At 38.2% G+C, this 72089-nt stretch overlaps 3 protein-coding genes across 3 annotated transcripts; all 3 read right to left on the minus strand.

Moving 5' to 3' along the window:
• Positions 1-33444: 33444 nt before the first annotated feature.
• On the minus strand, positions 33445-34179 carry LOC129242051 (uncharacterized). Its single transcript, XM_054878611.1, has one exon. The coding sequence runs from the start codon at positions 34177-34179 to the stop codon at positions 33445-33447; it is 735 nt and encodes a 244-aa protein (XP_054734586.1).
• Positions 34180-34992: 813 nt separating this feature from the next.
• On the minus strand, positions 34993-36136 carry LOC129242706 (uncharacterized). Its single transcript, XM_054879503.1, has 2 exons — positions 35184-36136; positions 34993-35021 (listed from the first exon to the last, which is right to left on the minus strand). Coding segments are annotated over exons 1-2 (855 nt in total). The 5' UTR covers positions 36037-36136; the 3' UTR covers positions 34993-35019.
• Positions 36137-36193: 57 nt separating this feature from the next.
• Positions 36194-38649, minus strand: LOC129242052 (uncharacterized). Its single transcript, XM_054878612.1, has 2 exons — positions 36403-38649; positions 36194-36292 (listed from the first exon to the last, which is right to left on the minus strand). Exons 1-2 carry the CDS (start codon positions 38647-38649, stop codon positions 36194-36196), a joined length of 2346 nt encoding a protein of 781 aa, XP_054734587.1.
• Between the last annotated feature and the right edge of the window lie 33440 nt (positions 38650-72089).

Consider the following 72089-nt stretch of genomic DNA (forward strand, 5'->3'; position numbering starts at 1 on the left):
TGTAGCTTCCAAAGCACTAACATTTTTATGAAGCCAGTCTTTTTATTTTGGGCTTCACCTTATATATACATACATGCGTACAAGAATATTTCTTGTAGTAGTGCGACTCTCTTGTGGTTCCTCTCAATAATTAGCGCTGATAAGTTGCAGCGCCTATATTTTGTATTAAAGAAAAAGGCGAATAACAAGATAAACTACATAAATTAATACAACTCAATTAGTTGGCATGTAAATGTTCTGCCGCCAATAGAATGAATGAATTGCAGGCGTAATTGCACTTGGCCACTTGTTTTTGCTGTACTCGATGCTATTTTTGCAATTTCCTTGCATGCACTGCTGCGCTCCATATATATATTTCTTCGTTACCTTTTCTTAGTTTGCTTTCGTTTTTGTTTTTGCTATGTTGTTTGCTCTTTCTACCTGTTTGTTGGTTGTCACTTGATTTTTGTTGTCGCGTAGCGTTCCGTCGCCTCGCCACGTGTCTTGATGTACATTTTAAATTGCAAATTACACGAAAGTGCCAACCGGCAACTTGTCACATGACAAGTGCCACACTTACAAACACACTTACCAATGCACATGTAATTTGCACTTAACACAGCGCCAGTCAAGCAATTTAGCGCTTTGAAAGGTGCATAAAAATGTGTTAAAAATAAACAACAACAACAAATTGTATACAACCAAAATGCAAATGCAAATAAAAAAACAGTATTTATTCGCTATGCAATGTTATTTTTGCATTTGTTGTGGATAAATTTGTGTTAAACTCATTTAAAATGCAAATTACTTGCTGGAAAAATAACAAAAAATAAATAAAACCAGAGAACAAAATTTGGAACGGCGATGTTTTTCCAATTAATTTAGGTGCGTGGATTCCCATTTTGTTTAATTTACTCACTTTGCTTTATTCATTTTAGTTGGTAACTGAAAGTTGAATTATAATATTATGTGGTTTATCATGAAAATGAATAACTTTCTCACTAATGGCATAACTACAAACACATTTTAAATAATACAAAAATATCTCGAAATAATCGAGAAAAACGAAACTAAGCTTAGAATGGTGATTGTTGTGGTGGTGGTGGCTGCCACTAATCAACTTCTACGTAAAACAGGAATGTGGCTTGGGACGTTATGTTGAATTTTAAATCGCGGTCCCATAAAGAAATCACTCACGCTGATAAAAGGAAAAAGCCGTAAAGATTAACAGATTTATTAAGAGGTTAGCAGTAGTCAGAATTTTCATAAAATTGAATTTTGTTTTTAGCATTTTCTTAAACTATATCTTAAAAATGTTGTGTGAAAATTTACATTGAATCCCACAAATACTTTTCGAGTTATTCAACAATTAACAAAGGGCGCTCCTCGGGCGATAGCAAAACTTAAAATGCGTTTTTTCTAAAAAACAATGTTTTTTGAACTAGCGATCACTGTTAAAAACCGCTTGGTAGATTTCAATAAAATTTATATTGCTTTTGAAAAACATAAAAAACCCGTGCCTGATCGAAGAATTTTTTTTTTCAAAAATTCCGATTAAAATAAACAATTAATTGTCGGTTTTTTCTTGAAAATCTGAAAAATATTTCCTGCCGCCAAATTGTTAATTCTGAAAAAAAAAAAACAAAAAGCTTCGATCAGGTACAAAATTATCTACTAATGAAACTAATTTCTATTGTTCGATTGATTTTAAATGAATCTCCAAGGACTTGTGATGATCACCGCCAAGGACTTCTGTCCACACAAACAGCGATAACTTTTACAATTATTATTTTTTCTTTTTGAAATTTTGCTAAATTCAATTCGACACATAATGTTTAATGTCATGTTTTTATTTTTGTAAAATAAAGCAAATGACTAGCAAAAAAAATTATTGAAAATCATAATTTTTTCGTGGCTCTGACTACCCCTAACCCCTTAAGAAGCAATTAATTGTGAGAAAACTCAATGGTTGTTGTTGTTGTTGTTTTAGCAGCATAAAGATTCCCCAAATTTACATACGGGGAATGCTGCTGGAGTAACAGTGCCTGGCCGGATATAAATCCGGATCGTTTCGGTTACGTAGAACCGACTGTCGTGGAAACGGTCGTCTGGCTTGCATTTCTGAAAATAGACCTGAAAGAAACGATGTTATGATGACCCTGTCAGAGGTCTCTCCGCTCAGCTTCTATAATACTCGTATTTTTCGATTGTACGTACATTGACTCGCCATCTCTCTACAGGAAGGCTCTAGAAACTATCTCCATGAAGAGGAGTTTGATATCTTCTGCACATATGTATGTAAATGTCCTCGAATCTTATATTTGGATACATTACTACCATTTTTCACAAAAACATCAATCATCTTTTGATCTTGTTTTGGAGAGGTTTTTTTCTTGGCCTTATTCGGGCCGTAGCCGGGCGGCCGCCGTAGCCGAATGGGTTGGTGCGTGATTACCATTCGGAATTCACAGAGAGGTCGTTAGTTCGAATCTCGGTGAAAGCAAAAATTAATAAAAAATTTTTCTAAAGCGGTCGCCCCTCGGCGGGCAATGGCAAACCTCCGAGTGTATTTCTGCCATGAAAAAGCTCCTCATAAAAATATCTGCCGTTCGGAGTCGGCTTGAAACTGTAGGTCCCTCCATTTGTGAAACAACATCAACACGCACACCACAAATAGGAGGAAGAGCTCGGCCAAACACCTAACAGAAGTGTACGCGCCAATTATTTATTTTTTTTATTCGGGGAAGTCATTAACTTTTTAACTTCTGTATAACATTACCCATATAAACTGGAATCCCCAAATCGGTTTCCTTCGGAACCATTTAATCTAAGGTAGTGAAATTTACTACATTTGATGATGAATAGTGGTAGGCATTAGAAAAGGGGCGTACAAACCTTCATATAACTTTTCTCTGAAACCGCTTATGCTACTAAGTATTGGAACTGTACTTAGTTTTGCCATAAATTCTGTGACAAATTTTACATTGCATAGGGCGAGAATAAGTTGGCAGAAAAAAGTTACGTTACTTTTTCTTTTGTTCGTATAAATTGTCTACTCATAAATTATACTAAGTTTTGCGGCAAATTTCGCTTGTTAATAATGGAGTAGGAGCCTAAGAAAAATCGCACTGCAGTGATTGCATTACGTAAATGTGGTAAAAGTGCAAGTGAGATTTACGAATTTCTAAAAAAACTTACTATTTCGAGAATGTTTGTTTACCGCAATCGTTTTCCCAAATGTCTGAAGTGGCAGACAGAAAAAGAAGTGGACAACCTCGCGTGGTTCAAACCACTGCCGCCATACAAAAACAAGAATTCGCAGAAACCCCCTTTAGCAGAAATACCTACATCTCCAGGGAAATGATTGTACCGACCAGATCCATGTCAAGACTATTTAGAGATGATCTCTACATGAAAGCCTTCCGTCGCTCAACTGGTCATCTTTTCACAACGCGCTTGAAAAAAATTAGACTCGACAGAAGCAAGTAGCTTCTTCGATGGCACGCGGTGTTGTGAAGCAGTTGAGCAGTCCTCTCTTCACTGGAGAGCGTTGGATGTGGGAGTAGCGATTTTTGTATGGATCTGTATTGTGTTCTAACCTTTTTACATAAATTTAATCTGTAAGAAACGATGATTTGAAATATGATAAATTTAAAGCGCATTTTATTTCGGCAAATTGACTGTATTGAAATTTCTTGAAAAAAAAACTATATTTTATTGACACATTTGATCCCAAATATTAGTTTATTGTGGGCCCGGCAGTAGTCGAAATGTGATAATGATCAATGAGGATATACAAAATGTGTGCAAATGTGATTTCAATATTATAAGGATTAATTAAATTCAAATTCATATTTGTTTGTGTAAACCAGAGCACTAATCTTCGCTGCGGGCCAACACACATACAAATCAAATCAAAGTGGGGCTAGGCTTAATACTTCAGCCCACAAGGATGAGGTAGCAGGCCAGTCTTGACAATATTTCAAATCTCTTCTTTTCTAAGTAAAGCTAGATATAAATAATATTCATAGTGGATTTCCCATTTCTTAGTAAAAATCAAAAGAAATTCATATCAGATCACGTCATCGCTTTTATCGGGTGTTTTTTTAGCTCTAAGAGAACTATCGATCTCGATAACTATGGTTTGACATTTGAGAATGGCGAACTGTGTTGATATTTCTGTTCAGTTAGGTCTATCAAGTCATCATGAATCGTTTAACGTCAGAACAACAAGTTCAAATTGTGCAAATTTACGATGAAAAAAAAAATCTGTTCTGAAGAAGACGCCAAAATGTCGATTTATCGTCATTCTCAACTTGTTGCCCTCTGTCCTTGAACTACGAGGAATATTTTAGATAAGGATCTTGGCTTATATATATAATTGGCGCGTACACCCTTTTTAGGTGTTTGGCCGAGCTCCTCCTCCTATTTGTGGTGTGCGTCTTGATGTTGTTCCACAAATGGAGGGACCTACAGTTTCAAGCCGATTCTGAACGGCAGATATTTTTATGAGGAGCTTTTTCATGGCAGAAATACACTCGGAGGTTTGCTATTGCCTGCCGAGGGGCGAACGCTATTAGAAAAATGTTTTTCTTAATTTTGGTGTTTCACCGAGATTCGAACCAACGTTCTCTCTGTGAATTCCGAATGGTAATCACACACCAACCCATTCGGCTACGGCGGCCGCTTTGGCTTAGCGCCTATAAAATACAGCTCCTGCAAGAATTCAAGCCAAATCACCATCGTTTTCGTCGAATGTTTACTGATTGGGTTCATTTAGATTTATTATTCAGATTTATTGGACAAAGTAGTCGAAAATTGGGATCGTAAATGAAATGAAATTAACTACCAAATTGTAATATAAAAAATGCATGCCAGCAACATCTCTGTTTTATATTATCATTTTAAATGCTCAAGCTCTAAAAAAGCCGCCCTTTATAACTGAAAAATTAATGCCAAACGGATGGTGAAAATATGAAAAAGCTTGAAAATATACGGCGCGTCATATAGTATATGTATATGCAATCTTTTAACTACTATTTGGAGCATAGGGCGTCGATCACACCTCTTCGCCTACGGACACGGTTTTGTGCTAGGGATCTTAATATAGTTCGCAGGATGACGATCCAGAATTCAAAGGAAAAGGATAATAAACACGAAGATTTCATTGATACATTTGTGGCGACAAGTTTAACAACTTCCCTGCCCTATGCGACTCTCGAGAGTATTTTGAAATATGTTCAATAACTAAGTGACACATTTCTCTATACAATTTCGGACAGATATTTTGGTTATTATATTTGGTTACTCAAACACTACTCACCATTAAACACCATTCATACATTCTGTCAAAAAAGTATCGAGAATAGTTCAATAAAACGCAAAATAATTGTTTAAGCATCAAAATTAATTTTGTGGCCTTCAAAGTAGGTTCCATTCGAAGTAATACACATATGCCAACGATTAGCCCAATCATCAAAGAATCTTTTAAACGCGTTTGAAAAGATCTTCTTCAGCTTCTTCAGCGAATTCTCCTTAATGGCCGCTATCACAATATGAGACGGGGCGCTATCATGGTGCAAGATTCAAGATGTTTTCTTTCCCGAATTGGGCCTTTTCCTACGCACATTCTCTCTCAAACGTCGCATAACTTCCAAATAATATTCTTAATTTACTGTTTACCGTAGAACCAATTGGAACGAATTCCGAGTGCACAACGCCATGATAATCAAAGAAAACGAGTCGCATGACTTTCACTTTTGACCGACTTTGACGTGAGTTTCGACACGTTCGGCTTCGGCTCATGTGGATAACCCCATTCAGCCGCCTGTTGACTGGTTTGCATGTCATACCCAAGCCTTATCATCTGTTATGATGCGCTGGATAAGCGTCGAGTGCGAATTCACTTGCTTAAGCATGTCTTCAGCCACCTTCTTCCGATGAATTTTTTTAAAGAAATTCAACTCTCTTGGAACGAGTCGAGCAACCATGCGTCTCATGCCCAATTGATGGTGTAAAATATTTCGAATTGATTCGTGATACACGCTAAGGTCACGAGCAACCTCCCTCAAACCTAAATAATGGTTTTTTAGAACTATTTGCTTGACTTCGACGACGTTTTCATCCGTTGAAGACGTTGATGGGCGACCAGATCGGGCAAAATCTTCAAGGACTTCTCGCTGCTCTGCAAAAGCCTTATACCACTCGTAGACCTGTGTACCATGTTTTTGATAAAGCACACTCCCCATAGGCTCTCTGCAACATTTTCAACGATTCGGCACACGAAATCCCGTTCAAAACGCAAAAATTCTTTATTCGATATTTTTATCATAGTGAAAATGGTAGAGCACACCTGCGGTCGACTGGTAAAATTAAATGCCGAAAACAAGCTAATTGACAGATCACGCTCAAACTCTGCGACACTATAGAGGGTAGTTGTACTAAGATTCTAGCAAAAAAGTTTAGACATGTGTGTAACGCGCGCTTTTTAAATGAAGAATTCCCTATATTTTTTGACATAATGTATAAGTAACAAAAAAAAAATAGTCAAAATAATATGAATCTATATAAAATAATTTATAAAATTATATTATGGCATAAATAACTTTTCAGAAGAAAACAATAGTGGGGGTGGAGCATTCACAAAATGCTTTGTGTGTTGAGAGGGAAGTTGTTAAAATAGCAACAATTAATAGATTTGTTTGTGTTTAAAACTTGGACGAGTTCAGTTTAAACGACAAACAAGATACATTTTCTTAAAACTATTTGCTAAATGAAGTACGTGCTTTTTAAGAAAATTTCATGTACCCGCATTTGTGAACTTTATCTCATTACTTAACGCAAAGAGTATTTCCTTTGAAAATGCTAAATAATATACTTACACACTTCAAAAGAAAAGCTTTTCAAAGTCTAATGCTCGTCGCACTAGGAACCGCATGCTTGCGTTTATACCATATACAACTACCAACACATCAACCATTATCTTGAGAAAGTACCTGTTGCTTAGCCCATTCATTTTGTTTATCGCAATTTGTGGTAAGTTGCAACTCAATAGCGGTCAATAGAAAAATGCTACCTGACCAAGTACTTCACTGTTGCTGTAACCATTCGCTGCAGGTATTGTCGACTCAACATTTGTATGCCTTCTTTCTATGTACGTACATAATACTTAACATTGTGTGGCTTTGTGCATATTCCTTATTTCTTATTTCCCATTTGTTCTTGTTTTTGTTTTCGTTTTAGAGTGCGGCCGCTCCATGTTGCACAGCGTGCTACCGATTCGCATTGACAAATCTTGCTCATGAACTTGTTATACTCAATTGTCATGGTGATTTGTTCCTTGGGATCCATGAACAATCAAACAAACTGTAGGAGAACATAAGCAAAGGTGCGGCTAACCGCAAGCAGTGAAGAAAAAAAAATTAAAAAAAAGAAAGATGTTTTGATTGTTGAGGGAAATTCGAATACACAATTCACCTGGTGAATTGCAAGCAAACACAAAACAGAAGAAATGAAAAAATTGGCATCCTCAATGGCCGGCTATGTGTGCTTGTTAGTTATTCTGTGGTTAAATTTTATTTTCTATTTGTTGCCACTACTTGTTGGCTTTTGTAGTGTTTGCATTGTTGCGCGTGGTAGTAGGTTGGCGTAAGATTTCAATCGCTCTCAAATTTCTAACTTGATCCCAAAAAATTGTTCAACACACTGGGCGCTATGAGTACTTGCATCAAACAACGGAATACCCGCAGTTTTATTAACGGTTTGTCGTTTAAATTTTTATGGTTGACATTTAATTTTCGCTCATTTGCTGTTGCTGTTGCTATTGCGGTTGCGACAAGAGTTGCATTGTGTTGCAATAAAGTTGTGTGTGGGTTTTATCGCCGCCATTGATCGTGTTCTAATATAAAAATTACATTTTACAGCTGCACAACAGTTGCCTAAACGATTGGTTGGTCGCTCAGTCGCGACTAGTCGGTCGCTCAGTTGGTCGGTCGGTCCTTCAACAGACATACTGATACATTTGTACATACATATGTACACATGCACGCCAATAGTCCGCCGCAGACCGTGGTGTTAGTACATACATAGTTCAGTTTTATTTGCTTGCCAATTGGGTCTTCGATGATTCAAGGCGAATAAAAGCAATGGAATGTTTAAAAAAATAAATAATTGTTGGCACAAAATGCGAGCAACTAACAATGTGACTCGATAATTCCGACGCTGCTGGAATGCCAGTCAGCTTGTGTTTGTCTTCCATAGCGGCGTCAGGCTTTCACCCATTTATTGGAGTATCTACGCATTTCCTCGCTCATTGCTGCAGTGCTACGCTTAATGGTTAAATGTCTGCCAACAGGCGAATGATTGAGGAGGCGATGGTAAGTGATGATAATTGAATGGGATTTGTTGAAAATGTGAGGCAGCAATTCAGAACGTGTGCACTTTACATTAGTGTGGCTGGCTCGCTTCACCGAAGGCACTGTCATACGAGTATTTTTAAAAGCATTGAAGAGTTCTGTAATTTTGCTCTTAAGGGGCAACAAGACCGAATGATGCCACACTATTCAGTCCAGTGCAAAACTAAAAAAAAAAACAAAAATAGATACCGACAACTTTTCTGAAGAGGAACTGAAGGTGTTAAAGAAAAGGATACTGATTTTAAGTTAATTAATCTAAAGATGAAAACATTGGTAGGAGCTGACATACAACTCTCATGAGATTGGCACACTTTTGCGATTTAAAGCAGTAAAAGAGAAAGATCAGTCGAAATTGATGCCATTGCCCGGCGGCTCTTCAGCGTATTTTTTGATTTGACATAAAGCACACAGCGATTTTGCATAAGGTATACATATGAGTACAAACTCGGCGAATGTTAGCGACAAGAATGGAATGCCTCTTTCCTAGAAATTCTGAAAAAGGAACTTTATTAACTCTCAAAAGAGCAGAGGACACTCGGCCTTCTAGTTTAGTGAGTTTGAGCGTGAATATCATTCGGTACATCCTGGTATCAACAATCACTGTGTATATACCCTATGATAAGAAAGTACCGGGAATGTTTAAATAAAACAAAACAGAGTTAAATTTAACGCAAATTTATTTTATCTCCTTCAAAATATAACCTGTCTGAAGCAACACACGTGTGCCAACGTTTAACCCAGTCCTCCATACACCCCTGGTAGGCCGACGAAGGGAGGGCCTTTAGCTCCTTCGTTGCTTTCTCTTTGATCTCCTCTATCGACTGAAATCTTCTTCCACGAAGTGTTAACTTCAACTTGGGAAACAAAAATAAATCGCGCGGGGCCATATCAGGTGAATACGGTATTTACTTGGTGTTAGGTCAAATAATCCAGCACAATTTGGGATCGGAAGGTACTCATGGCGCACTACGCCTGGCAATCGAAGAATCGTTTAAATTAAACATTCCCGGTACTTTCTGATCATAGGGTACAACATCAAATTACTAAAATAGTCTGATCCAGGAATTTGCCTCAACTCAGCGACCACTGGGAAAGTACACAAACTTGTAAGATCGTGAAAACTTTCTGGTCACGTGTGTCGGAGGCGCTGGAGTGGTCTTCTGGGATTGACAAAATGTCAGCTCTTGAATTGGATATTCTCACGGTACACCATCTGCGAGCGGCTGTATGGAGGATGAGGTGGAATCGTCACAGCTAGTGGGGCTTAGATTTAGGCATCTTGGCTCTCATTCCGTTGCTATGGTTGATGATATAGCAGCCTAGATATTAAAAGGCAGATGAACTTCATCAGCGGATGAACCAGAGATTTGTCGGAAATCTCGAAAAAAAGACTTATGAAAAAATGGATAAGGTATAAAAAATTGTCTGTCGAATAGACAGATGCACAATAATGTACAATAAGCTTGAACGTCTGCGAACCTAACCACAAGATAAGGCCAATAAATTTGTACTTCTGCATACATTTATTAATGGTCAAAAATGTCGGTTTTTGGGCCGAAATCTCGTGACATGTTGAATGCTATTTAATTCTTACGCTGAGACTGCAATTAGTGAAAGAGCCTGCCGTGAGTGGTATGAGTGATTCAAGAGCGGTGATTTGGATATTGAAGACCGGTATGGGTTATGATTTGTATTTGGTAGTAGTAGGTCTTAACTCACCTGCTGTGCTCTTCAGGTGTCCAAGCAGCAATAGTATCGATAGATGGTACATGTTTTGGCACCTTCTATAAAAAGGTCAGCAGAAGTGCTTCTCGTGGGTTGCCTCAATATACAAAGTGTTCTTCCCTTGCGGAATTCTTGCGCATTCGAAATATGGGAATAGATAGTTGTTTTACATATTGAGAAAAAACGGCGAAAGCAAAGTTTATTTTATTTTACTATATTTTATTTTTTTACTATATTTTTTGAATTTAATTTAATTTTTTATACCACTCGGGCAGTTGTGACCCATATGACTCTTACGCAACAGCAATATAGAATCGAGAGAAAGTAGACATATACATATACACATATACACATTGCAATCTCTTTAATCAAAGTTTTTAGAATAATTTTTGGTTGCAGTTTTACAGCTCTTTAAGTTTTAAGATATTAAACAGGATGCGGCTACGAAATACTGTTGATTTTTGGAAATATTGTTTTCATGACAGTGCTAGCCATGTTCTTCCATATAAATAACTGTCAAACGTATTGGGCGGCCGAAAGAAATGTTGTTTCTGAGTTATAGGAAAAATGCCATTTCCAAATATTGATACTGAAATTTCAATTTCTTTTTCTTTACCTTGCATTGAAAATTTGTACACTAGATGGCAAAAGGTTTTTGCAAACAAGGATGATCACATCATTAACTAAAACGAAAAACTTGTAAGAAATTTATTTATACGAATTTACCGGTCCCCTAATATAATGTCTTTGTTATAAATAGAAAGAAATTACACACAATGATTATAAGAACGAAAGCAAATACAATTTTGAAAAATGAACGGTGTCTCATCTAATGCAGGTATCTCGACAACAACTTTTTTTCCTTGTTAACTCTCGGAAGAATAGGGCCTCGACAACACTCTTCAATCGTATAGGGTTATGTGCTGTTGTTTTGCTCCGTCCCATGAGATGTCGGCATCTGCTAATTCGCGCATGATCGACTTTCTCCAAGTGTTTTTTGGTCGACCGCGACCTCGGCTCCTTTGCGGGTTCCAGTCCAGTGCCATTGTTGTGATGCTAGCTGGTGGTTTTCTCAATGTGTTACCTATCCATCGCCACTTTCTGCGTTTGATTTGCCTAAGGATGGGTTCCTCTTTCGTTAATTTCCCCAGTGCGTCGTTACTGATGGTGTTTTGCCATAATATTCTGCAACGATGCGGAGGCATTTGTTGATGAACGATTGTAGCTTCTGTGTGATGGTTTTAGAGACCAGCCACGTTTCGCTTCCGTACAACAATACTGCCTTTACGCATGAGCCGAATATTCGTAGTTTAGTGCACATGGAGATTTGTGAATAGGAGATACTGTATGCGTTCGCCCTAATGCCACCCTTGCTTTGTTTAGCCTGCAGTTGACTTCTGCAGCCGAGGTAACAGAAACTTTCAGCGAATTCCACCCAGCATCCGTCAACCAATATCTGCCTTCCGTTATTGTGGTTAACTCTCCTGGCCTTGGTCTTGGCGATGTTGACCTCCAGTCTGACCTTGCGTGTTAGTACGACTAGTTTGTCCAACTTAGTCCTCGGTATTGCTCCCCACCTCACTTAGATCCGATATAAATATTACGTCCGCGGGCATAAAAGTTAGTGCTGGACTGAACTTAGGGTTTCATCCTTTATTTGTTTTATTTTATAATTTTTTATTAAATCCCTTAATTAAGAGTTTTCACCCTTTGCTATCAGACACGTTGGTAACGATTAGAGAGATGAAATTATATATTCTATTCTTGTGTAGCTATTAGCTAACTTGTGAAAATACTGAACTTTTGTTCAAGGCAATTTGTGTTGGAAAGCAATTTTTTTTTACACTTTTACTTTTTTTTCTAGATCTCGTGAAGCCACTATTATTTCATTTTTCCTGTGCATATATTTTTTGAAGTTCATTTGTTTTTTTAACTTTAATTTTTTTTTTTTAATTTACATCGTTCTTTTTTGTTTTGCTTTTAATTTTTTAAATTTTATTTTATTATATTTGTTTTATTACCTTACACGCACCTGACTCTACTAAGCTCCATTTTAGCAGTCCATAAATATGTTTTCGAAAAAGAAGTTAGCTATAAATTTTATTATAGTACCAATTTCTTGCATTTTTAAGTAGGCAAAAGTTTAGAAACATTTTCCCGCCATAAATAGTCCCAACCAACAACCTCATAATAATTCATGCAACTGCAACAATAATGGCGATGACAAAGGCTAAAGTGGCAATAAAACACATCAATAGGTTCAGTTCCCAATAAAGTGCAAATGGCCTGACATTATAGCATTTGGAAACTATTATAGCAAATACATACATTTTGTTGTTGTGTTTCGAGGCATTTGCAAATGCCATGACGCCATGTTATTTTCACTTTATTGTGAATTGCCCTAATGTGTACTTATTAACAGCAACACCTGCTCTCTACACTTGCATACGCGACCTTATTATCATGTTGCGGCAAAGGTATGTACCCTGCAGGAAAAAGCCAAACTTGAATACCAACACTCAAGTGCAGATACCAGTATTTCAGAGAAGAAATCATACTAAAGGGTTTTCCAATAATAGGTGTTATATATCGCTATCGAGATTATTAACGATTTTTTATGGCCGGAATTCGATGGTATTGATCTGGACAACGTTAGGTTAGGTTAGGTTAGGTTAGCCTGGTTGACAATAAGCCACGCAAAGACCTTTTGGTCCCTACCGATACCAGATGGAGACCGACCCCTATGAATACCGAAAGTAGACACACCGAATCTAAGCAGAGCTGGGAGATCCGCTTTTGAGACGCGTTTTTAATAACGTCGGACAAACGCACAGAAGGTGTTCTAAAGTTTCCTCAGCATACTCTCTGCATTTCCTGCATTTGTCCGAGTTAACGATCCCTATCTTGTACGCATGTGCAGCCAATAGATTATGACCTGTTAGCATACCTATGATAGCTCTGCCGCCCTTCCGCGAGAGCGTAAGAATGAATTGAGTCAGTTTTTCGTCAATAGTTCTTGACATAACTTTTGCTGTTTTGCATGTGGTCAGATTAGTCCACCTAGCTTCCACTTGTTTTTTCACGTAGTCGTCCATTTCATTGTATATTGTATTTAGCGGTTTTGGTATGTCGTTCTCTTGTTCAAATGGTGGTCCAATAGCAATTTTTGCTATCTCGTTTTCTATTTCTTTCTCGATAATGCCTTTGAGACCAAGTACCCAATAGATATGCTGCCTACTGTTTGCGACTAGCCTTTCTATGGCTTCCCTCCTCCGTTTTACATTTTTGGACTTAATACAATATGAGCTTATTGCTTTTATTGCTGCTTGACAGTCCACGTACATATTAATTATTGAGTTATTTTCTTTATCTCTCCTAAAACCAGTGCGTACTTTTCAAAAATTTCCCTGATTTTTGCAGAACTGAGATCTTTCAATTCATTAAAAAAAAGTCTATCTAAAATAGTAAACCTACGTCTGGATAGAGCAGGACAATGGCAAAGAAGGTGCGTGATCACCTCTTCTTCAGCTATTCATCTTTTTCAGAAGTTATGTGTTTCAGCGATATCAGCCCAAATGTCGGTGGGAGATAAGGCTGCTGCCACCGGCGGGCACAGTGAAAGTATAAGCCGTGTCGCCTGCGGACAAACTTCCATTGTAACGGGAGCAGGATACAGTGGTCGCAGTGCAACTCTCAAACACACAAAATCACTCGAACCACGAAAGCGTTGGGAGCGTTAATACTGCTGAAGTAGAGGATCTGCTACGTTCACCGGCAGGGTCTAAAGATGCTATCTCGGATAGCAAGAGCAGGCCAAGGATGAAGACAGATAAGGAGAAACTGAAGGCCAAGGCAAGATACAAGGCTGTGGTTAAAGTTTGTGACCGATTTGGTAGCAAGTCCAACCTGCCGAAGAACTGCTGTCTTGAGCTGGAGAGGAAATCAAAGAATCTAGGAATAGTGCAGCGAATAAAGACCCGCTGGCTCATATCGTCCGAATGGATGCATACGCTCTGGCTCTGAAAGAATTCGATGTGGTGCCAGCTAGTGGAAGCAGAGGAAGTGGGAGGCCTTCTCTACGTTGGAAAGATCAGGTGAGGAAGAACTTGACTTCATTTGGTGACTCCAACTGGCGCCGGTTAGCAATGGCGATTCTGCAAATATTTTCATTACACTATATTTCATTTGATACTCAAGGATAAGTAGTTTACAAGTTTGTAAAGGTATGCCTATGCCATTGTCATCCGCCAATTTGGGGCCGATTCTCGCTAGTTCGTGGGCTCTGCAGTTACCCCCAATGTCTCAATAGCCACGAGCCCATGTTACATTTAGATGAAATGACTCATCCATCTCTTGGAGATTGTCGACTTCTTTGTTGGGGAATTTTTTCGCCTTCTGGCTATCACTGAAAATGTAGATATTCCCTCCAGCATCAAACGGCATCAATAGCACGGTTTTCATTATTACAATAAGTTCAACCCAGAAAGACACTACAATAGTCAGGGAGCCGAGATTAAGCTACCATTAATTTAATTTACGCTCGTAAGTTGGAACCCTTACATTTTATTTTATTATTGCGGCGGCCGACATTGTCGAATGCGTTGGTGCGTGAATACCATTTGGGAGTGCGTAGGTTCGAATCTCCGTGAAACACCAAAATGAAAGAAAACGCTTTTTCTAATATCGGTTGCCCCACAACAGCAATTGCAAACCTCCGAAGGCGTGTAAGCGCCAATTATCTATATTATTATTGTACCTGAAAAAATTAAGAAATATACAATAAAATTTTAAAACGTTCGAAGAGAATGGAATTGATGTTTCCGTTATATTTTAACTGTCCTCAAACTGGTAATTTTAGAAACGATGGACGATAATTTTTCTTGGCCGGGTCTGTAGAAGATGTGAAAACACCAGTGCATGCTTGTACAGCTCGTACTGCAGAAAATATTGCTGCTGTTCGCAATAGTGTGGTTGAAGAGCCGAACATTATGCACAAAGACTTGCATTTACACGCTTACAAGGTGCAATGAACTCAAGAACTAAAGCCTCTCGACCATTTCAAGCGTCGTCAGTGGTCAGAATGGTGGCAGGAAATGGCAACAGTGAATGACCAATTTTCGAAGAAAAAATCCCAAAAGTGTTTGCCGAAAAACCAATGCACCCACAAAGAGTGACTGTGTGGTGCGGTTTATGGGCCGGCGGCATCATTGGGCTGTATTTTTTCCAATTGAGGCCAATCAGGCAGTTACTGTGAATAGTGTTCGCTATCGTGAGATGATAACGAACTTTTTATGGCCCGAATTGAAAGATATGGATGTGGACTATATGTGGTTTAAACAGGATGGTGCCACTTGTCACAGAACTAACGAAACAATGGCCCTTTTTGCGCGAAAAAATTTGATGGCCGAATAATCTCACGTCGCGGCGATGTCAATTGGCCGCCGAGATCATGTGATTCGACACCGTTGGACTTCTTTGTTTGGGGTAATTTGAAAGAAAAGGTGTACGTCGATAAGCCAGCAACAGTCCAAGAGCTAAATGATGAGCTAATTCGGCACATTAACGGCATAGAACCTGAATTATGCCTCAGCGTCATCGAAAATTTGGACCATCGGATGGAGGTGTGCCGCCGCTGCCTCGGCCGATATTTTGTTCCATACATAATTAAGCCATACCAATATTATCATAATAAAGAGAAATGACAATAATTTCCTAAAAAAAGTGTATTTTATTCAAAATCAACACCGGCCCTTGAAACTTAATCACCCTTTAGTTCGCAACTCATATTTGTTCCTGCCCGGTATGTACACCCATGTTATTACACGTGCTTGCATATTCATACAAGTATATATCGATTATTTTATGCAGTTGCCTTTGGCATTTTTCAAACAATTCCCGACGATTAGACTACATGAAATTGACAGGCGCTGTCAAAAGTTCCATCAGCGCGGTCTAAACAGTGGCGGGTGCAATGACATTATTGCAAAGGCGCGATAGCAAAATGGCAACAATTGCGGTACGATTGATTGTTGATTTCATAAAATTTAATGTGCAAGCGAGTATGTGATTCCCAGTGCAAGTATTTGTGTGCGACATGTTGCACCGCTGCTTTGCCAAGCCAAGAAAATAAACGTGACAGAAGATGTGATTGGCATCGGTAATTCGATAAACGCCAATAAAATGGTGCGTCTATGAGGCAGCTTTCTTACATAAATATTTACATATTTACTCATGCTTGCTCACATACATTTGTATGTACGTATATGAGAATATATTATTGTGATTTTTACGCTCACATTTAACTACTTCATATTCATGACTCGAGTAATAAATGATTGGAAACAAACAAATCACAATCATAATTGCAATGCATGAATTTATTATTAATCGGTAATTTATGTAAATTTCGTAGGTGTCAAACAACAAATCAGATAATTTCTTGATTACTGAGCTGATATTATCTAAGTGTTGGCATAAAACGTGCGGAAGTATTTGCAAGGCGAGGTGAGGGGTGTGCTATGGAATACCTGAAGTCTGTAATATGAGTTTGTGTATTGTGCAATGGACCCAACAGTACTGATTTAGTGAAGAAATTATCACTGCAAAAGCGCTATTTTGAAATCCTTGTAAAATGGACTAACATACTTAAGGGACACTGTCTCACACCATCTCACGTGTCCACAATAGGCCTGATGCAAAGTATAGCACACCTAGTTTGAAGCACCCTCAGCTAACTGTTGATCGGTTTTGGCGGAATCCCTGTTGTTCGTCATTAAACCCTGTCTTATTTGTCTCATTAGCGATAATTTTCGTAAGGATCTTAAGTGTCGGACTTAAAAGTGTTATTCCTCTGCAGGGTTCTGTGTATCCCCTTATTTATAGATAGGAATTGTCGTGCTTTCACGCCATTCGTCAGGTATCGTTTTAGTTTCCCATATTTTGCTGAAAATAAGAGTAATTTCAACTGTCAAGCTAACTCCACCGTACTTTATCATCTCATTACGTATGTTAAGGGGTTAGAGGTAGTCAGAATTTTCAATAAATTTGAATTTTTTTTTACATTTTCTTAAAGTATAGTATCTTAAAAACATTGTGTGTAAATTTGAAGTGAATCCGACAAGTACTTTTCGAGTTATTCAACAATTAACAAAGGGCGCTCGGGCGCTTAAAACTTTTAAATGCATTTTTCTCAAAACTATGTTTTTTGCACTGGGGATCAATGTAAATTAAAAACCGCTTCATAGATTTCAATAAAATGTATACTGCTTTTGTGGAACATAAACAACTCGTGTCTGATCGAAGGATTTTTTTTTCCAAAAATTTCGATCTTTTTTAAACAATTAATTATCGGTTTTTTTTCTCGAAAATCTGAAAAATATTTCCTTAGGCCGCCATATTGTTAATTAAAAAAAAAACTTCGATCATGCAGAATATTATCTATTAAGAAAACTAATTTCTCTTGCCCGATGAATATACAAGGACTTGTGATGATCGCCGCAAGAGACTTCTGGAGAAACGGGTTCCACACAAACAGCGTTAACTTTTACAATTATTAATTTATTTTTTTGAAATTTAGCCAAAGTCAAATCAAAACGTGATGTATTAATGCTATGTTTTTATTTTTGTAAAATAAAGCAATTGACTAGCATAAAAACATTATTGAAAATCATCATTTTTTCGGGCCTCTGACTGCCATTAACCCCTTAACTGGTCCGGAAGATTTTCTGTTCATAATTTTTGTGATTGCCATTTCCACATTATATAGTGCTATACTATACTCTTCGATACCATCGCTGCTAATTTCTGGTTCTGTACTTCAATGTTGTTGCTGTATAGATGTGAAACTGAGAGGTCTACTCAGATATAGGAATATTTGAGAACGATAAATACTCATTTATTGGTTTATTCCTGTTTCGTACAGAGTTTTTTCTGCACTCCGTAGAGGTCGTACTCCACTTCAGCTGAGAACTGCTCCCCATGGGCTGCTTTATTGCGCTTATTTCTTTGTTTGCTGTACTACGAACGTTTTTGTGTTCATCATAAAGATTTTTGTCGAAACCGTCAGCTTGTCTTTCCTTTGCGGCAAGAGTTGTAACTTCTGGGGTAAACCAAGGCTTTGTATTTTTGCATTAGTTCTTTTAACTCTTCATTTACTTTGGCTTCATTTTCAGCATTGATAATATTCTCTTTTAATATGAGCCATGCTTTGTTTATGGACTTCGTTCTGCCTATCGGATTATTTTTAACTTTTCCTTCTAACTATTGCATTCCTAAGTTTTCTACGTTAAATTTTTCAGCCTCGTCGAAACCAGTTCTTTTGTGTTTTTGGACAGCGATCCATAATTTTATTAAGGCAAGATGGTGGTCTGTCCCTACATTTGCTAATTTTAGCAATCTTACATCTAAAATCGTGGAGGGATGCACTTTGGAATTTGATAGAATAACATCTATTGTGGAGTTCATGCCTCTAGAATTTGAAAATGTTATTTCATTTTGTTGCTTAAGATCGTAAAAGGTATTGTTTATACGGAGCTGATTTTGTAAACATAAAAGAATCAGTTGGTCGCCACTTTCGTTTTTAAAATCTTCATTAAACCGGTTTTTTACTCCTGGCATAATTTCTGATCCTATGCGAGCATTAAAATGACCCATTATAAATATTTCCTCTTGCTGGAAAGCCATTGATGACTGCTTGAAGTTTCAAATAAAAATCATTATTTTGTTCTTGATTTTTTGTAATGCCTGAGGCATAAGCACTTGTGTCATTTGATGTTTTTTTTAATTTTGATAGAAACCTTTAATACTCTATCAGATATATATTCTAATTTTTCAATAAAGTATTCATTTAGTTATTAGTTTTTATGTATTAATAAGGCTACGCCAGAGGAAGCACGCTCATGTTTTTCTGTTCCACTGTAGATTAAAATGTAATTGAGTATGAGCTGTTTCCTTTACCTTTCTTTTTTGTTTCAGGCAGTTCACAGATATCAATATAATGTTTGTCAAGCTCTAGGCATACTTCGTGATCTTTGTTTCTGAAAGACGTTACATTCCAACACGCTATTCTTACAGCATTATTTTTCCAAAATCCTTTCTTCCTGTTTCGTGTCGAGTCGTCATCATAATTGTTAGTCTTATCCGACGTTTTTTTCCGTTGTTCTGTGAGCAGGTTTATACTTCTTGGCAGGTTGCTAGTCTAGCTAAGAAGGATTTTTACACCTTGTCTGGTGTTTGCCTGTTGGTCTACGAGAGGAATTTCATTTCCCTTCTACCACCCTTATTTGGGATGCATTCCCAAATATCCGGGACCTGAGAACGCGTCCCTTAGTGGTTACAGGCTCCACCGCGAAGGTCTTTTTGATGATTAAAAATTGGAGAGGCTTATGAAAATAAGTAGTTGAGGTTGTTCACGAATTGGAACGAGGACTTCTTCAATCCTGAATTTGTCTCAATGCCTTCAATAAATAGGCAGATTTCATCGTACAAAAGGGCTTAATTATGTTAATCTCACATCGAAGTAAAGTGCTGAGAATTTTTTAATGGTCCTAAGAAACACGAAGAGTTTTTTATAATAGCGGCAAACCTTCGAGAGCCATGAAAAAGATTTTTGTAAAAGTCATCTGCCGTTCGGAGGAAATTCTAACAAAACGCGCACCACAAATAGGATGAAATGCTTGGCCAAACAGCCAGCAAAGGGTGCAAGCATCAATTATATACACCTATAAGATTTAGTTACTCCATTTATGGTGAAATTTTCCATTAAACTTACATCCTACTCCACAGACTTATTTTCAAATTAATTTCTGTAAATTAATAAATTTTTTATGCTTAGATTATACAATGATCCCATATTCATTTAAAAAAATGTTTACAGAAAACATTTAATAGAAAAACTTTTACTAACTTTTTTAAAGTGAGCACTAGTGCGCTTTACTGACAGTCTAATATTGACCTCGCATTTTTTTCGCTGCCACTAAATTTACATTTTGACATTTACGCTTCGCCAAAGCAAAGTACGAGTAATAAAAAGTGCGAAGTGAGAAAAAAAATTTTTTAAATTATTTGCTAATTTTTTTTTCATATAACGCAACATCTCTATTTGCGATGATCTCTCGCACGCGAGCTGCCAGTTTTATGACACACGGAAGAATTGTCGTAGGTGTATTTTTTATGTGGCATTTCATCGCTTAACATTTCATTCAAAAAAACAGTTCCGTACAAAGCACAAAACATTTTCGAACGAAAGATAAAAGCTTAGTAACGAAAATCTGAAAAATGTCGATAAGTCAATCTATTGGCTGCCTAATGAAAATATTGCAGTGAAAACACCAAAGTAAAGGGTTTTCCAATAACAGGTGTTATTTTGAATATCCCGCTATTTCGGTAGATGTCTCTTTTGAAGCTGTCATTTTTTGATATTTCACAAGTAGAAACTACGCCATTAATAAAAATTGGACGATACACGCTTAAGCAACTCATTGAAATTATTAAAATTCACTATAAAAATGGTGAAAATTTGGCAGAGACGGTTCGTAAAACTCGAACATTTTTGGGTCATCGTGAAGCACCTTGTCGGACCGCAAAACAGAAATTGGTGAAAAAATTCGAGCTGTTGAGACAAGTTAGTGGTGTGAAGAATAAAACCCGTGCACGTCGCTCAAGAACAGCTGAAAATATTGCTGTTGTAGCCGAAAGTGTTGAAGAAAACCCAGGTGTGTCCATTCCTCGACGTTCTTTAGAATTAGGCATTCCTCAAACGTCATTACACCGTATTTAGCATAAAGATTTGGGTCTTAAGGCTTATAAAGTCCAGTTAACACAAGAATTCAAGCCGATCGATCATCAACAACGTCGGGTCTTTGCTGATTGGGTGGTTGAAATGCACGAAAATGATCCGGAATTCCATCGAAAAATCATTTTCAGTGGCCCCTATTATGAGCAACATTCGATCTTCGACTGTAGTCGAAAGTGCTGATCGATCAAATTTTCATTTGGTATTATGGTGCTCATTCGTTGAAGAATAGGACTATTGTGAATTTCGATCGCTCGACGCATTTACAATAGATAATTTTTTCCCAGCTGATACAGCAAATCAAAATAAAAGAAATACCGATTGTGTTGAAATTCTTTGCTAACATTATTTTTAAAAGTTAAAAAAAGTATTTTTTGTGAAAATGAGTACAACGGAGTTGTGGTCCGACGATTCATCGGACGATGAAAGATTAGTGGAACTAGCTAGAAGTAGAAAACAGTTGAGGGACGCATCCAACCCCCTAGAAATGGCTTTCACTGAGTAAATTTGGAATTTTCAAAATGTGTTGACGTACTTAATATTACATAAATTTCCTTACAGATTTTTAAAGAACTTTAGATTATCTAAAGAGGCGTTTGTGAACCTACTGTCCAGTACAGAAAACCAGTTGCAGCAGTGCACCCGAGCCAAATCCATTCCAAATATTTTAAAGCTAGACACAGTTCTGCGATTTTGTGCTCAGGGATCGTACCAATTGAGTATTGGTAATGAAGGTATGCTAGGACTTGCTCAACCCACTGTGTACGATGATGCTGAAGATATTGAAGTGGAGTCAAATAACGGAGAAGTAGAAAACATAAGAAATGAAATTTTGAGAATATTATAGAAAAATCTAAAAAGTACTAAATAGAAACCTTTACGCCACAGTTTCTGTTTTATTTTTGTTATAAATTTTCTTTATTCAATTATTCGTCATTCGGAAAAAATATGTATTTCAGTTCCTCTACGTATTTCAGCCCATACCTGCCAAGGGAAAATAAAAATGTATTTCTATAAACATCACAAAAAAAAAAAACATTATTAACCTTAATCGATTTTGCTGCCGTTCTCACTGGTGGTCCCAAGCAATTCAGCTCCGTCGTAAATTCCTCCCATTTTTTTGCTGCTTGAACTTTGGTGGGATTTGCGAATTGTGGATTCGCCTTTCTAATTGTTGTTTGGTACTCACGACTTTCGACCTGCATAAAATTAACAAAATTAGTATATATTTATTATTTGATTACTGTAAAACCATAAATAATCGCAAACAACTTACACTTTAACAAGTTTTCCCTCAATACGCTACACAATCGAAAGAAAAATTGCATTCGACTCTAAATTCGGTAAACAACGAAAATTTCGATAGGGTTGCACCGCTCATAATATCAAATTGACATTCGATTTTCGATCTTCGACAACCAGTGAATATCGAAGATCGAATGTAACTCATAATAGGGGCCAGTGATTTCAGAAGATCCAAGAGTTATTGTTGAAAAGCCTGTCTATCCTCAACGTGTGACTGTTTGATGCGGCGTGGTTTATGGTCCGGCAGAGTCATTTGACCTTACTTTTTCGAAAATAAAGCTGGAGCAACAGTTACGGTGAATGGATTGCGCTATCGGGAAATGATTAACGATTTTTTATGGCCGGAATTGGATGGTATTGATCTGGACAACGTTTATTTTCAACAAGATGGCGCTACGTGCCACACAACCAACGAAACCATTGATATTTTATCAAACATCGCCTACCCGGCGTTAACGGTTACATATATATATATATATATATCTGTATATATAATTGGCGCGTACATCCTTTTTGGGTGTTTGGCCGAGCTCCTCCTCCTATTTGCGGTGTGCGTCTTGATGTTGTTCCACAAATGGAGGGATGCCGCTATTTTTTTGTTTCCGTTATCAGTTTAAAAACTTTTTAATTCAAATAAAATAAATTAAATACAGATTTTTAATTCAGCTACTGTTTACGCTGTTTTCCACTTTTTTTTTAATCTAATAGGCACAAGCTACGTAATCAAAATAAACTCTGCGAGTTAGTGTATGTCTGGGCTGAAAAACACAAAAATTGAAACAAAAACGGAAACATAAACGCAAAAAACAACCCACATTAAAAAATAACAAAGTGCGAAAACTCGTAAATTTTCAATTAATTTTGATGAATCGTTGCTGATATGAATTCTACAAGCACAAAAAAAAAAACGCGAAGTGAAATATTCAACACTTGCGAAGCGCAGAATTTTTCCCACTCAGTACTTGGTCACAATGGGTTCCCTACTTAGTTTGTCCGAAAATGGATGCAGGCGGTTGCATGTACTGAGTGACCAGCAAAAAAAAAAAAAAAACAACAACAACAAATCACCACTCTGCACACTTTAGCTGCTGGTTCAAAAGGTAAGAATGGGCGGAAAGTGAGTGCATGCGCTCATTATTTTTGTTGTCTTTGCCGCCGCTTTTGCTGCTGATCAGTGCGTTTGATTAATGCAAACGCAGCGCCTGCAACTCAAACTGCACAGCGCTCTTAATTCAATTCAATATATATATATATATTTTTTTTTTGTGGTTTTTTTGCTTGAGAATGATTCTGACGAACGGCAGCCGGCAAAAATATGTAAAATTTTAATTGAACAATGCCAAAGTGAAATACGAATGCGCGAATTCAGTTTTGCACTTTGTATCTCAATATCAATGCATTCACACACACATACACACATAAAGGCATATGTACACGCATGCATACCTGCATTTGTATGACTGCAGAGACAACATCGGTGTTCATCCTGTAGTTGCAACCATGCAGAGGCCAGCCGGCCGGACAACAGGTCTACCAGCCTGCTGCTGCTGCTAATAAATAAGATTCAAGCCAAGATTGTGGGCCGTATTTGTTTTTTCTTAGCACCACACAACTAACCGATTTCGCTTGAATCGAATTCAATTGAATTGAATTGTGCATTGTGTGCATTGCTCATGTGCATAGGTTCGAGAGGCACCCAGGGCATTTATGCTGCACAGAAAAAAAACAACAGTGATGTTGCTCAGAGAGAGAACAACAAAAGCACTAAAATACAAATACTCATAATAATAATTTCTGCGTTTGCTGTCCAACGCACAAGGGAAACAAGCTCGAGTGAATGCATGCACACATCCACATGCATATATAATATATGTATGTCTACTTTAGGGTGCTCAAAAGTGGTGACATGATTTTGAGAAATATTGTTTTACGTCTCCAACATTCCACGGCATTACCACCTTTAGTTCAATATTTACGCTTATGCAGCGAAAAAGTATAATAAATCTGGGGACTTTTACAAAACCTGGATCTTTTGAGAAAAATATTTTGATTTTGCAAGAAAATTTCTGCCGTAGTTATAATGGCAATGTTGCACAAAATCTTTTGTGTCTACCCTTTAAAAAAATGTTCATAAAGTGTATGAACAATTCCCAGACGACAGACAAAGCGATGGAAAAAAATTTCAGCTGATAAATTAAGCATCAAGTAAATTAAAAATTAGTTGATCAGCCTTGATGAATTGCCAACGACCTTCGGGTTTCAGACGCATCTTTCCTATTTCATTTTATTTGAATTAAATTGCGCCAAATTCGCCATGTCTAAATCATGTCTAAAGTTTAGTCGATTCTTATGGTATGGTGGATTTTGAATTCCTTAGACGCACACTTTCAACAATATAAAATAGTTCCACAACCTTTTATACGCCTTATTTTTTTAATTTATTTATCAGGTCAGTCCATAAGTTCGTGCGTATTTTACCCATAATTTCACTTTTGAACGATTTTTGCATACAAAAAACTATTCGCGGAATATAACGGAACTATTTATATTTTCTCTCATATATTTTGCATTCAACAAGGGATTTTAATCGCGGATAGAAGCACGTGTTGTTAAAAAATAAAATGGAATCTTCGAACGCGTATAAGAGGCACATTTTCGATTCCTTTTATAAAAGTAGTAAAAATGCTACAACTGCCGCTGCAGAAATAAACACTGTTCATGGAGAGGATACCGTGAGTGTAAGGACTGCGCAAAGGTGGTTTTCAAAATTCCGAAGTGGTAACTGCGACGTGGAGGATGCACCGCGCGCTACTCGTCCTGAAGTCTTAAACTCCGACGCCTTGCTTGAACTCGTGGAAGCTGAGCCTATTTGACAGTCGATATGACAGCTCAGAGGTTAAATTCATCGCATGGAACAGTTCACAGGCACCTGGTTCAGTTGGGAAAGGTTTGAAGGCTGGGAAAATGGGTTCCGCATGGACTTTCCGTTGCCAACCTTCAGCAGAGAGAGAATATGTGTTCTCAGCTGCTGCAACGGCTTGAAAATGAAAGTTTTTTGAACCGTATCGTTACTGGTGATGAAAAATGGGTCCTTTATAATAATCCTGTTTGCAAACGCCAATGGTTAGATTAAGATGAAACACCAGAACCGACCCCTAGAGATGGCCTTCACCCCAAGAAGATTCTCCTGTCTATTTGGTGAGATATGGCCGATATTGTTTATTATGAACTTCTGGAACCAAACCAGACGATAACTGCTGATTATTATTCCCATCAGCTATCAAACCTGAATGAGGCACTTAACAAAAATCGACCGTCTTTAGTGAATATACGTAAGGTTTTGTTTCGCCACGACAACGCAAGACCTCATACCGCAAGGCAAACATTAGGCAAGCTGAACGAGCTCGGATGGGAGCTAATGCCGCATCCACCATATTTTCCGGATATTGCTCCTTGTAATTATCACCTTTTCCGTGGACTTCAATCCCTTATGAGTAACAAGAACTACTCCTCAAAAGAAGCTATAAAAAGGGATATCGAAACGTATTTTGGCTCCAAGGACAAAAAAATGTTTGAGCAAGGAATTAAAAATTTGCCTAAACCTTGGGAAGACATTGTAAATCATGAAGGAAAATATATTATTGATTAATAAATACTTTAAACATCTCTTTTATTAATTTTTAAACCACCTTTAAAAAACGCACGAACTTATGGGCTGACCTGATATTAAGTCAATGAATATAATAAATTATTATGGGCTAAGTAGACACATTTTAAGGTTAACAGGCTTCAAAAAAGAAACCAAATTAAGGATGCTTAATCAAGCTTGGAGCATGGAAACGCCGTGTACATAGCTTCAGAGTATAAGGATCTCGGAGAAATAGGAGCTTTGACGGTTAACAAAATCAAACATAGCGCAAGATTGTGCAATCGTATAATTTTATATAATATGACTGGCAAAAGTAAGCTTCGGATCAAAGTCTTCGGAAGTCTTTGGTTCCACTTACCCGTGACGTACGTGACGTGAGGGGCGTGTTAGATACGTGATAAGAGGTGTCAATGACATCTCACGCTTAGAAAAGGTAATATGTAAATTCTTATTTATGTTCAGGGATAGACGATTATTTGCAACCCTGTGACCAGCGTGTTTTGTTAAGCTTCTCCTCAATAGCATAAACGGTTCGCTATATCAGAAGCTAAAAATGCAGGGGAACTACAAATGTATATCAAGTTCGGACATGATATTCAATATGAAGGCGGATACTGTAATAAATGGACGGCGGATTCCGTTGAAGGGCATCAAAAAGGCTTTGAAGAATAAAGATTGTAAAATAGTTACAAATTTTGTAAATAAAGTAATTTTTTTCTAAATATTTGATCACAATGGCTTTGGTAGGTAGGTAGGTAGGTGAACTGGTTGAAGCACTAATCTGGCATTCTTCGAAAGTGCAGATATCTACAGCCAACCAGAGTCGTTGATGCAATGGAGAAGCTTGATGGAAATTAGTTTAGGGATCTGCCCCTGACTGTTGAAGAAAGGAGCATTCAGTGAGCTTAATCGTCCGAATGCGGATATTTACAGAGAAAGTGCTCAAGGATGGCGGACTTTTTCTGAATGGGCCCACAGCGTGTGTACCGATCGTCCAAATTGATCGTCATGGGGTCCCCAGAGCTTTCTGCTTCATACGTTTATTGTACTGGGGCTAAAGGGTTTTCGAAATAGCACACAAAGAAATGGAGCTCCATCTATTCTGCACTTTTCTGAGAAATAAGCACAGCTGCAATTACCTTTTAACAACAGTCAAGAAGTCTTTGTCTCGGTAGGAGACCTGTGTAACGAATCCAGTCGACCTATGTCTAGGTTCCCAGGTCAGAGAAATGTTACCTGCTCACCCAAGGGATTTGATCCGCTACGTTGTACATCCAAGCAAGGAATTGTGGCTTAAGTATCCATCTTTTGCCGAATATAGGTTTGCAATAGTAACGCTATACTGGCCTTCTTTACTCGATTTTGAATGTGTAGCTTCCAGACGAATTGGAAGTCGGTAACTTTAGTGAAGTTGGATATATAGGAATCTATCTTTTTCGCTCACTGAATATTAGAATCAATTTCAACAATATTATTCTACAGGCCCAAGTAGTTATGGCTGTACGATTTTCTGGGTTTTTCAGTGTTTTTGCTTTAGTAAGAAGTTTTTTACTGTTTAGTATACCTGTAATAGCTAAAGTTTCCATAAGTGTTGCAAAATGTGACTCTAAAACTTATTATGGGCACAATGCCAGCACATGTTTGGTGGCTTCATTTTCCTCTTTCCAGAAACTTCAAGTTTGATTGGAGTATGTACCCAGGTTAGTTAGATGATAATTCAATATAGAATGCTCTGTTAGAACTCGTGGGATGATTCTGAAATTATTCTAATTTAATTCCACACAATCTTTATATCGGTTTAATTAAAGCTACCTATCATTAATTTTGATTGCGATACTTCCAAGCTGAGCGAAGTATAGGGCTCTCCAATAAGAGGTGTTATTTTGGTGAAAGATCGATGATTTCGTTGCTTGTGTGCCACGTAGCGCCGTCTTGTGGAAAGTAAACGTTGTCCGGATCAATACCATCCAATTCCGGCCATAAAAAATCGTTAGTGATCTTTCGATAGCGCAATCCATTCACCGATTGTTGCTCCAGCTTCATTTTCGAAGAAGTAAGGTCCAATGACTCCGCACCAAACAGTCACACGTTGAGGATAGGGAGACTTTTTATCAATAACTCTTGGATTTTCTGAACCCCAGATCCGACAATTTTGCTTGTTGATGAAGCCACCGAGATGGAAATGGGCCTCATCACTCAAGATGATTTTTCGATGGAATTCCAGATCAATCAGCAAATACGTTGTTGGTCGGCCTGAGTTCTTGTGTTAACTGGACTTTATAAGCCTTAAGACCCAAATCTTTATGCAAAATACGGTGTAATGACATTTGTGGGATGCCTAATTTCAAAGAACGGTGAGGAATGGACAACCCTGGGTTTTCTTCAACACTTTCGGCAACAATATCAATATTTTCGGCTGTTTTTGAGCGATGAGCACGGGTTTTATTCTTCACACCACTAACTTGTCTCAACAGATCGAATTTTTTCACCAATTTTTGTATTGCGAACCGACAAGGTGCTTCACGATGACCCAAAAATGTTCGAGTTTTACGAACCGTCTCTGCCAAATTTTCACCATTTTTTTGAATTTTAATAATTTCAATGCGTTGTTTAAGCGTGTATCGTTCTAGTTTTATTAATGGCTAGCTTCTACTTGTCAAATATCAAAAAATGACAGCTTCAAAAGTGACATCTACCGAAATAGCGGACTGTTCAAAATAACACCTGTTATTGGAAAACCCTTTACATGGAATCACATATACAATAAATTTGCAAAAGAAGGTGGCTTGGCTTGGAAGAGCCTTGGAGAGAACTAGAGCTTCAACTACTCAGAAAAGCGCCGTGAATTGATTACATTGCGATTTAGTGCATCTATCGACACAGATTTTGAGTCTTTGTATCGAGAGTTACATGCGATTGGAAGACTCAGCGGGGGGTTTCGTTTGGAAATATTTTTCAGCTGAGTTGATTGGGGTTGGTGTTTATGTGTTTTCGGACAGTCAAAGACAGTCAATATCAGCCCTTGAATCTATAAAAGTGGCAGTTGGTCGAGTAGAATAAAGCAGAGAGTAGGTCACGCAAAGTGAAAGTGTTACTACTTTTTTTGAACCTGGAAACTGTTTCGTTCATGGTAACGAAATGGTAAGTTAGATGGGCCGACAGTTATTGTTTCTCTGTCGGAAGTTTATTTGAACATTGGCTAAGATTGCCAATTGCAGATTGAAGGATTTGCAATGCAATAGGACCTTCAGGGGTTTGTAACATTCTGACTGCGTGAGACGTTCATTAGAATGCGCAGGAAGTTATTTTGGAAACCTTCAGATCTTACGTGGTGTCTTACTGAAGTCTGCCTAGTATTGCAAATCTGAGCGTCACTCCCTGTAAGCTCAAACCACAGCAGATATCGAACCTGCTTCATTTTGGTATATTCCAAAATTCTATTTTTTTGGTTTGGGTGCAAATAATCTGACTTTATAGTTTTCAGATTTTGCATTAGATCTTTTGAATTTCTCAAACAATTTTTGGATGACCCTATACACAAGTACATACATATATACACACTTGCTTCCGATTACATGCCGATTCCTGAAAGTGTGCAGTCTCGTACATTCGTCGATAACTGCGCAACATGCCGCCAGTGACCACAAACCACTAGCCACAGCATATGCATACTCGTATATACATACCTATCTATGTATATACAGCTGTATTTCTCCCAAAGGTGAAATTAATAATTTTTATTGCGTGAAATGCCAGCGATTTCGATTGAATTTTCATAGATAAGCGAAAATGTCGAAGCCCTTTGGTTGGCAGCAAACTTACTTACTCCGGTGCATACATGACATGACACACATATTTACATACTTGTGCAGATGCACTAAGACCGAATATACACATTTACATATTGAAATTAATGCATAGTACAGCACATGTATTCACAAAAATAAGAACAGCAATTTGGAATTTAAATTATATACGCGCCTATTTGTTTAAAAAGCTAATGGAAAGAGTGCCACCCATTTTTTTACTAGCATTGCCACACGCGAATATATGTAAAAACGAAGCGAAAGTTCGCTGTGGAAAGCTGACATAAAATATTGATTTTGCCACTATCAGGCGCGACTTGAATGATCTATTGTGTCCCGTTCATGGACTCAGACTACTTATTTCTCTGAGCTCAACTAGCGCAATAAATTTTAGTATACGTCCTATTTTATTGAGTTTTGTTTCCTCCTCGGTTCAAATATGTTTACCCAGGCGCGATCCCAGCACTTGTTCGGTGGTTTCACCTTCTGCGATGCTTCAATGCCTCGAGCTGTCTGTCAACGGCATCGATTTCCTCACTTTTGTCAGGGAGACGTCTACAGTGACCTCGCTTTCGGCCACTTTTCAGCTATCTTTGTTGCTGCGTCATCTGGTATTTTGATCCCAATGTTGATGGCAGGCTGATTGTTGCTGGCTTTTTTAGCTGAGCCTTCCGCAACTTCTACGAGTGTTTTTAAACTCGATGTCGCATCTGCCACAGCTTCTCTATTGCCGAGTTGTTTGTGTAAGTGAACGAAAATCGTGCCGATTCTACAGTAACTCTCCTTCATTGATTTTATTGACTGGTCGCTGATGCCTATTGCCAATAACTTCCAGTTTTTAGCTCCTTGCAGCTGAATCTTTTCCCACGTGCGTACACTGAAGCCTTTTCTGGGTATTGACGAGGTTTAGAAGCTGCTTTGTTTCAATTACTGCTATTTATAACACCGCGTTACACACATTCTGTCCTATGAACCAAATATACTTTTTCGGAAAGGGGATAAAAAATAAAAATACACGTGTATAGGCGATTTTCAAGTACACGTCAGAATGTTTTTTATGTATAAAATATAGAGCTCGTAGCCCGTCTGTGTGAAAAACTTTGGATCAAAAACTTTGCGTTCGTTTTTGTAACGCAGTGTAATAGGTCATTAGGTCGACCAATCGACCAGTATTAAGCCTGGCCGAAATTGTACACCTTCGAATTTAATCTTGAATTTGCATCTCTTATACATCTCCTCACTGCTCGAACCGTGAAAATATAATGTGTATAAAGGTTAGAGAAGAACAGCCAGTTAGCGTAGAACAACCCTTAACGAGACAGGCTAACACCAGGCTTCTTTGAGTTGAAACTGGTTTTCTGGGAAGCTTTAGGTGCAGAATTTATTGCTCTCCAAACTTGTTTTCTGATTTTTTGGCACAATCGCCTTCAACTGAGTTGATTGAGATATGCTGGTTAGCTAAAAATTATATTACTCTGGAAAGCAAATAAATAAAACACTTGCACTTTGATAAATCGCACCGTAAGACGATTTTCCGAAAATTTTTTTCTTCTTGTCTAGATGATTTTGAATAATATTTTCATCCCATCGCCCCCCAGCGGACCTATTTTGTAGCAAAAAAACTCCTATGTGACCTATTACATGGTGTTTTTTTGGAACTTGAGAATATAAAATGATAACACAAAACAGAAATATTATTGGAATGAATTTTTCTTATTATAATCTTGTAAATAACTTCGTGACATTTATGTTAATGTAAATGTAATATGCACGATATGCTCGAACCAAGTTTAGTTGCAACATTTTCTATCTTATTCTTTTTTTGGGTGTAATTCTGTCGAATTTTTAAACATCTTGTGCTAAGTTTGAGACGTGCATTAATATGGTTTTTGTTATACAACAAACCATTTTTTGTACAAATTATATTTAAAAATCAAGTTAAGGGCCGGTGTTGGTTTTAAATAAAATACAATTTTTTTTTAATTATTGTAATTTCTCCTTATTATGATAATATTGGAGTAGCTCAATTACGAATAGAAGAAAGCATTGGCCAAATGGCCGGCACGGTCTGGGCGGCACACCTCCATCCCATCGTCCATATTTCCGATGACACTGAGGCATAATTCAAGTTCTATGCCGTAAATGGGTCGAATTATCTCATCCTTTAACGCTTGAATTGTTGCTGGCTTATCGATGTACACCTTTTATTTCAACTAACCCCAAAGAAAGAAATCCAACGGTGTGAAATCGCATGATCTTGGCGGCCAATTGACATCGCCGCATCGTGAGATTATTCGACCATCATATTTTTTCGCGCAAAAGAGCCATTGTTTCGTTAGCTGAGTGACAAGTGGCACCATTCTGTTGAAACCATAAAAAGTTCGTTATCATCTCACGATAGCGAACAATATTTACAGTAACTGCCTGACCGGCCTCATTTTGGAAAAAAATACTATCCAATGATGCCGCCGGCCCATAAACCATGCATCGGTTTTTCGGCAATCACTCTTGGATTATCATTCGCCCGAATGCGGCAATTCTACTTATTGACGAATTCACTGAGGTGAAAATGTGCCTCATCACTGAAGATGAGTTTCTTCGAAAGTTGGTTATTCACTGTTGCCATTTCCTGCCACCATTCTGACCATTGACGACGCTTGAAATGGTCAAGAGGCTTTAGTTCTTGAGTCAATTGCACCTTGTAAGCGTCTAAATGCAAGTATTTATGCTTAATGTTCATCAACGACGGAGCGGTGCAATTGTTGGGCACGACGACGAGTTGAGGTGGACAGCTCTTGTGTATTTTACATGGTTCAAATTGAGTTAATCCTAAATTGGAAAATGTTAAATAAAATGCAGAAAAAGACTTGACGTTTAGGTGTGGTTCACATTCAACATCGGTCCTTGAAATTTAACCACCCGTCATCATCAATTTCTAGAGTTCCAAGTTGAACATAGAGCCACATATTAAATATGTATGGCGCTTCTGTAATTTTGATTTTTTCTTTTTATTTAAGTGCAAGAAGACGATTGTCAAAAATTAAATACCAATACTGTTTGAGCTCAGGACGAAAACAGCGTATTTTGTGTAATATTTTTCAAAACTATAGTCAAGTGTGAAACTAATTCCATTTTGTTAATATAAACAGAGTGAAATTTAATTTTTTACGTAGAAAATTCTTAAATATATGCGAAATTATAGGTGTTGCGGGGAGAATCCTGTTCAAAAATGTTGCGGGGAGAATCCTGTGTGCGGCTACAAATCTGTTGCGGGAAGAACCAATAATGTTGCAGGAAGAAATTGATGCGGGAAGGACCAGTAACGTTGCAGGAAGAAATCGATGCGGGAAGGACCAATAACGTTGCAGGAAGAAACCGATGCGGGAAGGATCAATAACGTTGCAGGAAGAAACCGATGCGGGAAGGATCAATAACGGCTATAAATCCATTGCGGGGAGAGTCCTCTATCCTTAATGCTGCGGGGAGAGTCCTGTATCCAACAATTGCCCAAAATAATGAAAACTTGCTGCTTTAATTGACAAAGTTACAATTTTTTCTCACAATATTTTACAAAAATGTTCCGTATTTATACACATTTCTTTACAAACAAAACCTACTTAACTCACAGAAAATTATAACAATTTAACAAAAGTTGAAAAACAATAAAGTATTTTATCTAATATTAAATTGAACTCAACATACCGCCGCCCTTGAACTATCTGAATAAGTTCAAAACAAAATATTAAAAAGAAAATGAAAAGCCTTGAAAAACATTTACGATAAGTTATTAGTTTCTTCATGAAATAAATCTCCTCTCGTTGGCAAAAGGCAAAGTTTGACTATAGGGCGAACCAATTCGCCATGCGGTGTTTTCAACGTAACTACTCTTACGCGTCCATCGGTGCCATGATGGCATTTGATCACTCGTGCAATCGTCCACTTCGTCGGAGGATTAGGCTCGTTGAATACAGCAACCACATCCCCTTCTTCAATGTTGCGTGAAGAACGAAACCATTTAGTGCGACGTTGTAAGCTCACGAGGTACTCGTCTCTCCAACGACGCCAGAAATGTTGTCTCATGGCAGAAATTGCTTGCCATCGCTGTCGAAGATTTCCACGAAACCCTTGACCCTCAGGTTCCGGTATTGACTTCAGCGGTTCACCGACTATGAAATGTCCGGGAGTTAAAACTTCTAAGTCACCAGCAGCTTCAGAGTTGTCACAGAGTGGACGAGAGTTTACGCAAGCTTCTATTTCAGTCAAAAGTGTGTTGAACTCTTCGTATGATAGTGGAACTTCTCCTAACACGCGTTTTAAATGATACTTAACACGTTTGACTCCGGTCTCCCAGTAACCTCCCATATGGGGTGCAGCCGGTGGATTAAATCGCCATTCGATATTCGAGTCCGCAAAGAAAGAGCGAAGTTTAATATCAGCCATGCACTGTTGAAATGCAATGCGCAACTCCTTCTCGGCTCCAACGAAATTTGTACCGTTATCTGATGCCATGACCTTACAAAATCCTCGACGATTGGTGAACCTTTTAAACGCATTTAGGAAAGCTGGTGTTGACAGGTCACCAACAAATTCGAGATGCATCGCACCAGTGCACATACAAATAAACGAACAAATGTAGCCTTTGGTAGCCTTAGCTCCTCTTCCTTGGGTGAATTTGTAGAGGTAAGGTCCAGCGAAGTCAACAGCAGTGTGAGTAAAACAACGGGCGTAGGTTGTACGAATGACAGGTAGATCACCCATGACTTGTGTGGTAAGATTGCGGTTCAAATAAGTGCATTTCACGCACTTATGGTATATATTACGGATCAAGCTACGAGCGCCGATAACCCAATAACGACGTTGTAAGACAGTTTGCATAATGCGGGGCCCAGCGTGCAAAGTGACCTTGTGTATTTCGCAGATTATTAACTTAGCAAGCGGACAATTCTTAGGCAAGATAATGGGATGCCTAACATCTGGAGCGATTTCATCGTTTTTTATTCTTCCTCCAACACGTAGAACACAAGTCCCATCCAGAAAGGGCTGCAGACGCAAAAGACTACTGCGAAGTGGGATTGGTCTTTTAGCGCTGCAAAGAGAAATTTCATTAGAAAAATAAAACTGTTGCGTATACCTTATTAGGCGAAGTTCAGCTTCAAATAACTCTTGGCAACTCGGTGTACCAAAACGCTTTATAACATTAAGCCGTCTGTTAGCCCGAATGTTAGTCAAAAAACGTAAAACATAGGAAATAACTCGACGCAGCTTAGAATACGATGAGTATTTTGTCATCACGGACCAATGATCTGTAGAATTAATCACATGGGCACGAATACTCTTTCGTATGCCCAGCTCTGTAGTGTGCTCTTTAGATTTTTTCTGCTTCCACAATTGTTCAGTGCTTTTCAGGGAAATAGGTCCAGCCCACCACAATTGATGACGTAATAATTCGGAGGGAGTTATACCTCTTGAAGCACAATCTGCAGGATTCTGTTCAGAACGAACGTGGTTCCAACATTCGGGAGGCAAAACTTCTTGAATATCAGCGACGCGGTTGGCTATAAATGTCACCCATCTGCTGGGGTGAGCTTGTAACCATGCCAATGTTATAGTAGAGTCAGTCCAAGCGAAAAGCGGATAACGGAGATCAGACCAGCAGTGCAGCACGCTTCGCACTAGTTTAGCAGCAAGATGAGCGGCGCATAATTCAAGACGTGGCAACGTTGTCGGCTTAAGCGGAGCTACCTTGGTTTTCGACGAAATTAATGACACAATAATGCTACCGTCGCTTTGTGTTGTTCGTGCATACAAAACGGCGGCGTAAGCCCGCTCGGACGCGTCTGCGAATACGTGCAATTGCGTAAATGACCCAGCTACTTCAGTACCAAACCAACGTTTCACCTTCAAATGTGCCAGTTTCTTGAGTTCTATGCGATGCTCCAACCACTTCGTTGCGATAGACTCAGGAATGATATCATCCCAACCTACCTTAGTGCGCCATATGTCTTGAAACCAAATTTTTGAATTTATAGTAGCGGGAGCAAGCAGGCCCAGAGGATCGAAGAGCGTACTTGCATCTGATAGAAACATGCGCTTGGTCAACTTAACTGGCGGTTCCCTCAAGTTAATAGCAAACGTGAGATAGTCTCCTTCTGTGTTCCAGATAAGACCTAAAGCGTGAACATCCTTATCGTCGACAATATAATGTGATATGTTCGTAGATGCATTAGAAATGCTTGCGATTAGCTCAGCGCAGTTCGATGCCCACTTACGAAGTTCAAACCCCCCTTCCCTCAATATTTCGGAAATATTTTGCTGCAACAATCGAAGTTCTTCTTTACTAGATGCACCAGTAAGTAGATCATCCATGTAAAAATCCTTGAGAATAACACTAACAGCCCTAGCACAATCATTCGACGAATCTCTTGCCGTCTGTTGAAGTGATCGGACAGCTAGATGAGATGCAGCTGCCACTCCGTACGTTACGCGAACCATGCGAAAATTTTGGATAGGCAGGGATGGGTGGCTACGCCATACGATGCGTTGCAAATCGGCGTGTTTTAAGGATACGCAGATTTGACGATACATTTTGGCGACATCTGCTGTTACAGCATAGCGGTGTGTTCTAAAGCGAAGTAAGATGGAGTATAAATCTTCCTGCAATTGGGGTCCTATAAATAATGCGTCATTCAGCGAATTTCCGGAAGTTGATTTTGCGGACGCGTTAAATACAACCCTCAATTTGGTCGTGGTACTACTTTCCTTTAAAACAGGATGATGAGGCATATAATACGTTGGATTCATAGTCTCTGACGCGACCTGCATATGTTTCATGTCAATGAGTTCATTCATGAACTCATTGTAGCGTAAACGAAGATCGGAGTCACAAGCGAGTCTTCTTTCAAGTCGTAACAAATTCCGGATAGCAAAGTTTCGCGACTCTCCCAGAGCTACATCGGGCTTCAGCGGTAATTCGACGACAAACCGTCCGTTAGGTTCCCTTCGATGCGTTGTTTCAAAATGGTCTTCACAGTAACGCTCCTCATGCGTAAGAAACGTTTTTTGCGGACCTTCCTCTAACTCCCATAACTTGTTCAATGCTCGATCCAAATGAACATCGCAATGTAACGACTGTAAGCGTGGCATATCAGGCTCAGATCCATTCACGCTTCCAAACAGAGTCCACCCAAAGACCGTCAGTTGAGCCATAGGAGCTCCAGATGGACCCTTACGAAGTTCTGTACAGATCAGTTGATCCATAACGTCCATTCCAATCAATATATCGACCCGTCCAGGCTTCATAAAATGGGGATCGGCTAAAAATAAACCTCGGATATGTGGCCACGATGAAGTAGCTATAGTCTGTGTTGGCAAGTCGCTTGTAATTTTAGACAGAATTAACGTTTTGACAGTAAAGCATTGATTTGTAGAGAAAGAAGAAAGAGAAAGTGATACTTCACCTCTAGCTCGTCCTCCTTGCGCTGACCCAATTCCAGTAATGTTTACTTCAGATGTTGATCGCGGCAGGCCTAAGCGTTGCACACACGCTTCGGTTACAAAGGAAGCATGTGATCCAGAATCGAAAAGTGCACGTGCGGGCTGCCAATTACCAGAACAGTCGCGTACCTTCACTAATGCGGTGGATAACAGCACAACTCTTTCTACAGCTATGGGTGGATTGGAGCTCGAGTTCAAGCATGAAGAAACGCGTGGAACGTCGACGCTTGCTGGAAATTCACAAGTTTTTGCGCTTACCTTTGATGTGGCGTCAGCAGCACATAACGAATGCGTCGCGTAATTGTTCACTGCGGTAACGGTCGTTGACTGCAAAGCACCGTGCAACAGAGTGTGATGACGTTGTTTACACATGCGGCAAGTGGAAGCACTGTTACAACGGTCTTTATAGTGACCTGAACTTAAGCAGTTGAAGCATATGTGTCCTTGCTTCACGAACTGTGATTTTGTAGACAAGTCCAATTCACGAAATTTTTCACAACTGTAAATTTTATGAGGTCCACTACAATATGCACACACATTACTTTGTTTTGATATCGTGTGGAACACATTTGTCGACTTGCTTGATGATGCAGTTTTAATCTTAATTGGTACTGATGTTGTTGACGACGAAAACATCGATAACGATCGGCATCTTATCTCTAAAAATGTTATTAGTTGCTCAAAAGATGGAGGATCATCACTAACGAGCGATAACTCCCACTGCTTACGCGTTTCGAATGCCAACTTACTGACGACCTCATGTACCAACCAATCATCCCAAAACTCAATCGGACGACCCAACGCTTTAAGCTCGCGAATATGCTGTTGGAACGCATCAATTACACCTTTGATTGCGTCAGCATTGTCATGCGTAGCTCTTTTAATTTCAGCCAACGCGCGAAGATGAGATTCCACAATTACACGAATAACCTTATACCGCGATGTTAATAGACCCCAAGCTTCAACGTAATTTGCGTCACATATTTTAAAACCACTGATAATTTTCAACGCGTCACCTTTCAAGCAGCTTCGGAGATAGTGCAACTTTTGTCCATCTGTTAAAGCAGAGTTATTATCAACTAACGAAGAAAACGCGTCGAAAAAACCAATCCATTCTGTAGAGTCACCGGAGAATGTGGGCAACTCCATTTTCGGTAAACGTATAACCGTGGACACAGATGCCTTTGTGGAGCTATCTTGCGAATTAGTACGACAATTTTTCACGCGGCTAAAGTTAGCTGAAGCTGTAGAGTACCAAGTTTCGGCTTGGATACGCACATTTTCTTCAATTTCAATAACATCGGCACCACACGTAATTTCTACAGCGTCTTGAGCAACGTTAAAACGAACCCACTGTTCACTCAATAACTGAAGATAGCTTGCAATATTTTCTGCATCCATAGTGAATGCCTCATCAATACTTTTTGCCATATACCGTTTAATGGCATTGAGAGCGGAATCGCGCGTTTTAGTGGAATTCGACATTTTTAATATGACAGAAAAGCAAACGACGGGTTTTTAGAATTTTCGCGATGTTAAATGCAGGAACGGCTGCACAAACGTACACACAATGCACAAAAATAATTTTCTTAATAATCGTTGCGCCTTTTGCTACGCGTATGTATGTACACAAGCGAATGCGTATATGCAAAAGGCAAGCGGAGTGACTATATCCGGCTCGAAGGACCAAAAATGTTGCGGGGAGAATCCTGTTCAAAAATGTTGCGGGGAGAATCCTGTGTGCGGCTACAAATCTGTTGCGGGAAGAACCAATAATGTTGCAGGAAGAAATTGATGCGGGAAGGACCAGTAACGTTGCAGGAAGAAATCGATGCGGGAAGGACCAATAACGTTGCAGGAAGAAACCGATGCGGGAAGGATCAATAACGTTGCAGGAAGAAACCGATGCGGGAAGGATCAATAACGGCTATAAATCCATTGCGGGGAGAGTCCTCTATCCTTAATGCTGCGGGGAGAGTCCTGTATCCAACAATTGCCCAAAATAATGAAAACTTGCTGCTTCAATTGACAAAGTTACAATTTTTTCTCACAATATTTTACAAAAATGTTCCGTATTTATACACATTTCTTTACAAACAAAACCTACTTAACTCACAGAAAATTATAACAATTTAACAAAAGTTGAAAAACAATAAAGTATTTTATCTAATATTAAATTGAACTCAACAATAGGGCTATGCCATATGCAGACTTTCCTAACTAACTGTAACTACCAGTCCACTATCTATTTGTGTAGTTACCAATAATTAAAAACCCAGTGCTGAAAAGTTTTGCTATGCATAATTTTTCTTTGCCTTCAAATTAAATGAATCGTTTACGCCATTCCGAGGTTTTACGACTACACTTTATTTCCCTAATGAAAGGAAAAAGTTGCAATCCCTCCCGAAAATTGACAAGAATGTAAATTAACGAAATATCGCACCACTGTCACATGCCACATAACGTTGCTGCGACAAAGTGAATGTTGCATTAAAAGTTCCAATGGTGCGTTTTCATGCAGCAAAACACAAATTAATGACGACCGTAACGGTGCTTATAGCAGCAACGGAAAGTTCATAGCTGGGACGGGAAGGCCTTAAGGCATCGAATGTGAGAAGAATATGCAAACTATGCATCATAATTTTTCCAAAGGAGTGTGACATCAATCGTAAGTATCAACCAACTGCAACATTGTTAAACGCGGTAATGCGTATTTGCGTACACGTTTGTGTGTTTCTGTGTGTGTGTGTGTGTGTGTGTGTGTGTATGAGGTAGAGTGTGTTGTTTAGGTACCGCTTTGGAAGACCTCCACTAAATCTTAGAGTCGAAACGCGTCGTCATCATCATTTCATCAACTTTATTGAACTTTTGTTGAGGCACATAAACCTGACAAAGTCGGTAAATGCGCGCTAAAATTTTTTATGAATACTCTTACTAGTTAAAATTTTACCAAAGCCATAAAAATTTGTACACGTGCAGTTCTTGTTGAAGCGAGAATTGTTTACTGACGCAGAATGCTTTAGTAAATTTAGAAATACATATCACAAAATGCGACAGCTCCTCCGTTTCTTTACTTCTACATAATTTTCGCAATTATTTATGCCACATATTTTAAATTAATTAAAAGCAATAAATGTGACTTAAGTTGACAGCTCATGTCACAATTTAACCACAATGCCGCAAAAGGGATGCACATAAAATACAATAAAAACAAATGTCGAATCTGACTACCAAGGCAAGGAACCACGCAAAAAAAGTGCAAATGCAAAAACACCTACAAATTGAATGCATTTGATTGGACAACTCCCAGTCATTAATTTCACCGCAAATGTATCACGCATACGAACACGCACACATGCATATGTAACTATATGTGTGTAGGGGCCTGCATTAACTACGCTTTGTGGTATTTGCGGCAAAGTAGCCGTTGCAAAATTCGTTTGCGAGTGCGCTTGTGGTAATTTAGCAATTTTGCAGTTGAGTGTTTGCAAATTGTGAATTTCTCATAAAAAGGAAAGACGTGAGCACTCATATTCTTACATAAACATGCATGTATACGTAGTTTTTTCTTCTTGGGGGACCTAACAAAATTTACCCACTGAGTTAATAACCCGAAGCTCAAGCCATGGCAATATCTCGGGCCGTCGTTCTGCTTTAATATCGCCTGCATTCCATAATAATTGTAACAGTTAATTCGGTTGTAACTTACGACTCCTCAATGAGCTGTAATGACTAGAGGTTTATTTTATGCAAAAATTTGTAATTAGTTTATTATCGAGATAAGGAGGAAGGCAACAATTGCCTTGTATGGGTACAAGGGCGCAATTGGCCTAGAGTTGTTTTTTGGCTATATAATACTATTGTAAAGCTTATCTTGTTACATGGAGTCATAGTCTGGTGGAACTCTCTAGAGAGGACGAAGCTGGAGAGAGTTCAGAGGTCGGCACTCATTGGAATCAGTGGAGCACTTCCAAGGACACCTACTCTGGCGCTCAACGCAATGTTAACTGTGGTACCCGTAGACATCGAGGGGCTCGGGTTATAAGATCAACCTCACTTATGGGCACTCAAGCATCCTTAGAAACTTCGAGTTCATCCCCCTGTCAACGGATCAGTGTATACCCTCGCTTAATCCAACCGGAACCTTCTCCACTCATATTCCATCAAGGGACGAGTGGACGGGGGGCTACACTTGAAGACAGGCTCTGGTGAAATTGTTCACGGGTGGATCGAAGTTGGAAAGAAAAGTTGGCGGAGAAGTTTTTTGCGAGGAGCGCCCCATCAGACTCAAACTCAGGTTACCGGACCACTGCAGTGTGTTCCAGGCAGAGGTAGCCGCAATCAAAAAGGCAGCTAATTGGCTGCTCACATGCATACTAACGATCAAGAAAATAAATAATTACTACGATAGCAGTGACGGTGCATTCGAAACTGGTCAGGGAATGCCTGACCTCACTTTCGACTGCGTCCGAATTCTTTGACATAAGCCTTATCTGGGTTCCTGGTCACAGCGACATTGCGGGAAACTGTGAGGCGGATGAGCTGCCCAGACAAAGGATATGTGAAGTGATTTCCCCGCGAAAGGAGAGAATTGGGATCCCCCTGACTACCTGTGGTCTGCTCCTGGAAAGATGGGCATCACGCCAATTCAAGGAGCGTTGGGCAAGTATACAACCTTGTAAGGTCGCGAAATCCTTCTGGCCACGTGTGGACCGGGGCCACTCGAGCAAACTTCTGAAGTTGACAAAATATCAGCTCACGAACCTCGTGGGTTTTCTCACAGGACACAATGCGCGAGGAATACATGCTGAGACTTGGAGTTACCTCAAGTAATTTTTGCGAAGGATGTATGGAGATTGCTGCCCTGCTCTAGCGGGGCTAAGATCCAAGCAATTTGGCTCTGACTTCTTTGCTACGAATGCTGATAAAGCTGGCGTTGACATTAAAACTCTGATGAATTTCATCAGCAGCACAAAGCTGTTGACGCGAACGCAGCACAGACATCGTTCGTAATCCACACACTCTTAACCCACCGTCCTAACCATCCCAGCGCCACCTCTCCCCGCCCTCTCCCTGCATCGCATCGGTCTTCCTCTTTCACTTCACCTCCTTCATAGTGGTATCATAAAGGACGAAACCGTTTTTGTTCTTCGTCCAAGTGTGCTGATTCAATGGGCAACCATACCAACCTAACCTAACCTATTATCGAGATGATTCGAGAAAGGGATTTCCAACTTTCGAACTCAGAAGGGTTCTTTTAGTTCCTATTTGGAACATTGAGAATCATACAAATATCAGTCAAGTGGGTTTTTAGCTTGCCTGCCCTTGCTTCGTAATAGAATTATCTCAGCACCTCCAAGCATATGTTTTGTTTCTTTTGGTTCGCGAGTGGTATTTTATTTCCTGTTTACCTTGCATATCTGTCGCACCTTGTCCGATGCGCCCACTGCGGACGCGTCTGTTCGGAGACAAGCAACTCCGAACTCTGCAAGTCTTATGGTCTCCCTAAAACTCAGTAATGCATAGTTTTAATTAACTTTTAAAAACTTTACAAACCTTTTTCTATTCGGTAAGGCATCCATTAGGGAAATCACCATGGATGGGGTTATTTTTGGGTTGGCCGGCAAAGTTAAGTATCTTGGTCTATTCTGGATGCCGAACCTAACTGAAAAAGGCATGCTGACTCAACCTTCTTCAAAATAATGAAGGCTCTCATGATCTGCAAACGTTTAACAGGAAAACCCTTGGGCTGTGGCCGAAAAATCCAGAGATGGTTGTATATCCAATGATAACACATGGAGCGGTCGCGTGGGTATCTAGGACCGCTGTTTCGACAAAGCGTTCTTTGCCGATGGATATTTATTCCGGCATTTTTCAAACGGAAGTGTGTGCCATCTGACTGTGTGCAGAGCTCAACTTATGTAGAAATCTCAGGAATGCGCAAATTGCCATTCAGAGCAGATTGGAGATTGTTTCTGCGACCATTCTCTGGAGACTCCCACCTTCTTTAATGTGATAAGCCATCTCGGCCATATGTAGCTAGAATAAAGGCATATACATACGTTCAGCACAACCCAGTTATTCTTAAGTTTATAAAGTGAATTCGGAATGAATAAGGTACCTTGAAGAGTAGTGAGGACAAAAGAGAATGAGTTAAATTTTATTAATTCATTCATTCGGTAATGCAATTCCACGTAGGGCCTAATGAATTGTACTTCTCCCACATGCACCCCAAAATCATTCTACTGTACTTTTTGTATATAATTTTTTGCAATGTCGGGATGCTCTTTCATGCGGGATAATAAGGATTTGAATTGCACCCCCTCGTGCATTTCGGCCGTCGAAGTGGAAGGGTAAGCGCAGAGTTTCGAAATACTGAATATATTTCTGCCATGAAAAAGTTCCTCATAAGAAAACATCTGTACTTCAAAAGCGGCGTAAGTTGTAGGTACCTCCATTTATGGAAAGCATCAAGGCATCCATTTATGGAATACATCAAAAAAAGGAGGAGGAGCTCGGCTACATACCCAAACAGGACAGAAGACCTGCATATATTACTAAAAAAAGACAAGTAAATACTTGTTTCTAACATTTAATCAATTTATTTAATTAATATCCGCCAGATGATAAATTCTGGTTGACAAAGGGATAAATTTGCTCCAAGCACGGATCGAATGCTACCTCTTTATTTCATCCGCTGACTGTTAGGTCGGATTGGGGGGAAGCGGTTGTCCACTGTGGGACACACACAGGCTCATGGATACCGCGTGGGGAACTAGCCCTTATCCCTCCTAAAATCAATTTTGTAAGATCCTTAATTTCGACAGAGCCGAGTCTTCTAATTCCATATTACAATTTTAGCCATTTAGTCCCAAGTACTATTTCCAGGTGATTGAAGTCAGCCGCTCTGACATGACTAAATCATGAGTTTTTCCAGGAATTGGACTCTCAATCATCACACTATTTCGATTCGATTTCGTTCTTATTTTATAGGGATTTCGGATAATATAAAGCTACATTAGCGAACTTCTGTTAACCCCCCCGTATTTTTTAACTTTTGAGCTCTTTCTACCGCTTGCTTTTGAAATATTTTCGGCTGTAGTACCTACTGTCACAAAAATCTTGCCCATGGCTAATAAGGAATTGAAATAATAAATTTGCTAGAGTGCATGCGAATTGGACACACTCACACAAGTAAGTGCACACTTGCAATAAAAAAAATGTCATCACAGTTGAGGAGCGCACAAAAGCTAGGTAGGTGATCTATGTGTGTGCGGTTAATGTGGCATGAAAGCTTGACTGGACATTGCGGTTGTCATTTGTCACTTGTCTGGTACTTTTTTTTACTATATAGTAATTTTTGTAAAATGCAATATTCTCTTATGTTTTTTGTGTGTTTCTGTTTTTTTTCCAACTTTCTGTTGCTGTTGTAGTTGTAACTTGCTACATTTGACATGTCGGGCATGGAAATTGCTAATTGAAATGAAATTGCTCTTTAATTTTGCCAACGAGTCAGCGATTACGTTAACTACTTGCACTTGCCACACATGCGGTGGATAGTCAAATTAGGCGCATGTCATGTCATCGGCGTTGAGTTCTTGCATGTGCAATTTTTTTTCTGGCCGAGTTTTCCTCTTTTTAGTCGCTGCATAAATTACTGCAACACAACAAAGGCACGTACGCTCTTTTTATGCTTATTTTTATTTGTCATACTCATTTATTTTTGTTGGTGCTTTTTCTTTAACACTTATAAAATATTCACTGACCTTTTCATGTGGTTTGCTGATGGTTACTGGTTACTAGTTACTGGTCGGTAGGTTCCTTGAGCGCTCGCACGTAGATTCATTACAGCCAAACGAACTGCTAAATAACAATGCGCAACAACAATAATAATAATAATAATAATGAAGTGAGTGAATAAAGAAAATCCGCAACACCCACACACGCGCCAGCGTGGTGCAGAAGTGGAGGCGGCGGGTGGTGAGCAACGAAGTAGTGCCACCGCCGCTGTGCAGCCGTAAATGTCATCATAAATTTCGAGCTATTTAAGATAAGGGGCAAAGAATGCCTGCCGCCAACCGCCAGCAGCCGTAGCCAGTATCGCAATGTTTGCATGTATGCATGTAAGAAGTACTTGTATAGTGCAACGCAATGTGGCATGCCGCGCTCTTACACACTATTCGCGTGGTAGACACGCCACTTGCGTATTTGCAATAATTTTGCATGGCACAAAATGTTCAATAAAACTTTTCAAGTGGAAGTTAAAGCTGTAACGTTCACACACTCATACATACGCACACACGGGCGTATTTGCCGTCGCTACTTGCCAGAGCAATTGTTTTTTCGTTACATATTTGTAATAGCAAAAGCAACTGATGCTGCTGCTGCTGCAATGCGCAAATTGCGCTCCTGAGTGCCTGTATGTGTGTGTGTGCTCTTGGCAAAGTTGTGAGCAAAATTTAAACGCACAATATTTTACGTCTAATTACATTTATCGCAAATTTCATTCAGTCCCTGTTGCGACAACAGGCCAATCAGAGTAGAGGACAACAGCATTTCCTTACAACGCCTCTGCGTAATAAGTGCGCATTTACATACATACATATTTAGAGTATAATATGTATGTGGATACTGTGTGTGCTATGCTTTGCAACTTTCCCGCGACAGCTGTGGCAGTTGCAACTTAGTGTGCTTCACTACAGCCACCCAAGTTTATGTGACACCTTTAGAAGGTATTTGTGCAGACATAGCCTCACCTTCTGTACCCTTTGCTAGCAACAGGGATGCCAACTTCAGCTTTGTTGAAAAAGTAAAATACTAACGGTAATCGATATTTTCAGACATCAAAAAACGAAGATGTGTAAGCAGTGTGAGCGAGGAGCCACACGTTTCCACAATAGGCGGTTTTTATGCTGCTACAACAACAACAACTGGAGCGGTTCTGAGACAAGTCCTGGGAATCGAGTCTACACAGCTGAGACTCTCCTTCGCAAGCTTTGAAGAAGGCTAGAGCAGCTGTCAATAGCAGGTGCTAAAAGGTAGATATATAGAGTGTCGCGTTCACTTTGGTTAAAAAACATGAACGAAGCACATGGAACTTATTAGGCTTCTCACGGGAATAGCGCGTGCCGTAGCCGAATGGGTTTATATATGATTATCACTCGGTAGCGCACTGGTTGAAATCTCCGGACAGAAACAAGTTTGTTTTAATAGCAGTAGCCCCTCGGCAGGCAATGGACAAACCTCGAGTATATTTCTGCTACGAAAAAGCTTCTCATAAAAAACCATCTGTAGGTCCATTTATAAAAGAACATCACCACAAATTAGAGAAGAAGCTCGGATAAACATAAATACAATCGTCCAATCATATTTGTAGTAGTTCTACATTCTGTCAAAAAAGTATCGGGAATTGTTCAACAAAAATCAAAATAATTATTTAATTATCGAAATTTATTTTGCCGCCTTCAACATAGGCTCCATTCGAAGCAATACACATATGCCAATGATTATTTCAGTCATCAGAGCACCTTTTAAACATGTTTGAAGAGATCTTCTTTAGCTCCTTCAGCGAATTCTCCTTAACGGCATCTATCGGCGTCCGCGGATATGATATTTGTCGAGTTTTTGCTCAAAAAAGTGTTCACAATATGAGCCTTGTGAGACGGTGCATTATCATGGTGCAAGATTCAAGAGCTTCCTTCCCACAAATTGACTGGTTCGCTTGTCAAACTCATATACCTATGTCTCATCACCTGTTATGATGCGCTGGATAAACGTTGGACTCGAATTCACTTACTCAAGTATGTCTTTAGCCATGAAAGAAATTCAACCCTCTTGGAATGACTGTCTCATACCCCATTGATGGTGCTTCGTGAAACACGCTAAGGCCATGAGCTACCTCCCTCAAACTTAAATGATGGTTTTCCAGCACCATTTCCTTGACCTTGTCGACGTTTTCATCCGTTGAAGGCGTTGATGGAAGATCAGGTCGGGGCAAATCTTCCGGGTCTCGGCTCTCTGCAAAAGCCTTATAAAAAAAAAATAAAATAATTGGCGCGTACACTTCTGTTAGGTGTTTGGCCGAGCTCCTCCTCCTGTTTGTGGCGTGCGTCTTGATGTTGTTCCACAAATGGAGGGACCTTCAGTTTCAAGCCGACTCCGAACGGCAGATATTTTTATGAGGAGCTTTTTCATGGCAGAAATACACTCGGAGGTTCGCCATTGCCTGCCGAGGGGCGACCGCTATTAGAAAAATGTTTTTATTAATTTTGCTTTCACCGAGATTCGAACCAACGACCTCTCTGTGAATTCCGAGTGGTAATCACGCACCAACCCATTCGGCTACGGCGGCCGCAAAAGCCTTGTACCACTCGTAAACTCGTGCACCGTGTTTTTGATAAAGCACACTCGCCATAGGCAACATTTTCAACGAATCGGCACACGAAATTCCGTTCAAAACACAAAATTTAAGACAAATTCTTTGTTCGATATTTTTATCCATAGTGAAAATCGCAGAGCACACATGCGGTTGACTGATATAATTAAATGCCAAAAAGAAACTAATTGAGAGATCAGACTCTGTGACACTATAGAGGACAGTTGTACCAACATTGCAGCAAAAAGAAAATTTTGACATTTTAAGACAATTCCCAATATTTTTTTGACAGAAGTCACCATGTGAATTCTTTGAAAAAGCAGCACGTATAAAATAACTAGTAATTTAAAGCTACATTATCAAATGTCATCCGAATTCGAGATGGTTCATATGAGATCACTCCTATTTTTACATTCCTTTTGCTTGCCTATACAGAGTTACAAGGAAAGTTTTCCTGGTTACAGAAGGAAAATATTACTTAAGTCATTTCTGATTAACTTGGTTATTTAGCATGATATCGAAAATTTAACCATTTTCGAGACATCGATTTTTCTTAAATGCTGATTCAAGTGCCCGATTTGTTTTTGTTTTTTGTGTTGGATTAAAAGAGATGTAATTTAATGAAATTAAACAATAAAATTTCAATCAAAAGCTTACAGCTAAAAAGTGTAGCGTTCACATAAACAAAAAAATTGTCTGGAAACTATTCCGCACATTTTTTTTAAATTGGTATGACTTTTTACTTTTTTGGAGCTAGCACAAATTCACACAAATATTTGCTGCTCTAAACGGAACTTCAACTGTTCCGCCTAATTAGCATTAAATAGAAATGTACTATATTTTTTATTAATGTATTGTGTATTTTAAGCAATAACACCAATAGTCTAAATTTTATTAAATATCCACAATTCTTGCAAAGATTTGTATAGAAAAAAATAAAAAATAAAAAAAACATCCTTACGTAAAAATGTAAAATTAAAAAAAAATATTTTTTTTTTATTTTTATATATTTATTTTTGTACATATATTTTATATAAATGTTTTTTACTGACTGGAATATGGAAGTAAGCCCAAATAAATCGGAGATGATGGTCTTTAGAAGAGGTGGACGACTTTCCCTGGCTGAAAAATGGACGTACCAAGGTGAAGAAATTAAATTGGTGGCCAAATATAAATATCTGGGTGTCATTCTCACACCCAAAATGGCATTCGGCAAGCACTAAGAAGTCAGAAATACTTTAGTAAAATCTAGTAGGTACTAATTGCACATGGAGCAATTTTTTAGCGAAGCCATTCATTTCATTGAAGTCAAAATGAAAGCTGTTCCAAGCGGTATGCAGGGCGATTCAAACCTACGCGCGCAAGTTTGGGGGTATACCTTATTCGATGAAGTAAATAAGCTTCAACGTTACTTCATTAAAATAATCAAACTACCCGAGTTCACTCCGAATTAAGCAATAACATTAGAAACTAATTTAGAAGATAGCCACATTTATTCTTTAGAACTACACTCGAAGTATATCTGCAAAACCATTTATAAATACAATTGCAACAGACTGTGTTTTGTGGTTTGGCCTAAGCAGCTCAACGACATAGAAATGGAGTTCGGTCTAAAGTTTGAAAAACACATCACCGCTATAGACTGGCAAGATCGCTGTGTGCAACTTCTTACCAAAATGAAAATAAAAGATCTCAATATGGCAAGGCCAAAATCACAGTCAAGCGCGACGCGTAAACATTTAGTATACTCAAAAGGCGAATCATTTATTAAAGAAGATATGCGACTAGCTGACATCACAACAATTTTCAAAGCAAGATGTAGTTCACTAAAGCTAAATGCAAGCACGTATGGAAATACCCAGAAAATATGTACCCTCTGTAATTTATACGAGGAAGAAGATATGCAGCACTTCTTCGGAAGATGTCCGGTACAGAAGGAGATCAGAACAAGATACCTAAACGCAGCGAAGCAAAATGAAGCAGAAGTAATAGATATACTTAACGGCCATAATTGGAAAAGACTAACTTGAATTATTGTATAAATTATTGAAATGTAAGATGCACACTTTATAAAGGGCTTACCAATGACAGGTGTTATTTTAAATAGAATTGCGCTATCGAGAGATGATTAACGAATTTTTATGGCTGAAATTGGATGGTATTGATCTGGACAACGTTTATTTTCAATAAGACGGCGCTACATGCCACACAAGCAATGAAACCATTGATATTTTACGAGAAAAGTTTTCGGACCGTGTTATCTATTACCGTCATACCTTCCTCTTTATAATGAAATAAACATCCAATCATTTATATTAAAAAAATAGCATTTTTCTTTGAATATCAAACCAATAGCTCTTATTGGAAAACCTTTTAAATAAATAAAGAGTTACTACTACTACTAAAGGGTTTTTCAGTAAGAGCGCTTCAACTTTTGAACTTTTTTGAATAAAACACAAACGGTTTGACTTTTTTAACTAATTTTTTTTTATTATCGAGTTTGAACATATACATTTAAGTATGAAATTCGATATCTTTTGCATGACCACCGCGTGCATGTTTTACGAAGTCCAATCGTTGAACCCAATTTTCGACCACTCTTTTGCATAAATCGGCCGAAATTCCAGCAATTTCGCGTTCAATATTGGCTCTGAGCTCACAAATTGTCGCCGGCTTGTTACTGTAGACCAATGACTTCACATAACCCCAAAACGGGACGGCTTGTTAAATGGACCGTAAAATGGCCGTAATGCTCTTAAAGTAGCAGCAACAGAACGATTATTTTCATAAAAAATTTGCACGATTTGCAATCGTTGCTCAAGTGTGTAGCGTTCCATGATGAAATGTATACTAATGAAGTTTACAAATGACAAGCGAAAAATAAAAAATATTGCGTCGTTCGCCCTCCCTATCGGAAAAAAGTTGAAGCGCACCTATTAAAAAACCCTATACTGCTACTACTATTAAATGTTTTTTTACTTTTGTTACTCTGAAAACATAGTTTATAAAGATCTATAAACATATGTCTCATTTCATAAACTTTTTGCTGTAAAAAGTTTTTACTTTTTGACTTTTATACAAAAAATGCCTTCTTCTAGATTGGCGCTGTAAGAGTTTCAGCACTTTTGGCCGAGTTAAACAAAGATCGCCAGCCGTTTCTTTCATCAAGTGAAGCCAAGTTCTTCTCCACTTGATTTTTCTAACACAAATGCGTCCATCCTCTACTACCACCGGCTCTTATCACATCGAATACATTCAGATTCAGAACGTTTGTATCCATTCGGGCGATGTGACCTTCGTAATAAGATGATAAAGTACATGAAGCGGTCCCCAATGAAATATGCAGATACCCTGAAACCAACTTAAATGCCATCCTTCCCAAGATATTTTGGAGATGTCCGGCTAACAAAAGCTTTGATTAAGCTTACAGAGCTTAGAATAGGAGAGGCGATTCTTTAAAAGGAAGAGAGCAGTTTTGAGTCCATTTTTGAGTTTATGTTCCTTACTAAATAAAATAGCCAACGTTCCGTAAAGGGGTGAGACCATCCAGCCATCATTGAAATGTGGGGAAGGAAGAAGTGGTGCATTATTTCCTTTAGAGATGCTGGGTTGTATCTACGACTATATTGAGGTATTTGCACAAAACTTATTTTGATAGTTTATCAGATGTGAGCAACGTCCATTAACAGAGTTAATTTATGTTTTCTAATTCCATAGGGCATTTTTAATGGAAACACGGATTTTCGAAATTTTGATATTAATAAATGTGATAATTGCAGTGGTAGTCACTCGCTACATCAACCAAAGACTATCGGTGTAATATCGAAAGTTATATATTAGTTTGGGAAAAAGAAATCCGCTATTTTCTCGGTAGATGACTGTAGTGCTCGATATCTCGTAAAGTATCAATCAAACAATTTAAAGTTTATGCTCGTTATCAAGTTAACATTTCGCACTAAACAAAATCATTTGTTGTTTTCTGTTTGTTCCATTCAGTTGTGAGTTACAGGATGCTAACAATGGACGTTAATGTTACGAGCAGACACACCACTGGACATCATGGAATACAGTTAGCTTCAGGTAATGAGGAAAAAAGGTACATCTAACAAGAAACTGACAAAAGAATTTCTTAATAGGAACAGCTTTTTTCTCGAAAGCTATAATAGTTTTCGCACGTAAGCTCCCTTTTGTAGGCCAGGCCAGATAAAATGAGCCACTATTATGAAGATAAATAAAACTTTAGCAAATTGGCTGAGGTTTGCAGAAAAATTCATGCTAAGTTCAAAATGTGGTAAATTTTTTTTAAATGCCACTTAGAGATTTTTCAAGATTTAGGGTCAATTGGAGAAATGATCTTTAAATGAGCTAAAATCGGATTTAATTCGATCGTATTATTTGTGTTCAAGTTAGCACTGCAGAAAAATATCATCTCCAAGTGACAAACATTGTTTACCTTATAATAAATCAATGTAAATTTAATGTAAATATTTTATGAATTTCCACAATTCGGAAGCATTGTTCTGGCGTTAAAAAATTCATGGTGGCTTACCAAACCAAACAGTTTGCCACTCACAGCTGTTAAACCATAGTTATCGATATCTTATGCTGCTAAAAAAATACCTAATATAATTTGGCGCCGCAACAAACAAAATATATGAAATGAAATATTGTTTCGTATGCGGAAAAAATTAATTTACATTATAATTAGTTAATTTTTGTAAATAAAATATAAAAGTAAACTTATTGTTAAAGTACTAGCACTTATAGGCCATCGCCCTTTGAAAAAAATGAAAAGCTACAAAGAGTCAACGCCTAGTAATATCAAATTTGTGTGCACTATGTGAATTACGAAAAAAATTATTTTTTATAAAGAGGAAAACAATTTTTTCAAACTTTCACTTTTTTATATGAAAATTTATTGGGCTACAAGACTGCATACTCATTAAAAAGTTTGAATGTTTTTTTGGAATTTTGATTAGTTTTTCTGAACTTTTATAGCTTTTGTGAAAAAATTAGCTAAAAATTTATTGAAAATTACTTAAAATTAAACTAAAATAGTAAAATGTCAAATTGTGATTAAACCGGCTCTTAGCGGTGGTAAAGAAAGTAGGTAGGCGTAAAAATGAATGCGCCAGTAGTTTGCTTACAACAGAGGTCGACAAAAACTAAGATTTTGTTTTCATGTACGAAAAAATCAACTGCTCATGCTACTTCGTTGCCGTTTGAACAACGAGTAATTTGAAGAACGATTGTATTCAACTAACCTCGAAAATGATCACTTTGCTTTTCAACTTCTATATATCGAAGGTCCCCCAACCACTAGAGGGAGTCTCATTGGTCTGCCATGCTGACGTTTGTCCGATAATGCCTAGGATAAGCACATAGATGACTAGTGTTCCAAAGTGAACATTCATCTCGCCAGTCTTTCTCGTTTTTCACTGCGAACCAACTTTCCCAAATTAATCCATGGCGACCCTCTTTGCCCCCTAAACGAAGGAGGTGAAACTTCTGCTAAAGGTGAATGTCGATAACATACCAATATCGACCGTTAACAACCCCAAAATCATCACTTAAACTTGGCTTAGAGAGTTTATCTTCTTTTCAGTGTACACAACCGCATTTGCCACTAAGGCACAAAACAGTAACAAAGTCCTCAAATCGCTAGCGGGTAGCACTTGAGGCAAATATAAAGAAACGTTGCTGGCGAGATATAAAGCAAATGACCGGCCGGTTCTTAACTATGCTGAGCTCGTCTGATCCTCTGGCGTCAGTGGTACGCTGTAGGCAAATTTCCAGACCTATCAAAATACTGCAATCAAGGCATCCACAGAAGCCTGATGTGCCCCCTGCAACACCTTCATTCCCAGTTAAGGAGCACAGCAAAATGCTCAGCAAGCAATTTCTATTTGGGTTCTACCAAATGGAAAAATGTTACCAAAATTCCAATTTTTACTTTTTTTTTCTTTTCTTCGTTCAAACACGAGTTTATGGTCTTAACTAAAACACTTATATTTGTTTTTTCCTTTTTGATGATCCTGTCAGGAGTTATGCTGACAACGCGGACGCACCTTTTTTCGAGGGGTCACCGGAAATGACGTCACAATGGAGGAGTTTTGGTTTTTTTCTTTTTGTAAATTTCAAAAATTATTCTTTAAATATGTATCTATAAGACAGAAAAAAGTTTGAATTAAATAAATAATTTTTTACATAGGAACGGACGAAACCCATGTAACCCCTTAAACGACATTCATCGGGAGACTCTTACCACCTTCCTAAGCTCCCGGGCCCCGAATATCATTATCGAAGACGAAGAGTTTCAGCTTCCTCGCGAGATCCGCGTAACTTTGGCTCACTTACGTTATGGATGTTGAAGTAGGTTAAACTTCTATTTATCCAGAATAGACCCTGACATACTCAATATTGTCCGGCATGAAAAGGTACACCGCACAATACTAACCTCCTGTTCATATGCCCTCCCAACCCCGCTCAACTAACATCCCTCTCCATATGAACCCAATCTGTCGAAACAGCACCCATCCTGGGTACAACGTTGGATGATTTAGATAATGACAATCGGTGACTACACCTTTGGAAACACCTTTAGTATTCTGTATACAGTGAACTAATCACTTTTTCCACATAATGCTTTAAATTAATTTAACTTTAAAACTTTGGATGTGCCCATTTTTTCGAAAACAATAAAAATCATTAAGCATAAGATTGTCTATTCAGGCAAACCATACAAAAAAAAAATTATTTCGTCACATTTATGTTGGTAACCCTGTTGGATGGCAGTCAAAGTGTATCGCCAACCAATTTGCGCATTGCGGTACTTTCGCGTCTAACTAATAAGGCTTTGAGCCATTAGGCCTATACCACTTTGAAATACCTTGGCAATATGTACTGCTCGCACACTTTTTTCCATCCATACTTTGTTAGGCGTTGGCGTTATTGTGATTTAACGCAGGCATACAACACATATATGCATGTATGTGTGAGTAGATAAGTTGCAGCGCGATCCAATGCCAAAACAGCCTCCAGCTGCTGTGAACACATGTGGTCATTTAGGAATCAACAATATTATAGTCATATTTGCACTTGTGCATGTATATACACACACACGCGCGGCTTACTTCATGCAATTAGCTTTCGCACACAAGTCATATAGCATAGCACTGCTCTGCCCAGAGGCTTGGACGCCTATTGTTATGCTATGAATTATGGCATATGTCAATGTGTACCTTAATTACAGTACAAACAAACGTCCATTCAAGTGTGTAGCAGAAAAATTTATGCGCGTCTTAGCCAAAATGCGGAATTCAGTTGTGATACCATCTTGTATAGGTACGTGTGTATGTATGAGTGCTTACTTAAGTAATATTGGCGTAATCAAGCATGTAAATATTTACGACTTGTCTGTAGACTTAAATATTTGTGCACATGTGCGCGTAGTAAATGCATCAAATGTTAGCTTAGTCAAATAAAATCTCCGAAGCGGGTGGAGTTTAATACTTATATGAGCTTATATAATATTTTTGTTTACAGAGATGGGCAAGTCAGCATGGCTGTGTTGAAGCAGACGACGTTTTACCTATGCACATATTTATGTTTGTATTTGTACTGGTACTTAATTTGTGAGAGGAGCTATAAAATTACAGGGTAATGCATACGACTTGCCTAACGTCGAGCGAGACATAAAACAAACTATGGAAACAGGTTGAATTTTGTGGCACGCCGCACAAAGAAAATCATAAATAACACAGTGCAACAAAATAAAATCTTCATGTGCCTTTGGGATGACAAAGTAGGTGTTGTAGATGTGGTCACGTTTAGCACAAAATCGTATTTAAAATTTTCTTTATACCATCAAAACCTTTGTTTGTGTTTAAGATAACTGTTTTCAACATTACCGATACAAAATCAAGATAACCTCGATTCGTCTTGTTTTCTTTTTGCTTACAAGGTATTTTCTAAAGGAAATCACGAATAAGTATTCTTCTAGTCATCGGCTTGAAATTGCTCTGATATATGTTCCCGGTCATAGGAACATACGGAATAATGAGATAGCGGATGAGCTAGCAAGAAAAGGTTCGACACTAGACTTAGCAGAGACGGTGGCAGTCTCTACCCCACTGAACACAATAAAAGCATCCATTGCTTCACACTATCATGCTTTAGCCGAAAGAAGATGGAACAAAAAACACATGGCCGTCGTACAAAATCCAAAGGACGAATCATCTGTTAGGAAGTTCTCGGTCAAACATTTCACGCATCACTGCAACCCTTACAGGCCATTGAAAAGTAGAGGATCATGCAGCTAGACTTCACCTACCCTTCAATCCTATCAGCAGAAGCTGTCAAGTGGAAGGGGTCAATACAAGTCTTCTCCACTATCTATGTGAATGTCCAGGGCTCGCTAGGGCACGACTTCGCTCCTTCGCTAAGCCTTTTTTACGGCAAATTTATAAGATCTCAGACATCGAGATAAAGCATTTGCTGCCATACTTGGACCTCACTAAATGGATCTGACTTAGAACATAAAAAAAAAATAAAATAAAAGCATTAAAGCAAAAAAGTACCGAAATCCTAGATTTATAACAATTAAAAAGACTTTAATTTTGTATCGACTTAGTCTAGTCACCAGTAGTAACACCTGTGATAATAAGTTAAAAATTCAACTACATATGTATGTTATATCTAGGTTTATAGGGTGAGCGCTATGTGAGTAGCCTGTGCTTACTGGGCAGTATCGTAGGATGCCATTTGCTTGATTGCGGGAAATATCCTGCTGGATATCCGAGCATACGAACTTAAACGTCTCTATCCAAAGCAAGGTTCTAAACCAATAGGGGAATCCAATAAAAGTTGGAACAGCGAATTGCGTCACCTAACGAATGACTGCGAAGATGGGGTCTTGCTCCTAATGGTTGCTAGACACACGGACTCTTCCCTAACATTGCTACATGGTTACGACAACGACACGGAGAAGTGGACTGCGTCCTTTCTTAGATGCTGAGCGGGCATGGCTGCTTCCAGTATTATCTGCGTAGGTTTGGTATATCCGATTCACCAAACTGTCTTACCTGCCCAGAGGATTTTGAATACAAGCGACACGTACTCTTCTGCTGTCCAAGGTTCGTAAAAGAACGTGAGAAGTTAGTCAAGTTAAAAAAATTTAATTGGCGGTATGTGAACTTCAAAACATTGTTGGGGTGCTAGATGCAAGTTTGCCAAGCAAGTGTTGCGTACGTTACGCGAGAAGGAGAAAGAAATGCGAACAAAATAACTGTTTCAGCAGCGGCAGCTAGAACTAAATAATATAAACGACCTGGACTGCGTCTGATCACGCCGAACTTCCAGATGAGGTTGACGGCGGGTATCGACGACAATTACAGACGCTTAAATTAACGACTCACGACCATATCATACGCAGACAAGGCGGTAATGCACATGAAGTTCAAAGTTCCATCTACTTCATAATGGACTATCAGTAGAGACTATCAGTGACGCATAACCTCCATACGTCATAGGTAGAGAGCCTTGACGCAGGTTTCTTTTATAGGAAAAGAAGCTATGTGAAATTCCCAAAACAAGATGTGAGCACCAATTATACCCTATGGTCTGAAAGTACTGAGAATGTTTGAACAAAACAAAACAAGGTTAAATTTCAGCCAAATTTATTTTATCTCCTTCAAAATATGACCCGTCTGAAGCGACACATATGTTCCAACGTTTAACCCAGTCCTCCATGCACCCCTGGTAGTCCGACGAAGGGATGGCCTTCAGTTTCTTCCTCGCAATGATCTCATCTATCGACTGAAATCTCCTTCCACGAAGTGTTAACTTCAACTTGGGAAACAAAAAGAAGTCAAACGGAGCCATATCAGGTCAAATATCCAGCACAATATGGGCTCGGTGCGATGGCGCGATATCATAATGCAAAATCCAAGAATTGTTTGCCCACATTATATATTACTGATTTATTCGAAATAGCATTAATTATGGATCACGATTTCGTTCATATGGCAGCCTCGGCAATCTTCGCTGTGGCGCATCAAATTTTCCAAGACTTTGGTGATGGTTTCTAGCTCTATCTCAATATTCGCCTTAAGGAACTAAATCATTAATGGATTATTCGCATAATATCGGCCCTTCACGGCACTCTACAAAAAAAAGCCCAACGGCGTGAAATCGTATCTGCGAGGTGACCAATTTAAATTTACGTTGTCGAGACGGCTGATAAAACGACTGCCGAGCTTGGCGCGCAAAATATCAATTGAGAAGCAAATCGTTTATAATGCCTTTGTAGCCCTTACCGTTGACCGAAATGAAATTATCCACCATTAATTTAAAAGAAAAATTGAGTTAATGGTGTCACCAAATTTTCCTACCTCCAGATGCGACAAATTTGCTTGTTAACATAACCGCCGAGATGAAAATGCGCTTCCTAACAAAAAAAGATTTTTCGAGCAAAATATTTTACCTATCAAGTATGCAAAAGTTCCATTATAAAAATGCACCTTCCAAATATTTCATCAGGATTATGTTATGTGATCAGTCTGAAGCAGATGAAGCCATATTGCCTTATCTCGATTGAGGACTCGGTGTGTGTTGTATGTATGCATAACTGTGTCTGTTTTCGAGTCCACGTTTAGCCAATCTGTCAAATGGCATTAGTCAAAATTTCTCAGACTAGGAATTTAACTAAGTATTATCTGCAAAAGTGAATCTATTTACTCATTGAGTCAAAAACAACTTCCTTTTCCTAACCAAAATATCTATGGCTCACCCAACAATTTCGAGACTTGGGCCTTTGTTATGCTTAACCACCTCTGGCCAACATACTCGTATATCAACATGCCTGGTTGGTTGGTTAAAATGGTGATTCTTCCAGAATCCAACTAGCGCTTCCGCACCATTTTGTTGCCACATCCTCGTTACCAACTTGTTTGACGGTTATTTACAGCATGACTAAATCCAGTCTGTGCGGTTGAAGAACCTTATTAGGTTGTTGACATCTAAGCCAGATAGAAGCGGTTGGCCCAGGGTTAACATTCTGTCCTTAGATAGAGCAGGGCATTCACAGAGGAAATGGAAGATTGTCTCCTTTTTCTCCGGTTGCTTACAACTGTGACAGTATGTATTGTGAGGGATACCCATTTTGGCTGCTTGTTATCCGATAGACCAAAAGCCAGTTATGACTGCCGTTAATCTCCAGGCGTCCCGTCGTTTCATGCATATTATGCCGACGATTGCTTGAGGGTGTAGGTGAGCCATAACGTTCTGCTAATTTTGGAGGTATTTTTGGGAAATTGTGAGAATATATACCAGCTCCAACACCGCTGCCCATTTTACTGTCATCTGTATAGACTGTAGTGTATAAGTTGTTTAGAGATAATCCCTTATTCTATTCTTCCTTAGATGGAAAAAGAGTGGCAAAATTCCTATTGAATGTTACCGTCGGGACGATGTAGTCAGTTCTCACCGAGATTAATTGAGTTTGCCGCAGCTTGACCATACGTTTGTTCTCTCCAGCGACCCGCTTCATTTAACCTAAATGCACTCATGGTTGCCGTCTTCTTAATATGTAGGTCTATAGGAAAAACGTGTGTCAGTGCATTGAAACCCTCTCTAGGACATGATCTGATTGCACTGACCGTTATTGAACAGGCTGATCTTTGTATTCTACGGAGTAATTTGGTATTGTACTCTCTCCCTAGAGCTTTCCAGCAAACTACCGAACCATACGATAAAATAGGTCGTATAACCGCCTTATACAGCCATAATGTATGCTTAGATTGAAGACCCCATCTTCTTCCAAGCATACGTTTACAGGCATATAAAGCAATTTCTGCCTTCCTTACCCGTTCTTTAACATTTAATATCCAGCTTAGTTTCGAGGCCACCGTTATCCCTCTAAGTACTTTGCGCTGGGTGATAGTGAGAGAGTTTGTCCGTTAATATTTGGTACGGTAAAAGTTGGTACCTTATATCTGAAGGTGAAAAGCATGCCTGACTTGTTAATGTTTTCGCCCAGCGCTCGCTGAGCTTAGTCAAGATCCACCTCTTCAAAAACACCTCTCCGTGGAATTCCCAAACCATCTTGGAAAATTGAGAATGGGAAAATCACCTCACGGGTTCATTCCCTAACAAGTCATGCTGCTTCTTGGAATTTCCTTGTAACCTGGTTCCCATATAAGCTTGATAAACAACTTAATTTCGAGTATACCACCAGTGAGCATATAACCTTAAATGCCGTTTGGCTTTCAGAATAAATATTTGTCTCCTTAAACAGTATTACATTAATGGCCAATCTATCGACTGCTTTTTAATAGCAGCTACTTCCGCTTGGAAAATAAATTTGCTGAGCTGGCGGCCTATATTTAAACAGACTAACGAGTTCATTGCTCGACAAGAGCTTAATCAATATCGCGGTGGCTTTATAATCCAGAAAAAAATATCTTATCAAATAGAATTCTCCTCAACAAAAAAGAAATAAAAAAATTATGTGCTGTGAAAAAATAGTGTCTGGTGTAAAACGCATCATCGTTGCTAAAATTTTCTAGAAACTGCTTCGAAACTACAGCAACTTTGTTAAACATATCCAAGCAGTCTGCTCGTTAGTAAAAGTCTACAATAATTCAACCATTCTAATAATCCAACAATATGCGGAAATTCAAAATTTAATAAAGTGCAGCAATTGCGAATTTGCAAATGAGCTTTTTAATCACAACCCATGTGGATAAATGTCAGACCACACTAACCCTATTATAAAGAATGTAAATTTGCATATATGTATATATGTATGTAAGTACGTACATACTTGCCTAAAACTGCCAGAGTTCATGCAAATATGCTAAGCTATATGCACAAGCATTTATCACCAATTATCCAACTTATCCTGCAGATTGCTCGTTACACACTGAATTTCATATTCGTTTATTTTATGTATGAAAATCATCAACTTTTATTAAAACGACAGCAAAGTTGCCACATAACCAATTTTTAGGATCAGCTGCTGCAATGCTGCTACTCTTATCGAGTTGGTAGAAAATTTTCAATTAAATTTAAAAAAATATATATTTTCTCACTGTACGTGAGGCCAACCCGCAGCAGTCGGCCATTTAGTCAGTCGGTCAGTGGGCAATTTTATTGCGCCACACAGAAGCAACTAAAAGTTGGCGTATATAAAATACCAATGCGCAAGTAATGGTGGCCATAACGAGACGACTAAATGCCGTCGAGATAGACTGTCCAGCAATAATTGCGGTGTAAGGTGGCCGAGAGGGTTGTCATGGTGGAGTAGACACTGCGTCTGCATAGCAATTTGCCTTAATTCAAGATTATTCAACTTTTTAAATTTTTTATTATTTTTTTCTAGTTTCTAGTTTTTATTACCATTTTGATTTTGCTTTTGCACTTTTTTGGTTTAGTTTTGGGATTTATTTTGCCATTTAGTTCCACAAAAGTTTGAACAAATTCCATCACCGAACACCAACGTTGTTGGATTTGATGCAAATGGGACCAATAGGTTGCTGGGTTATTTTCACACCAAGTCGAGAAACTACACATTCATACGTACTTACGCTCAAAAAATATTCCTATAGAGTCAACCAAATACGAGCGCTTGCTAAAGATATACGTGGATACAATTCAGATAAAAATAATAGCAGTGGCGGCAGCTTCAACGCATAGATATTATCAACTCAAAGACGCAAGCCTGCCGCGCTTTTGTGGAGTCTGATCCGTTTGAAGCGATATAGCCAAAATAACCTTCTGCTGCCTGTCACGCAATTGAAAAAGAATTTCAATATTGATAGGAATGTAGAACGAAACGAGATTTCCTTCTGTGTAACATAAGCAGGGAAAATCGAGAAACGTTCTGTGCTGCAACGAAAGATTATGCCTTCACAAGTTCGTTTGTAAGATATGTATATATATAGAGTACATATGACTTCCAATAGTCGGGCTGCTGAAAAGTGATTACACCCTGTTAAAAAGGCATTGAAGGTAATACAGCAGAAGCCCTAGGATGACGGGTGTTATTTCAGTTAACCGCTAGTAAAAAAGTAAAATACCATCATATATGTTATTGGCTCCCACTCAGCGTATTAACTAAACTGGAAATATCTGAGAATTCTTAAAAATATTTGCTGATGAAACGACTTTGTATTTCCATCCAAAATCCGGAGCATGACACACTCTGAAGTGCAAAACTTTTTAAATGTTCTAATAGTCCTTCAAAACTTCTTAAACACGACACTCTCACTTATACCTTACATATTAAAAAGGTCTTCTATACTGCAGTAAGTTACCATGCCAATCTGATGGATCGGCCAGCAAAAATTTGCAGTACAATAATTGCGTATAAACAGGGCTTAAGCTATAGACTGACATGGGAAATCACCAGATCCCAATATGAAAGAGAGTTCTTGGCCCGATATAAAAGAAACCAGTGCGACAAAAAATAATTATCTCAAGATTTCTAGGTTTAAACACCAACGAGATACCCAAGACATTAATTTGATATTTTTTGTTGTTGCGAAGGTTGTGGCAGTGGTCGAAATTATCGTCTATTAGGTCTTCAGGATGTGTGTCATTTTTTCTTCCACAGAGTCAACGGTATGAGATTAGATTATCCAGGTTGCTTAGCTAAGGCAAGAAACTCAGTGCACAAAAGCCTATTGATATCTGCATTTCATTTTTATTTACTAGCTAGGTTGGTTAAACCACTTGGATCTTTTTAAGAAGGTAATTAGTCGCTCCAGTGAAATATTTTGCAAATTTCCCAGGTCTTCAAAGAAATAATCGCCAAGTACGGCTTCTTTGAAGTGCAGAATATTCACATTTTTTATCTGCACAATCCCTGCAGAAGTCATTGTGAGGTACAGCCAATAGTAGAATCCGAGTAGACATTTTATCCTTTTAAGTTTCAGTTCTGTCCAGAGCGCTTTGGAGACCCTGCAGTTAGTAGTCAGAGACCACCTTCTATTGGTTTCTGCGATTACGCTCAATTCAATCCCCGTGCACAGCTCATTTAGAGAAATGTTTATACTCTCTACCACTCGTTGAAGGTCAAGCTCAGAGTCTTTTCTTGCACACTCATCCGCTCTTTCATTTCCCTCAACTCCAGTGCCATTGTCCATCTTTAAGCCATCAGTATAAATATGGTGACCACTATCATTTAATATGACTCCGATCTGTCAATTCTTTCTATCGGGTATTCGTATTTTATAGCTTTTGTTCATATACCTACATATGTAAATATCTTGGAAATTCAAGTCAATGGTATTAACTCTCTTTCCTTGTAAAGCAAACTTCATCTTAGAAAAATGAGATGGAATTCGCATGATGCAAAAATCGAGTAATAAGGCGATTATTCTAATAGTAGAATACAGTACTTCGCTAGAAAAACTCTTGAAATAGAAGCCAGAGAATTGCCTTGGTGGTGAAACAAGGGCCGTTTCATACAATGCAATGCGAAGTTCCACAACATTTCGTCGAAAACAAAATAACAACTCGAGTAGCGGGAAGTGTCGACAGATCCACAGACGAAATTGTGCCAAACTTCAAAGATTAAGACCGGTATTTCGAGATTCCTTCAGGCATAATTAATAGGTTCAGGCCTCGAATGTCGTGTAAAAAGTTTCGGTTTCTCTCGCGGTAATATTAAATCAATGATTTTAATATATAAATCAATTATTTTAATATTAATATTATTTTAGTGCCTTATTTCAATGTTGTGAATGTTAGCGCTGCTATATTTTTGAACACACTTGTTTGTATATCAGTAAACTGTGTTCGCCAAATCAGCAGTTGATGAACTATGCTGCTGCTCCCTTTTATTGCCACGCTACGATTTCGTTGAAGGGAATTTCTGAGATAATATTCGCTTAGTATATTTTATAACGCTGTGCCGCCATGGTTGCGGTTGCCGGATGTGGTGCGAATTGTTGCATATATGAATCTGCAATGAGCAATGCAACTGGTAAATGGCAAACTGTGGCGATGGCAGCGCGATACTGATGACGTAGTTGCCACATTGTCGGTTAAAAACTTTTTTTATATTCACATATACCGATATAAATGCATACACATACGTATGTAAGTGGGTACAGATGTTTATACTTTGATGGCGATAGTGACAGCAGCAGTAGTGCCAGCCGTGGCGGCATAAACTCACATCAAAATCGCTCGTCGGCTGTGTCGTCTGGCTGGTGCAATTTAAATTTTTCGCCCGTCAACAAACATGCATATATTTATACATATGTACATATATAAATATTTGGCTTATGTGCACACACCATGACATGTTTACATATGCACATACGATAGCCACTAGGGTGGCACTTAGCTGTATGGAGAAAAACAAATGTCTTCGAATTCTAGGAATCCACCCCTTGAAATATGCAAATAGGCTAAAAATGTAAAACCTAAACCTAAAACCTAAAACCTTAAATTTTAGGTCAATCAAACCTAAATTTCCAGGAGGCTCATAGCTATCGGAACATTTAAAAATGAGAACGTGTTATTTAGTCCTGCCATAAGTTCTGTTACAAGTTAAGTTCGTTATAGATATGAAATTATAATACTATTTTTAATGAAGCTAGCTTTATTTAATCATGTAAATATAAAAAAAGTTTAATTTGCATTCGAAATGGTCACCATTTGCTTTTTTCCACGCATTCAAACGATTAGGCCATTCAGCTATTGCAGCACGGTTCCCATGGATGTTGACGTCGTTGCTTGAACTAATTGTTTAAGACTCTCCAAATTTCTGTGAGGTTATCGACAGGTCATGATCTTCTATTCTGATCACAAGTTGTTGTCCAATGGAATCAGATCTGGACCTCCAGACGGTCAATCTTCAGCGGCTATGAACCCAGGAATATTGTTTTTGTAGCCACTGTTGGGTCGTTTTTGCATTATGGGCTGGAGTGGAATCCTGCTGAAATATCGAACGCTCTCCATTGAAGAGAGTACTGCTCAACTGCTTCACCACGCCTGGTACTGGTACACTGGAAACAAGTGGTATACTTTTTCCCCGGTCTTAACCCCTTTTTCACAGAAATGAAGAGATGCATTGCCTTTACAAGACACTCCTCACCAAATCACTACGGATCCAGGATGGTGGCCACGCTAAGACCTTGGACAAACATTTTTCGCATCTTTAGAAGTTTAGAAGCATAGATTTTGTCGTTTTGCTTATTAAAAACTTCCTCAACAGTGAAAATTGTCTCATCTGTGAAACGAATATTTTCGTGGCCGCTGACAGCGTGCCACCGAAGAAACTGCTTGCATCTGTCGAGTCGAATTTTCTTCAAGCGCATTGTCAAAAGGTGACCCGTGGAGGGTCGGAAGGCTATCATCTGGAATTAGTCTTACAGTAATTTCCCTGGACATGATTTTCTGCTTTCTAAGGAGATTTCTGCGAATTCTTTCTCGAACAGCTTTTATGGCTGCAGTGGTTTGAACCACGCGAGGATGACCACTTCTTTTTCTGTATGTCACTTCAAACATTTGGTAAAACGATTGATCGTGCGGTAAACAAACATTCTCGAAATATTAAGTTTTTTCAGCAATTCGTAATAGGCATGCATGCGTCCTACTTTTCAGGTACCTAGATTAATGATGCATGGAGTTTACAACAAAGAAAAATTAATGTACGAAGGTTTTCGTACCAACAGCAAAAACATCACTACCGCTACCACTCTGAATGAATTCGTCTTGATATGGAAGTTAAAGTGAGGCTTCTTTTCACTTGAAATGTAGACTACATGACTCGAAGACGGCGATAACTGATCGTCAAACGTCTTTTTTAAAGACTAATTTTGAGACATAAGAAAAATGCTTACGTTTCAGAAATGAAATTCAAATATATGCAGATAAGAATAAAAAAAATTTATGTAAAACATTAACAGGAAGAAAAACACCTTCATTTTTTACTCTGATATAAGTTCCAAACTCTTAAATAGGCTTCCTTAGTGACTATTTTGAGGCTAAAAATATTTGCTGAGAAGTTAAAAAATTTCGTAACCAAATTTATATATATTATATTTTTTTTATTCATGTGAAGCGAAAAATGATAAATACAAAAAAAGGCTCATCTATCGACACTTCACGAATTTTGACTCAAAATAAATAACGTGTCCAGAAAGTCCTTCTCCATTATGCTTTGCGTTCTTTGATCAAATTCATTTCACTAATCCAATTCCTTCCTATAAAAGCCAATGATTGCTCATTCATCTAAAAATACTAGCTATTATATGTGCTCGATAAGTGGGGTAGTTAGCTTCCCATTGCTACTGGAGAAGTATTAATTTCAATATTCCGCAACCGTACGAAATCATGATGATTTCTGGTTGGGACTATTTAAGTTTCCAATGTTCCAATTTCTAGAAGTTTGTGAGGATTTAATATGCTTTAATATGCAAAGTAGTACTTCAAATTATTTTTAGGTGAATTGTTGAGCTAAATTCTAAGTAATATCTAATAATCTTTCTCTGTAAACTATAAGGAATGTTACATTTCCTTGATAAATTGAAATAAGTAAATTAAAAATTTATTTTTGATTGAATTGCTTAGCACTAATTTAATTTTCATGTAATGAAATTACTAATGAACTTACGCGCTCCATTCCATCAGTGACTTGTGATGAAAGCAGCTAACATAGAGATGATTTCCCTCGACCAAGTAGCGCTTTGTAACGCCTGACGTCCCATTTCGGTCTTTTTGTAACGTTACATGTGAGACGAGGGGTATACCATACAGAGAGGGAGGTGAGTGGTAGTGCTCCCTCTCGCTAATTTGTCTGCCTTACAAGTCTCTGGTATGTCACTATGGCCTATATCGAGTGGATGCGGAAATATTTCGGCATCTTGTTGAGAGATGCCCGGCATTTGCGAATAATGATGGAGTTAGTGACAATCCCACCAAGAGATTTAGTCGCCGCTTGGCTTTCAGAATATTATAAATATAGACTTCTCTAATGTAATGTATATACCTGTACTAACCAGGCAACTATATACCTCATTAATGGCGAGAATTTCAGCCGTTTAGCTTCTTACAGTAGACGCTAAAGCCAATTTTATCGTCAAGCTTTAAAGCTTAAGGACCGTAAGCAGTTTTTCCAAGTGCATTGTCAACCCAATCAAGCTTAGCTGGAATTCTAGTACTAAATAACCTATTAAAATATGGTTTATCCAAACAATTACGCGAATCATATGTGATTAAAAAGCTGTATCGCATAATTTTTAATTTATTTATGGGATTTTTATTCACGAATTTCATTGATAAATGTTAAATTTTGAAGAGATTCCTTAGAGGGATTAAACCAAATCTTAACATAAAATCTTGCAGAAAAGCACAGAAAAGCAATATTTTTAATGCCATTCAATAATTTATTCTAAACATCACCTTACAAAACATCACATCTATTCAATGGAAAAAACCATTAAAAAGCATAATTTTTCAAAATTTCAATTGCTCTTAAATCTCAAATTCATGTTTGTGTATTTAAGTTTTAAAGGCTATTTGTATAAGTCGAGGGGGTGAGACCGCGAATCTGAATTATTTTCAAAATAAGGGTCACCCGTATGCACACCGTGCTTATATTTATATGCCTCCTTGTAGGTATGTCTCTGGGGTGTCTGCTAGTTTTAAAGCGGCAACCTTATTTGGGTCGTAAATAGGGCAATCGCCTAGTCAACGCCTTGCTGGCGCGACAGTCAAAAGGCCAAAGATGCGAAGTGGCAAAAGCTGCATATACTCTCGTATTCTCGCCTGCACATTTACTCACACAAATCCACACATTGAGCGTGTACGTCAGCGAAGAAAAGCATGGCAGACAACAAAAGACAGACTCATGGTGTGGCTTCGCTGTAAGCGTCTCGTTTTGTGTGGTATTTTAATTTTGATTTTTCGCCTTTTATTTACACCTCTGGAACTTTGAATTGTTACTTTGGCTTCCATTTGGCTATGTTGGTTCTTGAATTTTCAGCAAAATAATGATTGATATGGTAAAGTGATTTTAACGAGGCCATTTAATCGTATTTTAACTCGCGCTTGAATGCGGTGCGGTCTCTTGGGGTCCCTGGGTTATACTTATTTTCTATGCCACAGTAGGCAAGCTGCATAGTTGCAAATAAAAAGGTTAATCTACTAAAGGCGATCGGTAGCATTTGCGGTATAATGATAGGTGCAAAAATATGTATGTAATTTTAAAAATTGTGTCACTTTGACTATTTGGCTCGAGAGTAAACGCACATTAAGTCTTACTTCAAAATAGCAAAAGTCTCGTTGAAGAATTTTAAAAAGTAAATATAATAGTCAACTTCTTTATGGCCTTCCTACACACAAGAGCAACCTTTCGAGAGGTAGGAAGGAGCATTTTTAAAATATAAAAGGTAGTTAAGTTTCAAGAGCCGAAATAATAATTGAATAAAATACAATTTTTTTAGGAAATTATTGTCATTTCTCTTTACTATGATAATATTAGTAGGGCTCAATTACGTATGGCACAAAATATCGGCCAAATGGCCGCCGCGGTCTCGGCGGCACACCTCCATCCGATGGTCCAAATTTTCGATGACGCTGAGGCATAATTCAGGTTCTATGCCGTTAATATGCCGAATTATCTCATCCTTTAGCTTTTGAATTGTTGCTGGCTTATCGACGTACACCTTTTCTTTCAAAGAACTCCAAAGAAAGAAGTCCAACTGTGTCGTTGACATTTAGGTGTGGTTCACATTCAACATCATTCAATTTAACCACCCATTAGTTCTGAAATGCTCTGCTAGACTTAGATACAGCTAAAGTTCTTTTAAAGCAATAACACTAAAACTCACACGTTTAGCCTTGAGATACAAGCAGTATAAAAAAATTAATCTAGGTTTCACAGCATAGATGTAAAATTTTCCTTAAATTACCTTTAGTCCAGTATTGATTAGGGTTGAGACCTATTTTTTTTATTATAAAATTTGTTGGTAATCTTATTCAACAATATTTCGCTAATAAAGCTCTCTAAAACCATTTAATATTTATATAATAACAACAGTGTGTTTTCTTAGTTAGATTTAATACTGAACGCCGGGCCAAGACCAGTCACCGAGACTTTGAAAAGTTAAGTTTCAACCACAGCCGATCATTTACTGGAAAAGTGTGATAATCGACAAAAAATGTTAGGGGAGTATGCAGAAATTATCACCAGCTATTCCTTTATACTGTGTAAAAAAATCATGGCGTTACCTTGTCTTTAACTACTTTTACCAAACCAAAAAAAACATAATTTGAAAGATGTGAAGCCGTTTTTTTTTCAACATTTTGGTTTTGTGGATTTTGGCATACAGGGTAGCCAATATTCGACGGAGCCATCTGGCAACCTCGTATTTTTAATGACATACCGCGTTGGAAGCGTCAGTCCAAGCAGATTTTTATCATGGAACAGTACACTCCACGCGAGCGCTCCCAAATTGTTGAAATTTACATTCAACAAAAGAAGTCAATTGTGAAAACTCAACGTGCGTATAAAAAAAAATAATGTGCGCCTTCTAAGAACACCATTAAACGTTTGGACGAAAGGTACGACCACGGTTTGTACGAGTACGACCAAGGCGATCGGATGAGAATATTGTTCTGGTACGGGCCAGTGTTGAGACGTCGCCAAGGACATCCCAAAATCGCCGTTCTCAGCAGTTGGGCATTGCTCGGACCACTTTACAACGAATTATCCACATTGATTTGCATTTATTCCCGTATAAGATTCAACTGACGCAAAGATTGTTGCCCGCGGACAAGCCTCGTCGATAGGAATGGGCCCAAAAAACACATGGGTCCGTCGAATATGGGCAGCCCTGTACTTGCAGCAAGTGAGCGATATGATTTCACAATGGCATAGAAACTCACTTTTATGGGCTAAAATCATAGATCTTGTAGCAACATCAATGCTTGTGATCACTGTTAAAATCCAAAAATGAAATCTGGAGAATTCTAGAGAAAATGTCATCATTCACAAATTTTTTTTTATTTATATCTATAAATAAAAATAGTGACAGTTTGGCATTTAAATTTTCTTTTGTTTTTATGCTATGAGGTTTTATTAAAAAAACACACGTCTGTATTGCTTGCTGGTGTTTATTATTTTTCTCTTTGCACCTATAGAAGAAATTCATTACTTTCGCTTTAAAAAATATAATTGAACAGCGACCAGAGCCCCCGTCAAAGTTGGCATCAGTAAAATTGTAAAATTTTTAAAATATATTTTAATGATTGTTTCTTTTTAGCAAAATTCTTGGAAAACACGCAAGCAACAGCACACGAATAAATTAACGTGAGCAGCAGTATTTACCCGCACACACATTTCCTATATCACATACATATACATATATGTATAAGAGTGTCCGTGTTGTATTCTTGTATGTACGTACATATATTGTCTTCGCACTGCGAGATGGATGTTCTAGCTGAAATTTCGAAAGCCTTGCTGGGCATATTTTTACATTGTTTTGTTTTCCATATGAATATACTCTGTATATTTGATAGGTTATAAAAAAAGAATTTGCAGGCATTTATGTAAAACTAGAAAAATATATTCCAATTACACAGGCCTGCGAATTCTCGCCTTTTTACAGTTTCTACAACCGCTATGGGTGTTGAAGGTTTTTTTATGCTGAAAACGAATATGACCTTGAAAATGCTCCAGCACATCAGGATTTTTGGCAATTTGAGGTTAAATAGTCAAAAAATGCAGATTTTGGCCATTTTTTTAATTTTTTTTTGAGCAAGGTAAAGTTTTTTTTTTAATTTTCCACAACGGCACACAGTGGGGATTTTGCGGAAAAAAGTCAAATTTCCAACATACCACCTACGCAATGTTTAATGGTATTTCTAAATTCCAGAATAGAACCAACAATAAAATCAAAAAGAATTACTAAATTCCGACTTACAGTTTTTTTTTTATAGATATGTGAAAAGTATAATTGTTTTATAGTATTGAACTGACTAAGAAAAAACCTCAAAGCCCAAGGTGGTTTTTTTCCTTTTGCTTGAGCCGACTTCGAATGTTTTATTTTTCATTTAGGGTACGATATTTTTATATATTTTAGCCGGAAGAACAAAGGCTGTGAAGCATTTGATTATCTATTTATAATTAATTTTACAAAAAAACAAAAAAAAAATCATATTCCTTCATATTCTTGGATCTGCAAGTTGAGCTACATTTACCTACGGTCAGAAACTAGTAACAACGTGTTCCTTAATAGCGTCTCTTTCAGTTTTAATCAATTGCAGGTGCCACCAGGCGCCACTGCCTTTTTTTTTGGCAATGATAACACAGGGCAACAAAAAAAAAAAAAAAAATCTGCGGCAATAATTTTGTTAATGGTTTTCATTAGCACTATGAATAAAATTGAAGAAGTTCAATCCAGGCCCGTAAATGAAGAAGCACTGAAATTCGGCATGTCGCCTCTCCATGCTCGTATCAAGCTGATGGAGTGTCTTCTGCATGTAGCCTATAATATGGAATTTAAACGAGGACGAGTCGACTCACATACTCGCCCAATAAAAAAAGCCAGAAAACAATTGATAAAACGAGAGCTAAAAGATAAAATTGGGATACAGGTTGATACTGTCAAGCAAGGATCCGGCACAACAAATTCCGGAAACACGTCACGAAGATTCTTTGCCAATCCAACCTTAGTTTCTGAAATAACAGGTTTGGACGAAGATTTAATTAAAAAATTTGCTGTTATTCTTGAAGCCATAACCATACGTGAGCCAGTGAACCCAACAAAATTTGGAGATTTTTGTATGGAGACAGCAAAAAAGTTTGTTACTTTGTATGAATGGTACAATATGCCAACTACTCTCCATAAAATTCTCATACACGGTAAGGATATAATGGAAAATTGTATTTTCCCTGTGGGTATATTGTCTGAAGAGGCTCAGGAATGTCGAAACAAAGACTACAAAAGGTATAGACCCAGAAACTCCAGAAAATGCAGCAGAATTGCCACGAGTCAAGACATCATGCACCGAATGATGGTGACATCAGACCCGTTGATATCACATTTGACACCTTCTTTCAATAAGAAAAAGCACAGTGATTTAAGCAAGGAAGTAATTGCGCTTTTACAAGAATAAAATTTGCAAAAAAATATGTTTTATATGAATATGTAATGTGTATAATTTGTGTATGTATGACATCATTAAAAATAAATATTTGTTCATTATTTATTCACTTGTCGGCAGTCCATATAAAAATTTTCATATTTTTACAAACAACGCAGTAGTATATATTTCTATATGGAAAAAACATTGATTTTCAACATTTTTTTAAAACAGTTTTTAAACATTGTTTTAAATCATGTTCTTTCCATATATTTTTAAAAATAAAATTTATGAACTTTAAAAAACATTATTTTTTAAAATTTTTTTAAAAATTTTTTTTAAAAAATAGTTTTAAAAAATAATGTTTTTAAACATGTTCTTTTCATACACAAATATATACAACTTCGTTAGTAGTAAAAATGTAAATATTTTTTGGTATGTATAC

The sequence above is a fragment of the Anastrepha obliqua genome, chromosome 3, assembly GCF_027943255.1.
Source record: "Anastrepha obliqua isolate idAnaObli1 chromosome 3, idAnaObli1_1.0, whole genome shotgun sequence".
Classification (NCBI taxonomy): Eukaryota; Metazoa; Arthropoda; class Insecta; order Diptera; family Tephritidae; genus Anastrepha; species Anastrepha obliqua.

Excerpts from the sequence above, each read along its gene's own strand:
- LOC129242052 (XM_054878612.1), bottom strand. The coding sequence starts at position 38,649 with ATGTCGAATTCCACTAAAACGCGCGATTCCGCTCTCAATGCCATTAAA. Across the intron at positions 36,293-36,402 it reads GTACCACGACCAAATTGAGG|AACACACCGCTATGCTGTAA; the intron begins GTTGTATTTAAC and ends ACTTCGCTTTAG.
- LOC129242706 (XM_054879503.1), bottom strand. The coding sequence starts at position 36,036 with ATGGATGATCTACTTACTGGTGCATCTAGTAAAGAAGAACTTCGATTG.
- LOC129242051 (XM_054878611.1), bottom strand. The coding sequence starts at position 34,179 with ATGGCATCAGATAACGGTACAAATTTCGTTGGAGCCGAGAAGGAGTTG.